This window comes from Drosophila innubila (assembly GCF_004354385.1).
Source record: "Drosophila innubila isolate TH190305 chromosome 3L unlocalized genomic scaffold, UK_Dinn_1.0 0_D_3L, whole genome shotgun sequence".
Taxonomy (NCBI): domain Eukaryota; kingdom Metazoa; phylum Arthropoda; class Insecta; order Diptera; family Drosophilidae; genus Drosophila; species Drosophila innubila.
In genome coordinates this window covers 13,435,066-13,507,154 of record NW_022995376.1, presented here as the reverse complement: position 1 = coordinate 13,507,154, position 72,089 = coordinate 13,435,066, and the positions used below count along the sequence as shown (strand labels likewise).

Below are 72,089 nucleotides of genomic sequence, written 5' to 3'. Positions count from 1 at the left end.
CTAACCAATACATATAAAGTTGGTATTTCCAAAGTCACATTATATTTACAGTATATTATATAATAATTGTGACCTTTTCACAGATCAAAACGTATAATATGAATATTAAAATGCTGTCAATCGGACGCAAGTTGATTTACAATAAATATTTAAAATGGTAGACTGAAGATTGTATTAATATTATACAACTATAACTGGCAAGGCCTTGTCCTATTCTAAACAGTTCGTAGATTGATGTAAACTGATCTTTTCTTGTATATGGCATTTCTACACTTTATGTGATTGTGATGCATTTAAATGTTATTTAATTTTGCACTCAACCTGATCGCTTAATCACAGCCTGACTGACTATCTGCCTCACTGCCTGACTTTTAGTCAGCTCACTGGGCCATGTCTTGAAAACAGAAAAAAGTCATTTACAAAATAAAATACAAAACTCAAAGTACAAAGTACAAAGCGCAAAGAGCAGAAAAAAACTTATCATTTCTGGTGATACCCACAAGGAGAATCAAGACAGAAAAGTAACGAAATTAAGAAAAATACAACGAGGTGTCAACAATTTGCTGCTCATGCGACACTTCCCACTTCCCCTTCCCATACACTGACTTTTTATAAAGTGTATTAAAAGAAATAATAAAAAAAGGAAAAAAAAAACAAAATAATATAAATACAGGCAGTGAATTTAGCAAAGTGTAGCATTATATAAGTTATTTATGTTGATATGAACAAAAAGCAAACATAATACTCATGAACAGGAGGGGGGACAGGAGAAAAACAAGAAGAACAGAACACATAATAAAGCGAAAGTCATGTCCCTTAGGGGTAGTCAGTATGGGGACTGGCAAAAAAAAAAAAAATAAAAACATATATAAAAAACACAAGCAAAGCTTTTCAATAACACGTAAAAATCTTTAAAAATTGAAATTTATTATTTAAGCAGGTCTTTGTGAGATTGGGCTTGAGAGTTGGGGGTTGATTTTCCGGGGAAAATGCAGTGCAACTTGCTTAATATGTCTGACAGTTTGAAGAGGCGGGGTATAACTTTTAGGCGGAAGCGTGTGCCCCGAAAGAAAAAATTATTGTAAAGATAATAATAAGATATTAGGAACTTTTTAACGGAAGTTTTCTTCTTTGTCGGCCTTTCTTAAAGTTAACGTTATGTGATGGGTAAATTTATAATTTATGATGGATATTAAGCAATGCGAATTTGAGATAAATCTCGGCATTCTGCATATCATGAAATTAATAATTTAAATATTATTAAAAGAATATATTTTTAAGCTAAATAGCACAATAATTACTTAAGACCAAATTAATAAACCGAATGATTCGATTTAATTATTTTGCTAAGAAAGCCTGCAACGCACTTAATTGAAGTAATATATCAGCTTACTAATTAATATCGAAATCAGTAAGATTCTCACATACTTAAAACTAAATATAAATGTTTTTGCTTGTGCAAATATTCAAGGAAAACAGTATAGAATTTAACCCAAAGTGTGTCTCCTTGGAAATGCAGACCTTTCAGGTTATTATATTTATTGTTTTTTGTGCATTATTACAATGCCACTTGTTATTGTTTCTGCCCTTTGCTGAAATGCTTTTTGTCTTTGGTATTTTATGGTATTATCATTGCGCATTGTTTTATGTGCAATTCTACTTCTGTGTATATTTGTGTGTTTTTGTATCTGTGTAGATACCTAGTTGTTTTCCTGTTTGTTTGGTTGTAGTTACGTTGTGCCTGCTGGCAAGTTATTTCAAGCAAAAGGTAATAAATTTTAAGCAGCTTAACACTGTTGCTCGCTGGCTTGTAAATGTTCTGACGGTCATACAGTGCCTTCCATAAGTATAGCAACATCTGGGCAAAGTAAACAATAACTTTGCAAGTGTTTATAGTTTGATGGCCATCACTGTCCATACTGCAGAGCTCCACCAGTTTAATACTCCACTAAAAGCATTTGATGCTATTTAATCCAGTTATTTGCGAGTTTATACAATAAAAAGCATGAGTCGTCGTTAGTTAGTTAGTTAGTTGAATGTAGCCAAAGTCTAGTTAATTAATTATCTTTGGAGCATAGCTGACATGCCAAATGGATGAGTTATAACTAGCAGCTAGGAATGCTACTGTGCAGTAAGATTAAACTGGAACTTCGCAGCACAGCAAAGGCAGGCAAATAGGCAAGACAAAGCCCACAAATAATTGGGAAAAGCTGTAGAATTTGTATACAATTTGACTATTTTTGGAAGTCGTGGATGTGTTTGTATTTAGCAGGTGATAAATTCACTAAGAGTACGAGAATTTCCATTATTAGATTTTCAATGTTAAAGAAGTCTTGGATTGATTCCAAGAAATTTAAAACATTAATTTTAGCGGAAAATATTTATCAGGAAATCTATTTTTATATATCTGCAAAGTATTTAGGGTTTTATAATGTGTCTATCTTATAATTTTGTAGAAATAAATGCTTAAACTTATTGTTTTACTCAGTTTTACCATAAAATTATTCTTATTTCAACCCTTTTAACAAATCATTTTTAATGGGTTTTTTTGCTTCATTCCATTTATGTCCTTGACAATATTTATATTTTAGTAAAATTTGTTTGGAATCTTTAAATAATTACAACCATTACAAGAACGTCAACACTTGAATACACTTAAGAGCTAGAGTGTTGCAACTATTGTTAACTCATATTGCTACTCAATTATTTATGTTGCACACACACACACACACACATTGCAATGTGGCTGTAGTCCAATGCTTTTCAGCTTGTGCCGCGCGTAGATTTTAGATGGTACTTGTGTATATAAATAAGTAATAAATACGCTTAGTTGCATCAAAAAGTGGCACTAACCGAAAAATAGTTGACAGAAAAAGAAATACAACAGAGAAAATGCCAGATGGGGTGCACTTTTGTCTCTATGTGTGTGTGTGTGTGTGTGTGTGTGTGAAGTGTCGCCTCAACTCGTCACACATACATGTACATATACAGACAAATACAAGTATGAGTTCGAGCTGGAAAAAGTTTTCGAGTTGAGTTTCGTTGGTTACCGGCTTGTGGCTGACGACATACGAGGATGCACACCCGGACCCGGACCAGGAGCCGAACCCAGTCCAAGTCCCGGCCACGGCACCGGCCTCATATAATTTTAAAGTGCTTCCGTTTGTGGTGACAACGCCCAGAGACAGAGCGACAGAACGACAGAGCGGGATTCCAGCTCTGGTTTGAGAGTTGGCAACCCAAACGACAAACACTGGCGGCATTAAAATATACTAACGAAAATAAAATTTAAAACTAACTGCTGCACACTCAGAAATCAGTTTCTATGGAAAAAAGGGGGATAACAACAACAACAAACGTTTTTACACAAATATTGCTAGCATACTTTTTGGGGCTACAAAAGCAGACTGACCCAACCAACACCTGTGGTTACTGCGCTTCACCCACCAAACCCACACACAACTTTTCCGCACTCTCTACTCGTTTGCCATGGCATCTATGATTTATGACTTCCGGTTTTTGGTTTAGCTTACGCAGCTTTGTCCGTAGCTCCAGATGCAGCAACTGTTGCTCCTTGTGGCGATTTTCTGGCACTGCAACAAAAATTAGCATGTGTTTTTTCTAATGGTTAACATTAGAGCTAGCATTAAAGCTATGATTTCATGCCAATTAGATTTCGGTCTCGAGTTGCTTGTCAGTTGATCAGGCCCGACATTCCCGCTGTCGTTTAGTCAGCTAATCAGTTCGTCTGTCCGTCATTCAAATCGAATAATATTGATTGTGTCCTTTTTGCCAGCTTTGGTGTCAATTTGTGTGCTATCGGCATGACAATCATTCGCTGCGCAGCTGATTTCCATCTAAAGTTATACGAAAACAGACAGAAAATATCTCTGCAAATAGCGGCACACACACACACAAACACACGCACACATAATACATATGTATAAAAATATATAGAGACACGCACATAAATACATATACAGACACAGCAGAGAGATGGGCCAAGGTGGCAGATGTCAATAAGTGCCAGGCACAAAAAGAAGTACAGAAAGAAAATGCAGTAACAAAAGTAACGTTTGACACCCAATTACGGCGTGAAATCAAAAGGAAATTTCATTGGGGAATATCTGATGGGGCAATACTCAGGCACAGCAGCAAAGGCAGCAAAAACAACAATAGCAACGGCAAACGAACACATTGATAATAAGCATTGCGGTTATCTGGGCCAGAAGTACCATGAAACTTCGTCGTATAAACCAAATTCGAAAAGGCTTCGACAGTGTATTTCAAAATTAGGTGATGATTTTTCTTAAACAAATAAAAAACTGACCACTTATCTGTGTGAAAATTAAAAACCTTTAAATACCTTTGATTTCAAATAATATGATTACTTTAGGAGGTAATTTTTAAATATACCAAATTAAAATATAATTAAACAATTGAATTAAATACTTACTAGTACTAGAGTACTAGTTCTTCATATAGTTATTGATCAATTTTACCAAAACAGTCATTAGTAAATTTCACTTTTCAAAAAGCAAGTGTAAATATTTTTTAATTTTATAAGACATCCGACAATATTTTCAATTGACTTAGAATTATTTCATAAACTACTATTATTTCATATTGATTGAAAATATATTTACTTAAATGGCAACTTACTAATAGAAACGTTCATTTTTTATAAGTGAAAAAATGTTTTCTTTAAATTTCAATACTTCAACGTTTCCAATTCTATAACTTCATTACAATATTTTTATAAGTAAATTAAATTTTCTAAGTACTCAAATTTCACTTTAGTTATACAAATCTCCCATTGAGACTGTACATTTTTCATATACTTTTATTAGCTTTGCCCTGGATACTATTTTTATGGGAAACCATTTAAATGGAAAGACTAATAAAATTTGTGCAAACTCGTGCGTAATATATGTTTTTACTATATAGTATATACCATTTTTTTTTGTTGGCTACTAGTATGTAAACAAATGTATTTATATGGCTTCTGACATGGGCAGTAAAAATGTTGCGCAAACCTTGGGGCGACAATTTTGTCTTTTGGGGCGAATATGTGATATATTAATTACTTTTCGTAGAGTAAACAAAATACGAATATGAAAAACAGTTATAATGAAATTTAATAGTAGACTGTAATAAAATATTGTTTGACAGGTTTTCAATAGTTGACCGACCAGTCAAGCAGCACATTTAACTCAATTAAAATATATGTTTAATTACGTTTCGTAACAAAATGAAAGCCGCAGAGAGCAAACAGACAATTTTCCACTGAAGATACAGTTAATACGTATAGATTACATTCAAGATTTTCGTAAAATTTGCCTAAGCAAGTAACCAATGGCTTTGCAACTGTATTTCCGCTTTGATGCAAACGAAAAAGCCACTAACGATGCTAATCACTTCAACTAGCTAAAACGCTTCAACTAACAGCAACAAACAACGACCAACACCAATAGCAATAACAACACCAACACCATTCAAAGCAACAATGGCCAGCTGCAACATTTCCAGGTGGCTGACAGTCGACAACTGTCGAACTATCTATCTATCTGTCTATATGTCTATCTGTCTATCTGTCTATCCATATATCTTTGCACGTTTGTGTTGGTTAGTGTGTGCATTCGTGTGATTTTGATGAATTTGACAGTTGTGGGCGTTTGCGCTGACAGCTGCTGTGCATTGGCATGGCAACAACAAAGGTAGCGGTAACGCACTTGGTAACTGCAATAGAAACGGTAACAGCAACGGCAACGGCAATGGGGCAGTTTCATCGCTTTGGCAACGTTTCAAACCGCAACCGACGACTTCCGGACGCCATGTTTTGTTTACCATTGTGGTGGTATGCACACACATATATATATATATACATATATACAGATGCGAGTGCGTGAAAATGTTGCTGCATTTGCATTAATTTTGAATTGATTGCTTACATTTCAAATAGCGCACTGGGCACACTAATATAATTATAATATCGCCCCACACACACACGTGTACAACATTTTCGGGTGCTGTGGTTTTTCGTTGTCATCATTACCCAACCAATGTTGCCGTTGTTGTTGTTGTTGCTGTTGCTGTTGCTGTTTTTGTTCCGCCTGACTGTCTGATGCCTGCATATTGCGGTCAACACATAGTCAGTCATCAAGGCCAAATCATTGAAACAAAAAGGGGAAAGCCACAATAGTAACAACATTTCCCCCGATATACCAATGCAACTAAGAGTACATATACTATAATGCTGCATGCATGGATTGCATTCAATGCCAAAACCACAAAATTCATAAAACACCAAAATAATGTCATTGCATTCAATGACATTTTATTCATGCATGAACAAAAGGTGGGTAAAATATGATCAAGAGAGTCACATAGATAGATTCAGAAACGAAGCATGTTAATTTAATAAATATCTTTAAAACTGTTTACAATTAATTTAAAATATGTACTTATTATGAGCAAGTCTTATAAAAAACTTGACGATGATTTCATTAAATTTAAACTTAACTATTGACTTTCAGATTTTTTGTTTCAGCTTTTTTGTGTTGCTCATTTAATTAAGTATTCTTAGATTTTTTTGGACTTTCAGTTTGATATGTTGAACATTATTTGCCAATTATTTATTACGCTTGAGTCCCTTATAAATAATAGAGAGGATTTAATAAAAATGCTTAAGTGAAAAAAAATGTGTATTAATAAATATTGCCAAATATGAAATCAATTAAAAAATAAAATAAGAATTGCATTTTCATAAGCTGGCAACATGCAACTGCAACGACAACAACAACTGCGGCAGCTCATGTCAATTTGTGTGTGCAATTTGTTTTTGCTGAATATTTTAATTAAATTGTTATTATTATTTTTCAGTGCGCATTTTCCGACGTTGTTGTTGTTGTTGTTGTTGTTGGTGGTACTGCGTGCGTGCCATTGCAACTGATTTTGTTGTTTTGCCAGCAAAGATTTATTTATTTATATTGATGTTCAGTACACATAGACACACTCACATCGAAAATCTGTTTGTTTGCATTATATGTTACGGAAGGGGTGAAGGCTTTACAATGCTCAAGGCAATTGAAGCGTACACATAAAATTACATTTTCCCAGTCAATTCTCGTTGCAGTGATTTACGGAATTGTTGATTTATAAACAACATGTGTATTATTATTATTATTATTATTAACCAAAAAGTTCAGCATGCAAATTAATTGTAGCTGAAATAAAGTGTAATTGAGTGTTTGTAAGAGACTCTCGCTTACTCACTCACTCGCATGTGATCTGTTTTGCCACAGAATGTTGGCTTGCAATTAGTTTAATGGGCAAGAATTTACAAATATATATATGTATTTATTTTAAAGAGATTTCCCAAAGTATGAAGGCAATTACAAAGGCTTACATGGTCACAGGCGATATCAAGAGTCATGCATACTGACAGTAAGCCTTCAATTAACTGTAAGCCGGATTTCAATATCAATTGGAAAACTCTTTCTCGTTCACTGTCACTGCATTGATTATGAAATTTCATTCAAAAGAAGAACATGGTTATTTATACTGATAATAAATTTGTAGAATTTTCTAGAGCTTTTGAAATATGATGGTTCAGTAATCAGAAACTGCTGAATATACAGATACCAAAATTTTAAGTAACATCATAAAATGGTGGCATAGACATTGCCGGCTCAAATAAAACCATCAGACTGTTGAAATGGGCTGTTTGAAAGCGAAACACATCAACTTTGCATATCACAAAGCGGCGATATTGCTTTCGCTTTGCTGGATGCAAATATTTGCATAATGCATATTGGATTAAACGCTATAGACTTCGATAAACACATTGAGATTTCACGTTGCAGGCGAGGCGACAAAAAAACTTAATATCGCACATACGCCATGTTGACCCTTAACGCTTCACTTTCATAGCCGTTGCCACGCCCACACGTTGACCTTTTGGCGACAGAGGCTTTCAAATGAGACAAACAAGATGGGAAAAGAGAACGCTTTGCGACAATCAAACCGCAATGACACGCCCCCAACTGACAGCCCGCCTACGCCGCTGTATGTACCTGCAGCAAAGATAGTGAGAATTTCAAATTAAAAATACAAAAAAAAAGAAAATAAAAAAAGAAATGAGTAAAAAGTTGAGTAGAGAGTGAGAAAAAGCCAAGTTGAATGCGGCTGTCGTCGCTCTGTTTAATAAAACTTTCAACAAACTCAATTAACAAAACTTTGTGCCGGCCGCAACAAGAAATGCAAGAAAAGTGGCATAAACAAGGCAAACAAACAACCAGTGCCATATAACTGGCCAAGGGCGAGGGGGAGGAGACTGGGTGGGTTAGGAATTCCAACTAGGCGCTGATTTATTGTGCATTCTGCAGAAGTGTAAACGGATATGCTAAAGAGACAACAGTCGAGGCTGCATCTCCGTTTTGCATCTTTTGGCATTGAAAGTCCATTTAACATTTTGTCATTTACAGTTTTGAAATAGTTTTGAAAAGTTGACACGGCCAAAGTACAAAACAAATCAGCACAGAGCGACAGCTCGAGAAAGCGAGACAGAAAGCGTAGGAGAAAATTGGGGAAATACAGAGCAATAAAATTGCATCACAAAACATAGGAAACAATTGTTGACAGCCAGCCAGAAAGAGAGAGAGAGAGAGAGAGTCTCAGATAGAGATAGCGAGAGAGATGTAAATTGGAAGAGAGATTTGAACTAGAGTTTGGTACAGACTCTTCCCACTGTGATATTAGGATTGTCAACAAGCGCGTTATAAACTTTTATAGCAAATGCAGCAACAGCAACTGATATAGGGAACTTTTTATAGTCGAATCCAATGTGACCGTTGTTGCTGCCACAGTGGAAAGTAATCGAAAATGATGCGTCCACAAGGATGGAGCCGCAATCCAGCAGAGCGTAAATTGGCTGCGAAATAATCGAATGAAATGAGGCTCTTGATGCAAATTGATTTGGATTAGAAACTTTAAAAACACACACACACACACATACACGCCGTCACATACAGACCGTAAAACCATCAGCTCCCACATATATATGGAATAGCTAAAAGACTCTCGGCTGCCGTTCAACTGCTTGCTTTGCTCGGCTTAAAAAGTGCATAAAAATTGATCACCTAACACAGGCAGAAACAGCTCGGCAAATGCAGCTCTGCAATAGTTAAGGGAGCTCTAAAAAATTTCAGAACAACAAAATCAATTTTGATATAAGCATTGAGTTTGGCAGGGTGTTTCAACTTAAATGGATTCCATATTGGGTGCATAGAAGTGTTGAAAAAATTGATAAAGCCTGGTTCTTTTCTATTCATACACACATGAAAACTTTTGTTAAAAAAAAATCGAGAATAAAAGTTAAACTCGAATTATAGAAAGAGTCAAATGATTTTTTTTTTTAATTTAGGATGTCTAAATTGGGATCCAACGTTTATAATATTCCCGGCAAGGTATGTTCAAAAAGTATTAGCTACTGATTTCTAAAATGACTTCTCGAACTATTTTCATCTAGATTAATGAAGTCTTTTAATAAAATAAATTTTTAACAAATATGAATATATCACTTCTGATTCCCAAATACTTACAGCTTAAATAACAGATGTTGATGATCACAGTCAGTTTTCTAGTTCCAAAAATACCAATTGATATTTAGCAAGTCCCAAATCGAACCCACTTGAGAACTTTTCCTGCTATTAGCTGAGATAGTAGTTGTTTCACATGTGTATATGAAGCACTTGTTATTTGGATTGTTGCTGCTACTGCGCGACTTGACAAAATTATTAATAAGCAGCTCGCTAGTCTGGGTAAATAAATGGCCAAGAACAGTCCAAAGGGATTGGGATGTGGGTTCGACATAAGAAAGAGAAAGAGAGAAAGAGAGAGAGGAGCTAACCAGTGAGAAAAAGCAGCAGGGAAAAGGAGTCCTTCGTGTATGCACAATAATGAAGTAAGCTGTAGGGCTTATTGTGTCCACTCTAGTGTGTGTGTGTGTGTGTGTTTGGAAGAAGAAATGGCACACACGCAGCAGGACGATGATGCAGAAGACACGACCCTAGCTAGGGAAAACTACCAACAGCAACAACAAGAAGAAACAAACAACAAACAACATGTCACTGAAGGACACTTGAAAACTACTATTTAATAAATGAGCGCATAGAGGAATACACACACACAAACACACACACACAGCTGAGTGGGTGTTGCTATGCTGGACTGCCGCCCCCAGTGAGAGATGAGTCGTCGTTGCCGTCGCTGTTGCCGTCGTTGTCGTCGCTGGGTAAACAAACAGAGTCATTTTGCAATTCATGCATTTCCTGCGGCAACTAATTAAAAGAGTCATTCATCACAGGCGGGCAGTGATGGTGATGTGATGGTCTCTCTATCTATCTACCTCACACTCGCTCTCTCTCTCTCTCTCTCTCTCTCTCTCTCTCTCTCTCTTGCTCACTCTCTGTATGGCTTTACAGGAAAAGCAATGCTCATAAAAAGGCTGAAGCTCTGTCTCTGGTTTTGTATGCTGCATGCTTATTACTCTTTTGCTACGTGTTCTCCTCTCCCTGCCTCCCTCCCTCCCCCTGCCTTTCTGCCAGCTTGTTTGCCATTGCGTTTTTATCTTTTGATACACTCAAACAAACATGTGAGACGCACACAAGTTCATTATTGCTCACTTTGTGACACACATCAACAGCATCAAGTGAAACTGAGAAACCTGCAAACATTTTCGGCTATGTTTTTATGTCTGTTTATCTTTTTTGCCCATTTCAACACATTTAAATGGCAACAGCAACAACATAACTAAGAGAGAGAGAGAGAGAAAAAGAACGATGGATAGAGAAGGAGACAGAATGCAGGTACGCAATTTGTTTTTGCCGGACTGTTTGCATTCGTATGGCAATGGCAATGGCAAAAGGCTTATGAGCATATCCACAATGTAAACATCGGGTTGACTTTGTGAACCGAAATATTGTGTTAATTGTCAGTAGCTGTGAGGCATGCGATTTTGGCAAAAGTGCTGTGATTAAGCCAGTATAATGCTAGATACGCAAATTTTTACAATTAGATCTTTATTTTATTTCCATTCACATAAAAATTATATGATAAGTCTTATGCTAATTAAGCTTAAATTTGAAATATTAAACTACCCGTAAAGTATGAAACTTATTTTACTAATAGCTTTTCAATTTCATCTATCATGCTCATAAAATATTACGTATACGTTTCTCTGCGTGCAATATGCCATATAGAACTATTTTGTTGTTCAGCAACTCGTCAGACCACACGACAGGCGAAACGTTTTTGCTGACGATATAACTTAATATGCAACAAGCAATTAAAATTATATAAAAATTGTCACAAACTATGCAACAACAACAACAACTTGCAACGCTGACAATGGAAACAAAAAACAAATTGCTCTTAAAATTTATAAACGTGTTTTATTTTATGATAGCCCTTTGTCAGCGGAGACACACACACATACACACACACACCCGCATCCGCACCCTCACGGACTGTGCTTGACAGGCAACTGGGGAACACATTCAATGGGGATGGGTACGGTTATATCCGCAGTCAGACAGCGTGGACAGACGGAGAAAGCAGCACAAATAGACCGCACCAAGTGAGACGAGACTGACTGAGAGACACACGCACGACATGACTGTAACATGTAATTATTTTTCAATAAAAACCCAAGGCAGCACAAGCACAAGCAACAAAACAACAGTAACAACAGCAACAACAGCAACAACAATGGGGCTAGCAAACCGACGAAAACAGCGATGACAACATGGCGTATGAGTGTCCACAGCAAATAATAAAAAAGACAAGTAAAACAAGACAGTTCTGTCAGCTCTGACTATTCGACGCGTAACTACACTATTTTTTTTAAGAAGATAAGTTAAATGTACTTAAATTTCTGCAAGAGTTAGAGAAATAGTTTTTAGACGACAGGATTGTTTTTTACTCTATTTAAAACACTTTGAAAAAAGTAGATTAGCTTAAATTCCTAATGAATTGTGGAACCTAATACGTAAGCATTAAACAAGTTTGTCTGAAAGCAATAAAAATTTTAAATAATGATCAAAAAACAATTGATTAAAACAGAAAACCCTATTTTTTTTAATTTTTTTCCTAAATATCGCATACAAAGACTCAAGATAATAAAAAATTACAGTTTTACTTAATTATTTTGAGCCTTAAAACTGCATTTAATAGATTTTCAGGTGACTCGAAGTATGGCAGTGTATGTAAATATCACATATGATAATAAAATGAAATAAAATTGTCTGGCATATATACGTCAGCAACAGTTACGCGTTATAACGGCTCGCTGACTGCGCCTGTCCAGGACTGTCCAGGCAAAAACAATAAAAATAAAAATATTAATTTGCGCGAGAGCGGAAAAGAGCGGAAAAGTGAGGGAAATCAGAGTGTGTGTGTGTGTGTGTGTGTGAGTGTGAGGCAGTTGGATGAACAGATGAGGAAGTGTGCCAAGTGACCACAGCATTTTAACAGCAGCATTTTAATAAAAATGCTGCTGCGTTTGCTTGTTGTCTTGATTTTTACTGGGCACACCCACTTGCAGATGCTACCATTGCTGTCCGCCTACTTCAGTCAGTTTATAAAAATAAAAACAAAAACAAAAGCAGCTGTGGCATTCCATGTAAACTGCATGAAATTTCAGTCAAGAAATTGCGTATGACATGAATCTTCTTCCCATCGCAGCGTTCGTAATGTCCATGCGAAACTTTTATCTTAGCCGGGTTTTTCTCTTCTGCGGTTGACAGCAGCAGAAGCAGCGGCATTGGCAGTGACGTCGACGTCGACAGCGACAACATTTAAAGTCTCCCAGTGAGAAACGCTTTTATTGAATAAACAAATGTACTCGCACGCATGCAGAGTCACAAAGCGAGACATAATTAAATTTCATTCTGCAAAATCAAGGCGCTTATTGTTTGCTGTTTACCAAAAAGCCATGAGGTTTATCCATACTCGTATGTATGTGCAATCGGAAAATATAGAACGGGATGTGGAAGTGAGGTCAGGGGCTGAAGGTTGCAGAATGGCTGCGAATGAATGCAAAATACGAAGGGGTTGCCAAGCAACAAATATACAAAAGCCACCAGCTACATATATAAAAGGTGACAAATAAAAAGGAAAGCCCCATGTAGCGAAGGCACAAAGAAAATGAAAAGGACTGGACAATGGAATTCTTCATATACTTATTTGTATGTAGCTGAAAAGAGAATGCAATATTCAGAGATGAAGAGAAGAACCAAAAAATGCCAGAGCTAACAACAAAGGAAATTTATAAACGGCCCACCGTTGATTTGATACTCTTACTCTGATCGAATCTTTTATACCTATATGATATAGCAGTTCGATTGTGGCAAAAAAATTTATTAAATTAATTTTTCCCTGACATTTTACATCAATACCAAATGCAAATTTTGTATATACTTTGATTTTCTTTATGATTTTTATTTGAAGATTAAAATAGAAACACGACAATAGATCGAATCAGAATATATTTACATTTTGTGACAAAAGTAAAGTAACCCATACAACGGTATAAAAGCACTCTACAAATTTATGAATTGACATTTAATAAGTGCAAAGTACGACAATTTGTAATTTCAATTTACTTTTAACCTTTAGTTTATTATAATCGGAAAAAAAATTCCGTGAATAAAGTCTTGGCATATCATAATTTATTTAAATTGAGTTTTAAAAGGTTGAATGGTTTGATTTTGTTACTTGTATTAAAATAACTTCTTTTATTCTCATAAATTGGGTTGAACTTTTAATTCGAGACATATTTATTATTAATTTATATATTATTAATTATTTTCAATTTAATCACATAATACCACAAAAAATAAGAGCATTAAGTGCGACAGCCTTATCACAAGTCTAAATCATCCCCAACATTCTTAGCTTCACTGCTGGCTACGTGTGAATTGTGGACTGGCGAGAAGGAAAAATAAAAGAGAGAAAAACACTAATTAATTTCATGCACATACATGGCAAAGAAACTAATTAAGCTACAACTCTGATTAACAGCAAAAACTGTTTGTGTGTCCTTTCAAAATGACGATATTTTTCTGCTTCTACTTCTGTTGATGGTTTACCACGCTGTGTTGCATACTTTTGTGCGCATCAAAGCGAAATAATCAACAAATGTGCCAAACGCACACATACACAAATGGAGAAAAAAGTGAGCGCTTACAAATGTCAATGGCAGAGTGCTTAAAAAAAGCTACTCAAAAAGAAAGCAATTTTTTTTTTTTATGATTCCATGTACATTCTTTAAATAGACGAGCATCGAGCGGGGAGATAAGCGGAACCACTGAGTATATCCAATTCATTTACAGTCCGGTCAACGCATTTTAATTAGCGTATCGCTGAATCCTTTGACCCTTCTCTCTCTCTCTCTCGCTCTCTCTGTCTCTCTCCCGCAGCCTCTTCACGTGCCTGGCATGCATAATGAACGTCTGTCAATCTATAAACCGGCAACTGCCGTCAATAGTTTAATCATAAAGTATAAGCGCAATGGGTAACGATAACAACCATTCAAAGGAGAGAACCCCATCAATAGTTATATACATCATCTGGGTATGAAAGTATGTAGGGGGTGTTGGGGGCTTAGCCTGTAGCCAGCGGTTCATTCATTTGGCTGGTTTGGTATTGTATAAGCACGTTGTCCGTCGCTCTCTAAGCCTATTCAATGCATAGTTCAATGGGCCAATATCAAACAGCGGCTAAATGCCTTTTGTGTACTTTACCCATACACTCACACTTTGCTGACTGAGCGCTATTGAAAAGTCTTTTACCTATTGATCGATCCATGGTCAAACCAAGAGATTGCTTTAGCCTAGACCTAAGAGGTTTTGGTCATTGGCAAATTTCACTCGAAACTCGAATTCGCTGCATTGAATTCATATTGAGTGCGCTCAGCGTTATTTATGACTGCATTTTCCCCTCCACGAGTTTCAATCTAATTTAGCACAAAGCTAGTTAAATCTTAATACTTCTTAATTGAGTTTGAACTTCTTTTGGTTTTTAGTAGTCACTTATTTTAAATGACAATGATAACACTCATTGGGTATTTAAAATTAAAAGCATACTTACTCTAAACTTGTTAATTTCTTCACTTACCTGGAAATAGAAAAATACCAAATAAACTAATTATTTTAAGATTCATTTACAAAAATGTAAAAATGTCAAAATTTATTAAAAGTTTATATAATTTAAATAAATATAAATCTAAGGGTAGATTTTCCAAGCCATATCTGTCAGATAATTTTTAAAATTGAGTGCAAATAAATTTAAGGCTAACTAAATTTCTCTAGACTTAATAAAAAAGAAGTTAACATTGTATTGTCTTTAATTTTTAATTTTACAAAATGCTTTTAACTTTCATATTAATAAGTGGAGTGGTATTCTATCAGTATCTATTTTATTATTTCTCACTCCAGAGGCAAAACAAAGATTCAAAGCCAAAGCTTAATATGTATTCTAGCAACAGTATTGAGGCGAAGGTAAAAACTGTAGATGGAGAGGCAGTTACAGAAAAATACGCAACGCAATTTCCCGTAGCGAGCATTTCATGGTTCTCTTGGCAAAGTCAAAAAACAGGAAACCCATGAAACACGCGTTACTAATTAAATTCAAATGAATCGCTCTGCTCAGGCTCTGGCAAATGTTTGAAATTTAAATTAAGCCGAAGCAACGCACTCGTAGCTGAAGACAAAGCGGTGGCAGGGTGACAAGGTGGCAGGATGGCAAGTTGGAGTGTCAAGGTGCAAACAACAATGGTGACTATTCTGGCAGTGGCACACACGTGCGCGTATGTATGTGTGTGTGCCTGGCAAGGACATGCCGCGTATGTGCTCGCCTGTCGACATGTCAGTGCCGCCGTTTGAGGTTAAGTTTTTGAGCTGACAAAGCATTGCAATTGCAGCGACAGCGACAGTGACGGCGACGGCGACTGCGACTGCGACGTCGGCAGTGGCAGCGGTAGCGACTGCGTAGACCACGACGTCGGATATCCTGGCAACGTGCTCCTAACTCTCTAAGTGATTGTCTCCTCACGTGTGCTCGGCCATGTCTGGCTGAGGGATGGGGCGGGACTTTGGGAGTTTGGGGGGGAGGGGCCATTAATTCACGACTTGTAATTTCCTCACTTCAACTGCAAGCGACGGCGACGATGACGATGACGATGACGTCGTTTGCCGTGAGGACCCAAAACTGTTTTTGACTATCAATTAAAGACAGTCAGTCCGCCTGGCTGAGCCTGTGGATCCTGCTGAAAACTATGTTTTTGGGAAAACTTTTCTTAGCTGCATGGAAGAAAAGACACTTTGCATTTGTCACCTAATTAAAATGTTGTGCAAGCGACCATTTCAAGTCTATTAATTACCTAGGACCCTCACATATCAGTCCACGACAAAGTCCTGTTTCTCGTTTGCCTTTTGTTGCATGCCTCTCTCAGTCCTTCCCTTCCCCGCTCCACTGTATGCCATGTAAATCACATGGAGGCGAGACCAAATGCAATCACTCGCCTTCAATTTTCACACCCATTGTCAACAAAAATCGGTGCAACTGCTACAGGACTCCCCATCATTATGCAGTGTGATGAATGTGTAAGTCTGCCTGCGTGTGTGTGTGTGTGTGTGTCATTGTCCTAGAAGCGTACGCAACATTTCATTCAGATGTCGCCTTCGTCATCGTCGTCATAGTCACTTGCAGAACTTGGCAGTAATTTTGAGTTGGGCACACCAGCGAATACCGTGAAAGAACCTGGGAGAAAGCAGAGAAGTGTGAGAAAGTCGGAGACAGTCTTTGGCAGACTGTGAACTTTTCACCGACCAATGCGTGCAGCCGCAGCTTCGTAACGGACACATAAGCTAAGGGGCAGAGGTCAGAATTGGACTTCAGCTGGACAATGCACTGCTAGAAAATTAAGTCAAATAGATGATCTACTATATAAAGTAATTGTAGAAATTTCTAAGCAAGTTGTAACGTTAAATTTTGATAAATTTTTAAAAAAATGTCCGAATTGAATCTTTTTTGATTTGGCGCCTGTAAAAAACAACAACATACGCAAAGAATTTGGCTCTGTTCGATAGCGACTTTTGATATTGAAAACAATTATATAACTCGATAAATTATTTAAATGTATTTTGTTAATTTAGTTTCATATTTCGCTCAGTGCTCTTATAATTTATGATTTCAGAAGTTGGTATTTCTTTCATCTTGTTGTAAAAGTTACTTGGAAAGAAAGAAATAAATCATAAATTAATCATATAAAGTCTAAATAGATTAAGCTTTTATATTTTATTATTTGCTACAACTAATGCCAGTTTCAAGTATCTAAGGCTTTCAATTCAACTGAATGATATAATGCTTAAAAATTTAAAAACTGTAAGTTTTGAAATAAAAGGATTTGATAAAGAAGGCATTTTTAATAATACTTATAAACATATTGAAACGTTTCATCTGTTTTATTATTTTCAGTGTATTTTTGGGGCAAGGCCTTTGACAAAGTTCAAATGTGTCGGTGATTTACAACAATGTCGCCTACACAAATTTTCCAAATGTGTTTTTGCCACGAAGGCAAACACACACACACACACACACACACACACACACACATAGAGTCATTCATTGACACGCATGTTGCAGTCTGTGTCTAAACTGCATTCGAATGCGTGTGTTGTCCTTGCAAAGCACGTTTGACTCCCGTTGTCCTAGACCATGTCACCCACACACATACACATACACACACATACACATACACAGACACACGCTTCTGGAGTGCGACTTTATTAGCGGAAGTGCTTTATTTAAGCTACACAGCTACACAGGGCTATAGAGAGAGAGGGAGAGAGAAGGTAATGCCAGATCCAGAGACAGAGACAGAGGCAGGCGGCAGTACAGGACAAGGCTGGCAGTCAGCCAGGATTCAGCGTGAAGTCGTTTGTAATACGGCCACGTAGCTGGTGGGGGCCAAAAGCGCATGGCAGGCATTTTACTTGAAGGAAATTGCATTTTCGACATTTTTCACACTTGGCAGCAGCAGCAGGAGGCAGCAGGAGGCAGCAGCAATAGAGCTATCGGTGCGTGTTTGTGTGTGTTAGTGTGTGTGGCACAAAAGTGTTGTCAGCCAGCAAAAAGGCACAACAAAACGCAAAACAACAACTGCTGTTGCAACATTAGTAGGCGGGAGGCGAGAGGACAACACTAGATACTTTGCATGCAGGCGGCAGGACAACGTGCGACTCCTGCCTCAAATTGTTGTTGCTGTTGTTGCTGTTGTTCTTGTTGTGCCTTTCGTTTTTGTCACACTTTGGCCAAAAGGTGTCAAAGGTGCATTCGGTGTTGTTGTTCTGTTTGCTGCCATTGTTGTTGCTGTTGTTGTTGTTGCTGCTGCTGCTGCGTGTGTGGCATTTCCGTTCATTTGTTTTACTTTGCCAAAGCGAAATGCGCAAAAAGCGCAATCAAAGCGGAAATGAAATTTGCAGGAAGTTGCAAAAAAAAATACTGAATTTTAAACACACACACACACACAGAAGTATACATTCACATGCACACAAAAGACGCGACAAAGGAGTAGACAAACGCCTCGTAAAGCGTTCGGGATTTAATACAATTTTGAAATGCTTTTGGCCTTCTAGGCCAATTTGTGCTGGCCAACTGGCGTGGCCGGGCTGCATGGCAGCGATAACACACTACACACACTACACACACAACACTCCATTCACCACCCAGTGGAAATCCAATGCAAAAGCGTTACCAACTATTTTGAACAGTGCACTGCATTAGAAAGCAGCGAGGCAGCAACTGGGAAAGAGGAGGACGACGATGGAAATGGAGTAAAATGGCAGGACTGCTGCCTTCTGCCAGGCGACATCATTGTCAACGCCTTTGAATGGGCGCAATTGGGGGCGTGCCAGCTGTCCGGCTAGTGCACTGTCAACGCGATACATTTTTGCAATAATTTGCTTTGGCTTCTGGGCATTTTGATTTGCGAAACGGGAGAAATTAAGGCCAGCCACTATAGTGTGGTAGTACGATTGGCTTTAAGAGCCTTTTGAAATGTTGACAGAAAAGATAAGAGTAACTAATGCAAAACAATAAATAATAAATCGATTGGTCCGAAGAATAACGTTGAACTGGAAAAATTTAATGCGTTTACTAAAAGTACAAATTATGATAGAAAATCCTAGCTAAGCAAACAAACTTTAATAAAAACTTTAAGTAAATAAAATTGATAATTAAAATAAGACAATCTTTATTATTAAAATTTGTTAATCACTTTGTATTCGAACTTAAAGTATTTGAGAATTAGAAATTATATTGATATCCCACAACTCAATATTCCATCGCATATATTGTAATCATTGAACATTGGCTTAACATCAAAATTAATTAAAAGGGTTCGCAAATAATCCTGCAGCCTGTTTTCGACCTTGTCTATAACATGTTGGGGTTGCTGCAGATTGCTTTAAGCTATATTTGTTGCATGTAGCTCACTTCCCCCTTCCACAATAAAGTCAAATGCAGCTGTATGACAAATAGACAGAAAGACGGACAACAAGGAGCAACAACAACAACAATAACTGGAGGGGGGAGTGGTAAGGATATGTGTGTGTGGAGCACACAACGTTGAGTTTGAGTTGAGTTTGTTAGCATTTTGTGAGCTGCTGCTTTTATTTATTTATATGAGTACGAAGAGAGAGAGAGAGAGCGGGGGACAATTCAACATTGTTGTCAGCAGCAACATCAGCATGTTGCATTTATGAAATCCTTTTATCTTTTAGGTTTAATGCAAACATAAATGGGCACAGGGCGTGGCAGGACTATCACAAAAAGCTCTTTTTGGCAGCAATATTGTCAGACATGGTTACATGCCAACTGAATTTATCTTCTCTCTCTCTCTTTCTCCCTCCCTTCCTCTCTCTCTGTGAGTTCACTGATGCAACAGCAAACAGGGTTGTCACCTTGAGTGTCATTAATGCATGTGACATTTTCATTATAACTTCGCTTTCTTTTTGGTTTGCTCGCTTTTTCGGCTGCCAAAATATAATAGAATTGTGTCTCACAGTTAGCCAAAATTATGAAATATGAGACAAAAAGCAATATAAGAAAATGCTTTATTCGAGCTCAGCAAAACCTGCGTTTGAAGCTTTGATGATATGAGAAAAGCCAGAACTTATTAAGAATTTAATCGAATAGTAAACTAAAATATTTTGTTTTTGAAGTAGAATATATTATCGAAAGCGTGTCGTAGGTATACTAAAAGATTTAATTATAATGACAACAGTTAAATGATTTTTTCATAAACTTTTTCAATTATTTACTTGACAATTTCACTCGATTTTAAACTTATCCTTAAATCCATGTACTATACACGTTTAATATGCTCCAAATTAACGCCAATTTACGTAATCGACAATTAACGCTAAAAAGTCATAAGTTTGCTCTAGGCCAAGTTAATGCCTTAGCTTCAATTCCAAGCTAATACTACGCTGTTTAAGCCACAATCTTTTTTTTGCAAATAGTCAATATAGTCAATAGTTTAACTGTCAACAGGGAAAAATAAACTAAAGTCTATGATGCAAGGAAGAAGCAAAAAAAAAAAAGAAAAAAAAAACGAAAAACGAAAACAATAACAAAAGCGAAAATAAACTTGGCAATTGGCAACAAGAGTGGGAGTGCCACGCCCACGTATCTCACACTTGAATGCATTTATTTGCTTAAGTATGAAATTTACATTCCATTAAACAAATTATTTTCTCAAACTGCAAGGCGAACTGTGAGAAGTGTGGTGAGAAGGGGCTGGGGCAGATACAGTGTGCGCTCCATAAGACAACCAAGCAACTAATACTTTTTGCATGGCAATTATTTGTTTTCTATCCCCTCAACTTTCCCTCAAATGCAGGAAATGTTTTTATATTTTTAGTTTTACTCACTCTTCCCCCTCTCTCTTTTACTGGATTGTCAGTTGCCCTTGTTCTATTTCTTTTTTTTAATAACTTAAGCCAACACGTCGCTTTTACCCCTTGGCTTAGGTTGCTATTACTGTAGTTGTTGTCCCTTACTGTGCTGTGTTGTTATCCTTTCTGCGCCATTGACAATGTACGACCACAAGTTGAGCGGGCGCACCTGCAATGTCAACATAACTACGCCCACACACACACGCACACACACACACGCACACACACTTGCATACACACAAAGAGAACCTTCCATGTCCATGCTCGTAACATTCTCGCACGCCTCAACGGTTCAATTGTCTTAATTTCCTTGTCCTGGCATTTTGTTTGTCCAAGTCCAAGACGAGCGTGCGTCGTCAGGCAGCCAGCGTCTGTCCTTTTGATTGTGTCCTTGCGGCTACCGTTGGCATTGCAAGCCGTCATCGTCGTCTGTCGTCTGTCGTCTTTCGTCCGTTGTCGCCCATGTCCTTGTTCCAACATTGCGCCGTACGTTTTCTGTTTCGGACAATGTGGCTCCAATTTTGACACATTCAAGCGGCGACGCCGGGACCAGAGTCCTCCTCCTCCTCCTCCTCCTCCTCCTGCACCTCATCCACCTACACCAACTACTCATCCAGCTGCCGCCATCGCCGCCTCGTCATTATTTTACTTGACGCGACGCCTCCTTTTCCATCCCTGGGATCCTGTTCCCACTGCAGTCGATGCGTTATGGTTCCTTCCTCCTGCTGCTGCCCATTCATTATTTGTCAATGTCAGAGTTGGAGTCAGTCCGTCAGCTTTTACTGCTCCTGTGTTTGCGTTTTGTCAAAATGGAAATGAAGAAAATTTGCACGGTCGCTGCATTTGTGGTATTTTTCCAACGCGGACGTTTAGGTGTTCGCATGTCCTTTTTAATCATTTCTGTTTTTCTTTTTTCTCCCTTCTACTTGCTTTCGTTTCGTTTTCGTTTTGGTTTGCATTGTTTTTGGTGCATTTTTGCACGGTCTTTACTCCTTGTCCCCTGCTTGTCATTTGTCTTGCATTTTTATGCGTATTTCAAAAAGTCCTGCGCTCATTTGTTGCGTGCAACCATTTGAAATGCGACAACTTTTTGCACAGCAACTGAACAACGTTGTTCTTGTTGTTGCTGTTTCTATTTGCTGCTACTTGCCGCTACGTGCAGTTCATTTATTATGTTGACACTTTGAAATTAACTAAGGAAATGAAATAAATTGATGTGACTTTATGAAGTGCGCTAACTGTCCTCCCAACCAAAATGTAAACTTCCCCTTTCATTCCAGTCCAACACAAAGTGCTTAACTGACTGACTGTTTGACTATCTGACTGGACTGTCATTGCCAGAGAAACACGCTTAAAGTTTCTTTAGCTCAGTTCTTGCCTCGGGTAATTAAAGATGCTGATGAGCTTACAAGCGAAGAAGAGCTGTTTATTATTTTGTTACATTATCTGTTATATTTTTGTACTAAATTTAACATTGTATTAAATTTAAATATTGCGTATTTTGATAGAAGAGCTATTGTGTATTTCAATGTCACAGCTACAGGAAATTAATGAGAATAAAAACTGATATTTTATTTTATTCCAATGCTCTATTTTAAGGAATACAAGAATGTATAAACTTTCAGTTTATATTAAAAAGCTATTCTTGAATATTTCTTTATTTATTTGCTCAGCTTTTAACTATATACATGTTTTCCCTCTTTTCTTCATGTAATTTCAGTTTTGTACTTTATTAAAATCAAAGATACATAATATTTCTATATTCTACATAAATGTTTGTATTTTACTGGATTATAAATTGACACCAACTATTTAGTTTAGTTATTTATTATTCGCTAATTAAATATGTATAATTAATTTTAGTTTCGGTAACTAAATGTAAATGTTCTCATCAATCAGTACAACAAAAACTAAAAAAGCAGACAGTATTAGGTGTTTAATGCACTTTTCAAATCCAATTAGCAACGCAAACTATACACATATTAAATGACAATTAATTTGTTGCCAATCAACTTTAAAATTGTTAGTCAAACATCCGAAATGCATTAACAATAATGAACAGAGCATTGACCGCAACTAGACATAATAAAACCTGTACTTATTCACAAATCTCTCTAACTTTTGTGTAACACAATGACACTGAGTGAAACTGGCAAGGAAAATTTTAATTATTAATTAGAAAAAATTGAAGTAATGTTTAGCAAATAATTAATTTTTAATTTTAAGATAAGTTAAACACATCGCAGTTTTTAAGTGGTCTTATTTTCTTGAAAAGGAGTTTCTTAATATAGTCAGAACATATGATCAACATGAATCCTTTTGAATGTCGTCACACATATTACAGATTAATCCATTATTACTGTAGGCCATTTTTAGCCAAAGCTTGTGAGCTTTTCAGCTCTCAACATTCATCACATGGTCCAAATGATGTCAGGCTTCAATTAACCACACAGCAAGGCTTTTTTTTGGCCTAATCTAAAATGCAACAGCTAATTAGTGCGCCTGGTTACTAAACGCGGCTTTGAACAAAACACGCGCGAGTTTGGTTGGCCTGCCCGGCCTGGTAATCCCCATTAAATAGTTAAATTCAAATTAATTAAATTGCCACAAATCAATTATAAATAAGCGTTGTAATTAGAAGACCTCAACGGTGCCCAACCCAAGTCATTATGTGCAATGCTACAACGTCAGGTCGTCAGGTCGGTTCCGTTTTCCTATGGCCAGTTGTGAGTTGCCTGTTGCACGACATTATGACGCGTTGTTGGCGCCACTTCAATTAGTTTAACAACGCTCAACGCAACAGGCCAAATTAAATGTAAATGTTTTGAAGGAGAAAATAATAAAAACATAACCAAATTAATCCCACGACACTCGGCCAGGACACGCAATGCAAAATTGAAATTGCACTTGACCCGAGCACGAGAATTTCCCAAAAGATTGTCACAAAGTGTTGCCAGGTTTTGCTTGCGATTTTGCAATCATTTGGCATTTAAATACATCAAATTGAACACAGTTTCTGACAATGGCAGCTGCGGGACATTGACATCGACATCGGCAACGGCATCAGGCAAAAGGACGACAACAGTTGACAACAACTTAATCACTTAGCATTATGCAAATTTAATTATTATCACTTCATCATCGGCAACATCAACATGAATGAAAAGCGCCTGTCGCCTTTTCTATACCCCATGCAATCCCCCCCCCATCCATCCATCCATCCTCTCAGTCAATCTCCCTGAGGTCCCTGGTTCGTGTTTTGTTCATGGCATTGATGGCTATCAGGCAAATGGCTACAGGACACAGCAAGGGGCAGGTTGTATGACTGTATGCTGTTCGAATTGGGGCTCTCTTGCCACTTGTATTGCTCATTATCATTGTATTTTGTTGTTGTTGTTGTTGTTGTTGTTTTTACTGCTGTCAATACAATCAGCTCTTGCATTTGTTTATGCAGTTGTTCAGGGCAACACTCAATCCATATTACAGTCAGAGTATTGCAAAATTTTAATTAAATTAGTTGCTTAAAGATACTTAGCATTTTAATGTGCTCATGTAATTATTATGTAAAATTTTGCTAAATTATTTGAAGAATTATAATTGTTTTGCACATGTATTCCAAAATCAATTTGGAGCGATATTTTCTCGTAAATGCATTAAAGGTCACTATTTGAATATGCAGGGCTTTAAATATTTTGTAAAGGTAAGTAGTAGAAAAATCAATTGAAAATAAGTATGTAGCATATATCATATGATTAAATGATTCTACTGGATTTTTAAAAACAATTGTTTTATGATTGTAACTTTAACAAATTGTTTCTCTGACAGCTAAGAAAACTTACATTAAACTCATACAATCTTATCTAAAATTCATACCAGAGAAGTAGAGAAATATCTGCAGTGTTTATATTTAATATCGTATAAGTTTTTAGCGCATTGAAAATGGCCTAGTTTTAGTATGCTATTAAAGTCTGAAACGCATATACATATAAATGTATTAGCCATCATAGCAGTTGGTATGGCCTAGAGAGCGTCTGCTTTTATTAAGTTTAGCGGGTCGCTGCCAGCGTTATGGGCACCATTTGGGCATTTTATTTGCACATTTGGCGCGGCTATAATCTACTTGGCTTCCCATTAAAGTTGCTAAAAGTGCCCTCTGCACAATGGTATATTCAGTTTTTTTACAGCCTCGTGTAGTTTATTTAAAATGCCATTAAGTGCAAAACAATTTCAGTATCCGTTTTGCTGATGCTACTCTTGTTTTTATGTTGATTATTAGAGCAACGTTAAACGAGTGAAATCGACGTTAATGAACAATTATGGACTATGGAATGCACTACAAAAATACGTGTAATTCAAAAAAAAAAAAAATTAAAATAGCTTTTTTGGTTGTAACAGACTAATAAATATTTTAATTTCAAGGTATATTTTTTTTTTATTGAGAACTACAATATGTTTCCTGCCTGAAGAATAAACTAATATGCACCGCTTCCATTTGAAGAACTCAAACTGCGGGAATAAACAGTCCAGAGGCTAGTTGGCAGTGTGGCCCAAGAATTTTGATTTAAGATTGCCAAATGAATGCAGTGCTGGTGCCGGGGAAATCATAATATACAACTAGCAGGAGGACCTGGGCGGAAGCCATTAAAAAGCGAGTCCATTCACAAACGTAAACACAAAAACAGCAGCACACACACACAAACACACACATGCTTGAAAGGTGAGAAAATATGCAGCCAAAAAGTGGCAAGCAAAAATAGTGCCGAGTGCCAAATGTATTGTAGTAATAACAATAAAAGCAACTGCCAACAGGCTGCAAATGGAGGCCAGGAGACTCTAGCCCGGCTTGGCTTGGCTTGGTTGGTTCGGCTCAGAGGCAACAACAAGTTGCACGTGCTTTCAACTTAATAACGTGGCTTTTATTTTTACGGGCTGAGCTACAACGACAACAACAACGAGTAAAAGAGCAACAACCAAAGGTTGTTTTGTATATTAAAACCAAGCACAAAAGATTCCCCCGCACTTCATCTTACTTAATCTCTTCCCTTTAACTCCCCCACTCACTGGCTCTCTCTCTCTCTCTCTCACTCTCTCTCCCTGTCAGAGACTATCAAAGCGTCAGCATCGACAAACTACTAGCAACAACAACAAAAATATCACCTCTGGCCACACTTTTCGCACCTTTTTTGCATTTTACAGGGGTGTGTGGGTGGGATATAAAGCAAAATAAAAAATGAAAAACTCCGAAAACAACAACAAAAACTACTACTGAGCAGCACAGCACAAAGAAAGCACACACAAAATGGCGTAACGTTGCGGATTTTACGCACGGCAAACAAACTACGCGCGCGTACACAACAACAAGAAAATGCACTCAGGCTTAGTGTCGGTCGACGGCGACGTTCTCATCATTCCCCGAAAACCCCTCCGCAACCCAGCCAGCAACCCTCTTTCCCCCATCGTATTGCTGCTGTTTGCACCTTTTTATAGTCGTGGCGGACGCTTTGGCATCAACCGTGTGGGTGCAAACTTTTTGAGGTCTGCTTTGGTAAGTGCTGCTGCGGACCGCAGCTTAGTTGCGTTGAGGTTGACTGCGTCTCGCAGCAGCAGCATTAAGAGCGACAGAGACAGCAGCACAAAGAGAGTCAGAGCGAGGGGAATTTAGAGTTACCTGCAGAGCGAGCAAACTCATAACCCATCCTCAGTAAAATGTGGTTAGATATGGCCGACAAAAGCTGTGTAGGTGATATCTGGGTTATTTCAAAAAACAATTGTAGGTTCAATACATGTCGTAAATTAAATGTATTTCTAATATGTTAAAAAAAAATGTTATAAGGATGTATACATTTAAAATATAGCAAATGTATTTAAAGATGAATATATAAATAGCACGAAATGTCACATAATATTAGCTGCAATAATGAGAACCAATCGTATTTTTTTAAATACATAATTTTTAAATATATTATTATTATTGTATAATGTATAAAACAAGACAAAAATTAAAAAAAAAAAAAAAAAAAAAAATTTAAATAAAAATACTTAAGTGATGAGCAATTTATATTTATCGGGAATGTTTTTAAAAGCTTCTAAGAATGTATTCATTCATATAAAAGCACATTGAAGTGCAAACGCAATGCGTATGTGCTTTAATCTAATTATATTTATTTTTAATACGTGTATGCACAGATATTTTATGAAAGTTATATATTTAATTTAGTAGGAAATCTTAACCTATACCAAAACGCCTGTCAATTCTAAAGGACCACAACCTGTTTCTTTTACGCTTCACTTCGTTGCCTGAAAGTAGGCAACACTTTTCCCACCTGGTACTTCGGCCCTGTAGCTTATAGCAGTCACCCACAGACTTATGTTTGAAATAATTTATAGAAAAAATACAGAAATTAAATAAAATGGCATTACGGAGAGTGCGCTGCACGATGTTCGGTCGGCAGCAGCGACGACGCGACGCTGGCAGCGATGCCGACGTTGGCTTCGATGTCTATCCTATTAAATGTCCATTTGGCGTTTTGTTATGCGAGTTGTTGGCGCAACTTTTATCCATTTAATTTTTATTTTTTATATTTTATTTTTTTTTGTATGTGTGTTGTTGCACCTAGCGTCCAACATCATTAAAAAACTGTCATTAGCAGTTGAGTACATGAAAACTGAATTTTCATTACGTTGTTGGTCGTGGAGGCAACAACAACAACAACACCAAAAACAACAAAGAAATTGAACAACAAAAATATTGCTTTAAAAGCTATAGTCATGTCGGGGACAACAATTTTTTTTTAACTTTCATTTGCTGCCATTTGGCTTTGTAATTATTGTTGCTGTTGTTGCTCTTTACATAATCGAATTTTAAGCGAGTGTGTGGGTCGGTGTGTTGTTCGGACACTCTATTTAAGAGATGTAAGCGCACGCTTGTCGAAGTTTGTCACAGTAATGGCTGTTAAGACAGTTTTTATTAATCTTTAGAAGACCAAGAGCGTGTAGCCTTTGTATAATAATAAGATACAATTAAAAATCTTGTCTGTACATATTTTTATATAAATATGATAATTTGTAGACCAAAATGTAGACTTGTAAGGCTTGCTTGGTCAAAAGACTGACCAAATTCAAACTGTCATAATTTATCAAATCACAATCGATTTTTAAGCGAATTGTCATTTTCATCATGGTATAGACTCCAAATTAATTCTGTATTTAAATTTTGCTCATTTAGAAAATTTTATTATTTTTCGACAAACAACACTTAAAACTTGATTCTGAGACGTTTCATTTTCTTGTCAAAAATCATGGGAAATTGAACAAAAATTTTGACTTGTAAAGTCACTAGATCCAATGTCTGACCAACTTCAATCCGTCATAACTTTGTCAAAACTAAACCGATTTTCAAGCGGAATGTCATTTTGATCATGGTTTGGCCTCTAAATTCATTCTGCATTTAAATTTTATTAACTTCTAAAAAAAAATTATTTTTTGATAAAATTCGATTTTGATGGTAAGGGTACCCCCTTTGAAATTTTCAAAATTGAAAATTTTAAATCTCAAGTTTTCACTTCTAATCAACTCCTTATATCATAATTTGAATAAAACAACACTTAAAACTTGATTCTGAGACGTTTCATTTTCTTGTCAAAAATCATGGGAAATTGACCAAAAATTTTGACTTGTAAAGTCACTAGATCCAATGTCTGACCAACTTCAATCCGTCATAGCTTTGTCAAAACTAAACCGATTTTCAAGCGGAAGGTCATTTTGATCATGGTTTGGCCTCTAGATTCATTCTGCATTTAAATTTTATTAACTTCTAAAAAAAATTATTTTTTGCTTAAATTCGATTTTGATGGTAAGGGTACCCCCTTTGAAATTTTCAAAATTGAAAATTTTAAATCTTAAGTTTTCACTTCTAATCAACTCCTTATATCATAATTTGAATAAAACAACACTTAAAACTTGATTCTGAGACGTTTCATTTTCTTGTCAAAAATCATGGGAAATTGACCAAAAATTTTGACTTGTAAAGTCACTAGATCCAATGTCTGACCAACTTCAATCCGTCATAACTTTGTCAAAACTAAACCGATTTTCAAGCGGAATGTCATTTTGATCATGGTTTGGCCTCTAAATTCATTCTGCATTTAAATTTTATTAACTTATAAAAAAAAAATTATTTTTTGCTAAAATTCGATTTTGAGGGTACTTGGTTCTGAGCCTTTTCATTTTTCTGTATAATATCATGTCAAAATTCAACAAAATTTTCATTTGTAAAGTTGCTAAATCAAAGGCTAGACCAACTTCGAAGTAATGGTTGCAGCTAAATGGATTGTGAAATAAAGTTGCCATTGGTTTGTCAAACTAATATGCTAGAGTTTAGACAAAAACTCAGTCGAGCAACATGTGAGTTAATTTTTAAGGTCGGGTTTAATGAATTGTTGCCTCTGCTCAAACTATGGGCAGTTGATGGAAGTGCTTAAGTTGACAGTTAATGTTGTAGTTGTTGCTGCTCCTGCTGGTTGTCAGTTTATCGTCTTACACACTTTAACACTTCCGCTTGGCAGTCGTCAAATGTAATTAATATCCTGTTACACTTTGTTTGACTAGCCCAAAGCGTTTTTTAAAATTAATTACCAGCTGTAGTGTGCAGACAACATGAAAATGTTGACAACGTTGTTACTAAGCCCTAGACATTTTACATACAAACACAATCTACAATCCATGCAACTAATGCCGAGCTGTCAGCTCATTATTATCAACACTGTGGCCATTGTCGTTTGGCAGAGTGACTGTCTCCATATAAGTATAAGTACAAGTATCTACATATAAATGTATGCATGTAGATGTATATTCGAGTGGTATATGTATTCAAATCGAGCCAAAAACCCACTCAACCAAATTAACACTTTGGCAGCGAGTGAACGAGATATACAGATGGATAGAGAGCGATAGAGAGAAGGGGAGAAGAACACCGAAGGACTTTGGGATAACTGTGGTAGGGTATGTTTCGGTGGAGGCCAAAGGGCAGCATGGCAGATAATGCTCAAAGGCATTATTGTCAATATCAGAGGAAAATGTTGCAATCTTAATCTGTAATCAACATAAAATTCAGTCAGTGGAAAATGTCATCACGGCGATACGAGATAGATAGATAGCTAAAGATAAAGAGAGAGCGAGTGAGTGAGAGTGAGTACGAGTGGAATGGGATTTTAGGTAGACAACTTGGGGTTACGACAATTCAATCACAGCTTGGTCAAATCAACAGTCGACCATTTGGCCAGTCAGCCACATCAGTCAGCCCCTTTGCTCTTCTCCCAATTCAGCCATCTGCAGCCTAAGGCAAATTTGTTGCGGTTCTTTGTAACTTTGATTTCGCATAGATTTTGAGCTTAAAGCTGTCAGACAACGAGAAAGAAATGAAACAGAAAGCTGATATACCCTGTAGGTTTAGGAAATGTGAGTTCGTCACGCGGAACGAAAACAATCTCTGAGAGTTCAATTATTAAAAAGAGTTTAGAATTAATCTCCAAGCATGTTCTTAATTAATGCACACGAAAAGTAATGATAATAATAATTTTGTGTACCTGCAGATATAAATTTCAATATAATTGTTGATTTTAATCAAATTTTTCATTTATTTTCTTACTTATTTATTTAAATATTTTGGAAGAGTATCGCATACTCTATCAGTAAGTTGTTTCTAATTGCTTTGATTGGTTTTGCCTGCAAGTGACTTTTGTTGAAGTCAGCAGACAAAGCAGAAAAGTTGCCTGTAAATGATATGAGATAAACAACAGCAACAACACAGCGACAGCAACAACAATAATTAAATCAAGTGCAATTTCAACACAAATATTTTAAAGTTCAACCACACCCACACCCACACACACTCTCACACTTTCATACACAGACTTGTAGCCACTGAGAAGTTGCAAAATATTTGTCATGCTTGGCACGAACATACACACAGGACACGAAGGAGTCAACGTCGTCGACGGCATCGTTGTCACAGACACCCTGTGGCCAACCGCAAAGAGACATGGCCGAATAGTGACATAGCCTTACTAGACAGTTGTCAAATGCACACAACCACACATATTCACACTCACACCCACACACACTTACTTGAGCTGAATTTCTCAGAATATGTTGTGCATGCATGTATGGAATGCTTAAAATTCATTACATTTCAGTACAATTTGTTTTTGATTTTTCATTTCATTTCATTTCATTTCCCGACAAAATGTACATATATGACGAATTTCTGCCTTTTCCCTCAGTCCCTCTGTCGCTCCTGTCACAACGTGCCATCTGCGTTTCTTGTTGATTGTATACGCCGAAAAAATAGAGAACAAAAAGGCGCATCAACGTGAACAGCTTCGTCCTGTCAGGTATAAACTCGTAGCATGCCGCAATATATTCGTCGCGCTTTGTGTCCCCAGGGAAATCAAACATTTCATAATTAGTCATTGGCATTGCTGACGTCCTGGCGTCAGTCCGACCAACCGAGTCCCATGGCTGAGTTATGATTTCATATTTTCAAAAGGAGCGAGCACAGGACCTGTGACGACGACCCTGAGCACATGGCAATTAAAAAACCGTTGCGCGCGCGTTCCAGAATCTACCCTCTAAGGCTCTGAGGCGTATTGAAATTGCTTCTCGAAATGCAATCGAAATTGGCACTGGACACGGCCAAATAGAACAACAGGACAACGGAGCAGCGGAGTGGACTAGGTAGCCTGGCAAAGCCCAAGTCAAAGCACAAAGTAAGCGATTTGCTCGCGGCGGCTGTGTGGGCAACATGCTAAACTAAAGGGAAATCTAGTTTAATTTTTTAATACAAACCCAGTCAAAGAGTCCACCTGAAGGGTGGCTAAAAACTGAAATAGTAAAGGTGCAGGCAAAAAGCGAAACTAAAGCAGACCCCAGCTGAAGGGGAGAACACGAGCAAAAATATAAAGCAGAGGCGTGGCCATAAATATGTGCTCCAAAAGGGGATGCAAGTGCATAAATATCAAAGGTATATGTCTAAAGATGCCTTTGAGAATTTCCTATAACTATTTTATTTGATTCATTAAGATACATACATATTTTAGTATATTTCATTTATGGCAATGGGCAAAAGTCAACTAGAAATTATGACAAATATACATTGTTAATGACCACTCTTTTTTCAATAGTATATTTCATTTATGGCAATGGGCAAAAGTCAACTAGAAATCATCCAATCCTTTCCAAATAACAAATATACATTTTTAATGACCACTCTTTTTTTTTAGTAATATCTAAGAAACCCCATTTTGAATTGCTTTAGCGCCACTGCTCAATCTATTTTACAGTGATTGCCATTGAGTGCAACTCAGCGTTCGATTTTGCAACTCGTTCCCAATGTTGCCCCACAGCAACAGGAAAGTTGATTTGTTTTGCAACATGCAAACGGATTGCAACAACAACAATATGAAAAATTCGTTTTGTGTGGCGACAGAGCAAAACAGTCAAAGTGCCCACAACACTATTCCGATTTTGTTGGCCAGTATCGAAGGGTCCTTTGAGGGGTTGGCTCAATCGTCAATCGCCAGTCAGAAACAGCAAAAGAAATTAACTCCATTTGCAAATGGCTACAATCTCAACGTTCCACTTGAAAATTTAAAATACATTTACTTTTGTTGATTTTTATCATGAAATAATTACATTTTTTATATCTATGTATTTAGATCAATAATCAAATTATAATTGAAATTCAATATTTATTTACAAATCATAATGTATCTGTATTTTATTTTATACCTTTTAAAATGTGCAAAAAAACCACTTACAAATAAAAGATATGTTATGATTAAAAATATAAAGAAAAAAAGGAACTTTTAAATTAAAAGAAAATTCTATCTCCGAGATAAACCGTCCTAAAATAATAAAACTGATCTTTGCCCATTTATTCAGATAATTATTATACGCTTGGTCAGATCGTGTTATTCTTCAAGCTAATTAATGCATTATATGGTTAAAGTTTAATACACACATATTCACAATACACATTGGCAAGCTAGCAACATAATTTAAATGCATTAACGTATATTATTATTGTTGTTATAAATTTTTTATGGAAAAGTGTCAAGCGAAGCTTTTACATTTTAAATAAAATAATTTTCAACAAAAATATTTGCGCAAATCATTCAAGATAAATATGGATCAAATTTATATACATGTGAAAATTGCAAAGCAATTAAATGAATTGGTTAGATAAATGTAGCAAGATGCGGGGGACATTTTGGAAAAGAAGAGAGGGAATATTTGTGTGTGAGTTGGTGTTTTAACTGCTGCTGCGGCTGTGCAGTCAACTGTTGCAGCGACGCAGTTGTAAGCTGAAGCACTCACTAATAGTTCTAATTGCAAAAAGCAATTAAAACTTTCGCCGGCTCAAGATGCACACACATACACACACACACACACCCACACACACACACACATACAAGCAGGCACACAGAAATTGTTAGAGACATCAAAGTCAAGCAGCGGCAAGAGGGGAAAGGAGAAACTAACGCTGAGTCGAATGTAGCCAAAGCACATCAATCACAAAAATTTCAAGTGTGCAAAACTTGTTTGCCAAAACGCTGCGGTGCGTATCTCAATCTGTAGCTCTAGCTGTATCTGTATCTATGAGTGTCTTTCAGTATGTGTGTGGGTGAAAGGGAGGCATACACACTTTATAAATTCAATTGGCATTAAGCATAAGGCAGCGCTGTTAAGTATGCTATAAAAAGACAAGGCAGAAAGCTGATCAGCCCTTGTCTGTGTATGTGTGTGTGTGTGTGGCTTAAAACTGAGATTGTTAAGCTGTTTGGCATTTGAAGTGTGTCATTGGGATTTGGCTCCCAAAGAGTTTAAGAATAAGTGATATATTTTGTTCAAGTAGCTATTGTTTTGGAGAAGTTACTGAAGGAATATTCTATTTAATTTTGTTTAAATACATCATTAGCAGGCTAAAAGAATTCTCTAAACTTTAAATTTGATTTTTGTTAAACATTGTACTTATGAAACACAAGTTATGAACTGATTTTTTAGCTTGATAAAGTCATAATCATAATCATACTATACGTACATAATCATACTATATACTGTCACGCTTTATTCCCTTCTTTTCTGCCTTCCTCAAAGTACAGGATCTCCAAGTAACGGAAAATTGCTTCTCATATTCAAATTTACCTGCTTTACAAATACTGATTGACGTTTGCCAAATTGCTCTATTTATTTGCATAAACTTTCAGACTTTTAGCTAGCTCAAAATAGACGAGTTTTCTCCACTGCCGGTACAGACTGGTCAATGGTCAATATTGGAAGCCGAAAACTGTACAAATTCATAACCAGCTTGAAGCATCAACCGACAGACAAGCCAGTTACATTGAAAACCACCCACAACAACAAGAGAAGCATCAGATGAAGCAACCATCAATCAGCCAGATGCAGGCGAAGCGCAGCTATTGGTGTGAAAGTGTTGCGATGGTTGGGGGACAGCAACAACAACAACAACAGCAACAACAACAACAACAGCCACAGCAACAAAAACAAGAAGTGCAACTATAGCTAAAGTTGCAGCATGGCAAAATTGTAATACATTTAACAGAATTTAATGCATTTGCCACAGACATTAATCACTGTGATGCACAGACAGGCCAGAACAGTCACAACCAGAACCGACATCACAGCCAGAACCATAAACAGAAACAGAAACAGAGGCAAAACCAAAAACATATCCAGATCCAAAGCCAGAGGTTCATATAGACCCAAACTCAGACCCATTCCACACTTTGTGCTCTTGATTTTTGCCAAAGCTGCTGTGACTGATGTTGCTTCTGTTCAGCCTAGGGCCAACCTCGAACAGAGTATCAGATATTGAAAAATTGAATATTGCATGTCCAGCAACATTTTCTTGCCACACACACAGATGCGTACACTGAGCGAAAGAGACATTAAGTGAGGAAGCGATTGGAGCCTGAAAGATTTTAGCAAACGTTTGGAATCGTTGTTAAATAAAATATAGATAAAATAAATAATAATTCAATATTTATTTTCATTAATGTATGTATATTTTTTAGATAACCTAAGACAATCTTTAAGGCTATATAATTATGTATTGCTATGTGTTTAATGTATATGATCAATATGAAACAACTTAATTTAATTTAATTGTTGTTGAATTATTTATACTTTGGAAGATATATTATTCTCATTTCTGTCGGCATAGTTTACTCTAATATTTCATACAAATTAAATATAAATCAATAAAACTCTTAGTTGTTTTGCAACATTTTCGCTCAGTGTATTAAAAGACTGCTGCTTGATGAGCTGCATTGATGCTCGCTTTATTGGCACTATATGCATATGGCAAGCGTATGAGGCATCGGCCGATCGGGGGAGGAGAGGACGAGGCTGGGCAGATTCTGGACACGATTGAATGCACACTTTGCTGTGAATGATTTGTGTGTAAAAATGTTGCTTCGTTGCATGAGTGTATGTGTATGTGTGTGTGTGTGTGTGTGTGCGTGATTTCATAGATTTTGGCAACATAATTGCATGTGAACATGTACATATCGTAGTACAAATATTTCGTACAATACTTTGTGCTAAGTTATTGAGCTTAAAAAAGGTCGCAACGTTTTTGAGTGTGTGCGCAAATAGTCGAGAGCAGAATGAGTCGAGAAAATACGTCACAAGACGAGGGATGGAGAGGCGAGGCGGTTGCACTTGCAATATGAAATTTAAAACGCTCAAAGGCATATCCATAACCAGTCAGTCAGTCAGTCAGTCAGCCAGTCAGCCAGTCAGCAAGCAAACGTAAGTCGAAGGACAAAAAAAGGACATGCGATGCGATGCGATGACGCTCTTTCGTTCAGCAAATATGAGCACTTTGGCAGGATGAGAATGCCGATATGGAGGGAATGTATCTATGTGTGTGTGTATGTGTGTGTGAGTGTGTGTGTGTGCACACTCAAGTGCCGTTGCCATTGACGACTTGAGCTACGCTGCGCTGCGCTGCGGCATCGACGTTGCGTTTATGTAGTTGATGCTGAAGTTGAAGATTTTTGACTTTTATGCAACAATTCGCATGCGAACGACACAACGACAGCGCAGCCAGCGTCGACGTCGACGACGACGACAAGATATGTTACGAGCAGTTTTCAGTCCCTTTTTGAGCCACTACTTACTCCACAATCATTTTTTTTACAGCCAAAGTTGACGCTGATATCCTCCGGCAGCGTCTGTCTCTGCATCTGCCAGTGACATGCCAAGTGGGTTGCCGTTTGCCAACTTTTAGTCATAGCATACACACACACACACTGACACACACACACACATGCAAAGCAGTGGTGCTTCTCATGCATATGCTATTTGCCCACACTGTGCATTTATGCGTTTGCTTTGGCTTCATCTCTCGCTCCGTTTCCTTCCCCGTCTCCATCTCCGTCTCCAGCTCCGACTGCACTTCTTATCCAAGTCGTTTGTTTCGTTCCATGCAATTAGACTTTGGCAGCAACTGATCGCTATTACCAAACGACGAGAAACCTTGAAAACTTTGCAACTATTCAAGCGTTAAGCATTTGGTTGCATAGTTGCAAATGCATCTCAAAATCCGAGTGTCAGAGTAACTGTTTGTGTGTGTACGTGTTTCTCCAAGTGTGTGTGTGTGTGAGTTTGCATGTTTTGGACAGTGTGAGTCAGTGGGCCAGAACTTAATTAAAAAGGAGTCCAGACTCAGGCAGATGAGCAATCATAAGCAGCAAATAAAAGTCTCCTAGGCCAATAGACACAAAGGCACTTCAAGGTGCACTGCATGAGGCAGATGATGCAGCTCTTCAGGGAATGGGAGGAGCACAAGAATGGGTTTGCATAATCCAAACCAACCCAAACTGAAGTACGAGTGAACTATTAAGGTAGAGATAGAGGAGAGAGAGAGAGAGAGAGAGAGAGAGAGAGAGAGAGAGAGAGAGAAATACTTATAATGAAGAACAGTTGTATTTGGAATTGTAGAATTGGACAATGCCTGTCATTTTCAAGAATAATGTGCATAAATATCCGAATAGAGAATACAATTTGAATAAAGCTGATCATAAACGTTTTTATTGATGCCAAATAAATTTCTGATAATTGTTTGATATAAGAAAAAATGATAAAAATTATAAAATCACCATAAGAATCTGGTATATTTAAAACAAGTGTGAAAAGCTATAGTCGAGATCCCGACCATAGGATACCAGTTTTAATTACTTTAATATATATCAAAGTACTTTAAAAATTATTTTTTTTTAAGTAACGGGTATAAAAATGACGACAACACAATAAGAATTGACAAATTGAGAAGCATTCAATACTTTTCTATCCGTAAATGTCTTTCTCTTTGCCGAAATATTTGTGATTAATTTGAAAATACTCGCATTCGAATATGAATATTCCATATGAGTGGACGAAATTACAATTTCAAGCAAATGTAATCCAAATCCTGCTTTTTTGCAGATAATGCGTCAGTTGCCAGAGCCTGTTGGACACGTGTGCAGTTAGTTGCCTTCAATCCACAGTTGCCAGGACATCAATTATGTGAGCATTACAACACCACCACATACGTATGTTATACACACAAACTATTTCGAATTTGAACAATGGTTAGGAAAACCAAACAAAATAATTAAAAACCTATGACTGGCAAAATGCATATATCGAAATTAAATTGAAATTCAAATCACGAGTTTGGGCTATGCTGCAGTTGCATCTACGGCAGCAGCAGCAGTGGCAGCAGCAGTGGCAGCAGCAGTGGCAGTGGCAGCAGCTGCATGTCATGCAACTCAATGCAGTCGAATTCGCTGGAAGCAACTATTTTGCTATCAAATAACACACGCACAGTACGAGTATGTATACGCCCAGTTGTCCTTTCATGGCAGGCAGTTTTGTTACGCATACGTCGGGTTGGCCATGTCAGCTACTCTGCCGACGCTGACGTCGACGCCGACGCCGAAGTCGCTCAGGCCTGGCAGGCAAAAAATGTTTGCCATTATTGCATACACTAATGAAGCTCATGTTACCAAGCTGAACTGAGCATAGCATTGATAAAAGAGAGAGACAGACAGAGTCATAAAGCAAGAGAGAGCGAGTGAGAGAGGGTTTGATATCCGGTATCGGCCCTGGAGGCTACTGCCTGCTTGCCTGAGTACCGTGTTCACTGGACACGCATGATTTTTGCTTGTTGAAAATTCTGATTAGACTTAATTACTGTGTATGACCGTGTCCAGTCTGTCCATCAAGTTGATAGATATTCAGTTGCTTCCTTCTGTTCGTTAGGCATACAATATCCATCCATCTACGTGTATATGTGCTCATGTTTGTGCATGTATTTCGGTTCAGTCCGATCAAATGTTACATTATATTTTAATTAAAAACTTTGCCAGCTGCATCATTTGCCAAATGAATGGACAAGTCGGCAATTAATGCAAACAGCAACATCAACGCCAGCAATTTTAATTAATCTAAAAGCAAAAATGTGCAACCACTGGTTCAAATAGGAGCCGCAGCTAACTATCATGGACAACGCGTTGACATACTTGTCGTTGTCCTTTTCGTCCTTAGCTGGTTTAGCTCATTGCAACGATGCCTTTCGCGGCTGCAGCCGCTTTCATCATTTGTCTTTGGCATGACATGCAACTCAAGTTCATTATGTACTCGGCTACTCGTAATTCTTTACTTTTGCCTTGCTTCTCACATACTCTGTACTCAAGCATTGGAATTGTCTATATACTCTCTGTATGTTAAAATATCTGTACTCTCTACGAGGTATCTGGTTCGTGGAGCATACCCAGTGACTTGTGAATTTTTCTGTTGTTTTTCATTTGCAAATTTGATGGATCACAAACGGTCGAGGTTGACATTAGCTGTTGTTGGCCAAGTTGCATGCTGTTAATAGCAACAGCTAATGGTTTTGTAATTGACTCCAGCGGGGTAAGTCACTCGATTGTTTGTTGTTTTTTTGCTTGCATTGTCTACTTACTGAATTATATAAACATTTGTTCAGATAATTGTCGAACACTTACCTGAAAAAAGAAAAGAAGAAAATATAATAATAATGGCATATTGACTTCTAGAAAAATATAAATCGTTTCATAGAAAACTTTTAAATAGACGATGTTAAAAAAGATAGTGAATATTTATATATTTATGTGAATCTTAGTTTGTTAATATATTTCGTACTACTTTGTTTATAATTTAAAGCCATCTGTTAAACTATAAATTCATTTTAAGCCTTCTCTACGAGGGCTAAAAGAACTTAAAATCCAAAAGAAATTGTGTTCTTTTAATAACATATTTATAATATGAATTACTTTAATTTGTAATTTAATTTAATAAAACAAAAATTATTATTGTGATCGTGTAACGTATATTCTGTTTCAAATAGGAACTTCATACGACTGCATCACTTACATATTTGTTTACAACCTCAACATCTTCAGTACAGACAGCATAGGAAATAGGAATTTGAAATTCTTCTCCATTATCATCACACAGTTTACCACAATTATCTGACCACCAACACAGTCGCAGCCCAAATGCATTAATTTACAAATATTTTTAAGCTGTTTTTTCATGCAATACCTTCACGACCAACTAGTAAACCTTTGGGACAAGCTTAAACGCTGCCTTTTTTCCATTTTTGCTGGATTTTTTTTTTGCTGTTAAGACTACTTAATTCCGTGCATATTCAAACACCGCAGAGCTGAGACCAAAAAGCAGTTGTCGCTGGCAACCGCAAAACTAGACACGAGTCAATGGAAAAGGATGCTGCATAGATATTGGCAACGAGTATTGGCCCGGATTTTAGATGCGAGTTGTGGGTAAAGTAAAGCTGTGAATGGGCGCTTTTTACACATTTTTCAATTTGGTGTTGCTTCCTTTTTTTTTTGGGGTACATCGAGAAGGACGAGTATATTGAAGTGTTAAAGAAAAATGCAGTCGAGTGTGGCGAAAGGACATTACTGGCTTTTAGCGACCAGCAGGGAGGACATGAGCACATGCAGCAGGACGAAGCGGGGAAGACTCAACACAAAATAAAATGAATGTTGTATGGCAGAGGCTGAGGCAGAGACCGGGCCAGTGGAAGAAGAAGAAGAGGTAACAGCCCAGGCAGTCAGCAAGCATATTGAAGTGTTGAAGTCGAATCACGGCCAAGAGTGTAGATGGGGGAATGGAGCTGGGAATTGAGAGTCGGGAATGCTGGGAATCCACGGAAACTGAGCGACCAGTCGATGAGCACGCCCCACTGAAGAAGTAAGTGCCGTTCGCCACTGGATGACAATAAATTTCCATTTAATCGGATTTATTTGAAATTCTTATTTCACTCCCTCACTCCATACATATATATACATATATATATATACATATATATATCTCTGTAAGTGCTACCGCTTTCGCTCACTTTCGCTCCCCTCTATCCCGCTCTGTCCCCTTCCCCTTGTACCAATCTCCATGACTGCTGCGGTTTTTACAGCAGTCGCGTGGCACTTGCTCCAAATTTTTTATTGTTTTTAACGATTTCTCTGCTCGTCGGCGTCGTCATCGGCACAAATGACGTTGTTGAAAATTTTTCATTCACTGTACGTCATATTTTTTGTGATTTTAATTTCATTTGATTTTTGCACAGTCAACAGAGCGAAGCAGAGAGAATCACCCTCGACTTTGCTGATTTTTTATGCAAATGCCTCGGCTGTACAAGTAGTTAGTCCAATTGTGGTGGGCAATGGACGTATAGCAATTGCTTTTTGGCATTTTAATTAAAAATTTAAAAAGCGTGCATTTAATGCCAAATAAATTGATCGATATCGACCAACTAAATGATATCTAATTTCTAATTTAACAGCTGTCAAAAAGTGAAGCAAGTAAAGCCACAGTTAAACAGATAAATAAATAAATAATAGTTACTAAAATGCAGCATAAGCTTTATAACATCTTATTTATACCGATTTATAGCGATAATAGTAGACAAGTAGAATTTAAAACGAATTTTCGAAGTCATAAGAAGTCGTGTAATAATTTTTGGCATAGCATTCTTGAACAAGTAGGTACTGTTTTCTATATAAGATAAATGCATTTTAGTTCTGGCTTTAACACAGATCAGTTACATGACTTTAGAAATGTGTTCATCCAACGAGAATCATAATAAGTTGTTAAAAGTTATAGCCTTAGCTCTTGGGAGCTCTAGTCACGCTTTTTATTGAAATTTAAAGTCACTCAAAGGGCAGTTAAATGGCATGGATATGGACAAGCAACCTCAAGGAGCAGATCACGACACATTCACAGGGTAATAAGAAACGGAGCTGACGTGTTAAGGACTGTCTTGTTTTTCGCACTTTCACGTGCAGAGTCATCACGTGACTCCCAGCATTACGAGTATACCCAGAATAGGAGTATGCCCAACTCTGTTTCACTCCGTACACCATGTTGGGTTCCCTTCGTCAATGACCTCAGCTGTTTGTCAGCTTTTCCAACGTCGCGGCGTGAAAATTGCGCGCTTTGTTTGTTGTTTGTTGTTTGTTTTGTTGACATGGAACGGTGGTGGTGCAGTGGCTGCTTTGATGCTCAACGCCAGCTGCACCACAATTCCTTTACTCTGCCAGTTATTGCCTCGGTGGTTACTGGCATTTCACTTAGTTCGGGCCAACACCTTCACCTTCTACGACTTCTATTTCTATTTCTACTTGTACATCTGCTTTTGGCCAGTCAATGCCGCACATTTTAATGCTTTGACATTTTTATGCTCGCCATTTTTACTGCAATGGCAGCTGACTGACTTAAGACTAACTGTATCCTGAGAACTACCAACTAGGTTGGCACTAGTCGGTGGTCGGTACTTGTCTAGATGGCTCCCCGTTTGCTAATAAAGTTCTTCTTTGACTGTTCTTGCTGCTTTTCTTGTCTTTGACTTTAATGCGCTTTCAATAAAATTTTATGCGAGTTTTGCTTGCATGCAAATTTTATGATTCTTTCCACTTCGTATCGTTTGAGCCATTGTTCCCTCTATTCCCTAACTCGTGCCATGTATGGCTAGAAAAGCTGGCAAGTAAAAAACAACAAAATGACAATGCAATTTTTTATTTGTTTTGTGTTGACTATTTTTTCTTCGATCTTATTTGTACCCTGTACATTGCAAAGATACGGGCGTTTTCTGGATGACGTATCGTTTTTAAAAAACTTTGAGTATAATTGGTCTCTTTTAAGTAAAATGTATAGTATAAAAACAATCGACCTTTTATTGTAATGTTATTTTTCATATGAATATTATAAGATTGTCTTAAAAAACTTTTCTCAATTTTTAAAAGCCTAAGTACTCAGACATTTTATTAAGTGTAAATCCTATAAATAAAATGCTTATATGAAATAACATTTTTCCAAAAAATTTTAATCAATGATGTTCAGATCTTCTGTATAAAAATCAGGAGAAGCGCTACTCCATTAAAAACTCCATGTATAATTAATTCGAAATAAAATATTCTAAATTATGCAAATTTAATTGGTTAATAGAAAATCGTTATCCATTTTAAAGTGGTATCTTAAAGTCCGCCATCTATTAAGTTCTACTGACTTCTTTTTTCCTTTATTTTATTACATTTCTGTCGCGAACAAATTCATTGCAGTTGTAACGGTTCTGTTGCCTGCCTTGCACACCATTTTGTCGCATTGTTTTTGTTGTTGTCGCCGTTATTGTTGTTGTTTTTGTTGTTGCTGTTGTGCGACTGTAAATTGCGCTTGTTATCGATAAATCATGCAACCATTATTTATGGTGTTCTGATGTGTGTATGTGCAGTTGCATGCATATGTGACTGTCGTTTCCCCTGCCCATCGTTCTCTCTAGACTATCAGCCTTTCGTCCTTTCTCTCTCATTCTCGCTCTTCCTCTATGTATGAAAATTATTTTTCAGTTTTCGATTTTTCGCTTTGAAATACCCATTTCATGTACGTATGAATGTATGGGTGGGTTGCCGTGTGCCGTTCCCGTTGCTTCAATTTTTTTGTAATATCTTTTTTTTCTATTTTTATGGTATTTTTTTGTATTTTTTTCTTTGCACTCACTCAATGCGATTTTTCGTATTGCACGCTTTTTAGCATATGCCATTGGCCAATACTCACAGCTTTTCATTGTGTGTAAGGTTTTTCACTTTAGCTCTTGGTTTTTTTCTTTTCTTTTCTATTTAATTTTTTTTTTTTTGCTGTTTTTTAGCATTTAATACAGTTGAGTGTCTGGCACAAATGTTTGGTAGAAATCGATAAACTGACAAATTGCTTGTTGGACTGCATATGTGTTTGTATGTGTGTGTGTGTGTGTGTATATGTGTTTGGGAATGTGTGAGTGTGGTAAATGGTTAAGAGCTTGGTCGCTTGGTAGCTTGGTTGGTTGGTTGGTTGGTTGGTCGGCAAAAATGGCAAAAATGGCAAAAGAGGACAAATTGTACAACTGTAATTGTTGTCATATTTAAAATGCAGAGCATTAGTTACATTTGTAAAGGAAAAATCTGCAAGCGAATCCAGCTTAAAGTTCTCAAATAGCTTAAGCTCTTCAAACTCCAATTGGTAAAAGTACTCAACTTACTTTGTGACCCTTAAAAGGAATTGAAGAACAAATAAATGCATTTTTTATTGATCACCCATATTGCCAGTCTGTTTTGATAATTATCTGGAATAATAATTCCTTTCTTTTATGTTGATCTTTTACAACTTCTACTTCTAACTGCCCATTTTACTTAAACTTGTGCTGCAATTGGAACTTTTCCATATTTCTTCTGACTTTGACTCTGCTTTACAACTCAGGCTACCATTTAAGATAAAAAAGAAATTGGTAGTTGTAAACGAAAAACAGATTTCTTTTAAATCAAGCTGCTCATGAAAAACTATATCTTGATTTTAAGTGTGTTCGTAGAGTCCAAGTCATGGGATTTGCAGTCAAGTCGTTAAAGTTTACCAGCCGTGAAAAGCTATGTTATTGAGTGATTGAAGGGAGCACAGCTGCAGTCAGCTTTTCCGATAAGCAGCTGTGAACAAAGCTAATGCATCAAAATCTTTCCAGTACTTATATTAAACACCCAACTACAACAGCAAGGCGAACAAAATCGGGTCGCAATGTCATCAATTTACCACAAGAGCTGACCAATAAACCGCTCACAATGAGATTTACAGCCGAAAAGCTGCCTAATTACACTGAACAACGATGACAAAATCCACAGCTAATGCACTGCAAAGTAAACCAAAGTCAAAAATATCAACATAAATAACACTTAAAGCTGACACACACACACACACACACACTCTTACACCCATACCAATGCAGCTAAGCAACTCTGTGTTCGTTCAAATAAATTAAATTCAGTGCAGCTGAGCTTAACGCTGGCAGCGACGGCGGCAGAGCAACAAATGGTTTTTTCTGGACAGTGTCCAGACAAGACAAATGCCAACGGCCAAGTAAACGGCCAAATGGCCAAATGTGTTGAAAGGCAGGACACACACAGGACAATCATTGAGAGCAGAAAAAAGATACATAGATTGAGAAAGAGCAAGAGAAATAGAAATAGAAAAAGCGAGAGAAAGGTTGAGAAAAAGCGCAGCCAAATAATATCGAAAACAATTTTCAAGCACTTAAGTGCAGTCTGGAGGTCGTGGTCGTGGTCGTATATAGCTGGTCTTGTTTGGTCTGCTTTGGTCTGGGATTTCGATTTGCTCGCCCGCAGGCTGCTTTTTTACGGTTATAAATTTTCGACTCTTGCACTTATCGATAATAGATTAATCTACTTGAGGCATGTTTGGCATATAAAAACCAATCGGATTGCTGTTGCTGTTGCTGCTACTGCAACTTTAAAGTCCACATTAAGTAAAAAGAAGAAATTGAAAAAAGGACTTTAATTAGAAAACTCATAAAATTGGCATAGCAAATATTTGTTAGAAACAAATATGTTGTCTGGCATTTCATCATCAGGCCAAAAGGCATTTGCTTTTGATTGTGCAAGCATGCATGCATTTTATTAAAATTTTGCGCAAAGCAATCAATGCAAATACAAGACTGACTGACAGTCAGACAGTCCGACAGACAGACAGACAGACAGACAGATACTCACACTGAGGTTACCTTGACAAGCATATCATATTTGTCTTCAATATGTTGGTGACAATCACCTGGGGCTGCCAATAACATGACAACTCACACAGCACACATGCAGATACAGATACAGATACAGATGCAGATACAGATGCATCCATAAAGATATATTCACATATATAGATATCTCAGCTTTGTGGTTGCCTTTTCGTTCATTCGTTCGGTCGTTCGTTTGTTTTGCGCGAAATATTGAAATATTAATTTTGAATCTCTGACACAGCCTCCCAATGAATATTTAATATTTACTTTTTCCACAGAATGCAACTGCACTTGATGATCTTTTAAAATTCAAGGAGAAGCCAAACAGCCAATGCATATAATCGACAAGAAATAAATTAGTTTTAATAAAACTCGAAATGGTCAACAAATAGTCTTTGTCCTTATAAAATAATACTTTTTTATAATTGTGCACAACATCTTATTAAGTAGCGAAGTATTTAGCTCTTTTAAAGGAAATGCTCCCAAAAAAAACACAACGTTGTTGATTCGTAAAGAACTCCAATTCCATATCCATCTGCCTAAATTAACTATACAGAACAATTTTAAATGAAACTGTCAATTACAAAAATTGATTTAATTTGTTCAAGGCTACAAATTCGAAACAATCTGTAACAATCTCCAACTATATTTATTTGTCAAGTTTTAATAATTTCAAAATATTTTCCAAGGTTTTCCAAACTGCACAAAGAAAAAAAACAAAACCTTATCGTAATAAACAGCACAGTTTATTCTTTTATTTTCTAAATGTGACTTTTTTCACACTTGCATGCAACTGCAAACATTTGATACATTTTTGTGCATTCATTAAATAGAATTTTGATATTTGAAATGCCAATCTGTTTCTGTCTGTTTTCTTTTGTTGCTTACTTTGTTACATGTGCAATTCATAATGCCTACAAAATCACACAATTTTACAAATCTCACGCTAGTCACGTTCCAAATGTGCAAACACATGAAAAATGAAATATAAAATACCGAGAACAATAGAAGCTTTCTAATGGTGTGAGTGTGTGCAGGGGGCAAAGGTCACAGCTTTTGGTCCGTTGGACTGTTGGTCTATTTGGTCGTTAGCCGTTAGTCTATGATGGCCATGATACTAACACAAACATATAATTTTCATCAATAATGCCGTTCTGCAGACAAGTGAATTTGATGAAGCCACCGCCGTTAGTCCCCTCTATCTGCATCACAGTCTCTCAGCTGACGACGGCCACGTCATGGGAGGTCCTGAAGCCCACACACACACACACACACACACACACATACACACATGTGTGAATTCGCATTCACACTCACAATGGGACACCGCCGTGTGCTGACGGCCAACAAATGTTTGGGGTATTTTAGAAAAATACGCTATAAAATAACCAAAACCAGAGAGAGAGAGGGAGCGAGAGTGCGGGAGAAATATACAGAGTAATAATGGTATTTATTTCTAAATAAAATGCCATACGACACACGACACACACACAGATATAACCGAGAGAGGTCAAAGAGCTGTAAGTCCCATAGCGACCATGGTGATATCCTTCTCGTGCTGTGGTGTCAATGTTTGGACATTTGTTGTAGCCGTTTTGAAAAAGACAAACCCTTTTCATTCAAAAAACAAAAACAAAAGTAAGAACACTGCAAGCGAGGTGCTCGACTGTTAAATGCCCAGTAACAGGATAAAAAAAATTAAATAGTAAAATAAGAATTTAAAACTTGTCACCAAATTTGCTTGCTCTTACTGTCATAATCGCAGTGATCTATGTAAACATAAGTGGTCACAAACACATATGACTTTGATCCCATTTGGTACTGGGCTAAAAGTAATGAAAATCATTCGACATATACACATACATTCTTGTTTATCTGCTGTGTGTTAAATCGTCTTTGTCGGTGCTATTAAAAACTTGAAAATAAAAAATGTGTCATGCAGTTTGCAGTGCAACTAGAATAGAATAAGAACTCTATGCCACAATGTGGCAACATACCGACATACCAACTAATGGGCTTAGACTTCAAAGCTTAAGATCGAATGACGGAACAAATAATCAATGTATTAAAAAAGATTGGTTGTCAAAATTGTGGACTCTAAAAGAATTTGTTTATCCAACTCTTTCGTAGTGTAATTATAAGACATTACTACTGATACATACGCTCAAATTTCAATTCAATCAAGGATTTTTAAAATGAAATATTACTAGACGCTACAAACGATTGTTGTGGTACTTTGATGGAACCTCCCATTTATGGCCTGTTGTAGTCGTTTGCCTATCAACGCCTAAACACGCGTTCACTGCACATTTTTGGATTTATTTTATTGGTTTGCTCTTTGTTTATTTGTGTATTTGTTATTTACTGTTGTGCTTTATAACTTTTTCATACGGTCATATGCAATTTTTTCAATTTTCACACACTGAAATGGACAGAGAAAAAGAGAGGCATGAAAATAAATTGCTAGGCTTTTGTTCCCAAAAACGTTGCAGGCAGTTATCAAATGCATTTTAGCATTATGGCTGGCAATAAATTATTATTGTTTGGCAAATAGTTGAAGAAATCGGCTTATATAATGGGTGGTGTAATATTGTGGGATAAGACAAGAGGGTTGGGGCTTGCCACGCCCAACATTTAACACATCCGAGTGTGGTGTGGTCGCTGTCAGTGCAGTACACTCAAATGCAATTCATTTTTCATATTTGCGAGCCAACAGCAAAAATGTAAAAAGAGAGCAGGAAAAAAAAAATAAATAATAAAAATGAAAGGGAAAAGTTGTGTGCGGGCTGCAAAGTAATTTAACAAATGGATTTCTAAACAAATACGGAAGTTTAATTTGTAACCAAAAGGACATGCGCATGGCGGAAGCAACAGCAACAGCAAAAGCAAAAGCAACAACATCATCAACAGCAGAGGAAGAGGAAGTTAAGGAAATGTATGCCAATGGCAGTGGGTGGACTGTGTCTAAGATTGTGAGGTGGGTAGTGGGAAACTGGGAGCTTGTAGCTTGTCGCTTGTAACTTGGAACTTTGGTAGCTCTGTCCGCAGACCGCTGCCACTACAAGTGAAAACCGCAGGCCAAGCAAACGCAGAAGCCGAAGCTAAAACCAACACGCTCGATTGTGAGTGTTGGTGTTAGTGTCAGTGTGTAAGTGTGTATATCCTGTGTGTGTATATTTATTTGCGTGTGTGTGTGTGTGCTTGTGACATGGGAGCATATTCGCACTTCAAGATGGCTTCGATATTTCTTAGTCAACAAAATGGCGATTGCAAAATTGTCGTCCTTGCTGCGCAACGCAGCGTTAAGAAATTACTTTACTTGGCCAGCGACATTTTGTGGCGTAGACCCCAAACACCCCCCTCAGCAACCCACCCACCGGGGGACCACCACCCACTGGCAACACCCATAGTTGACACAGTTTACTTTGTTGCCACATTTATATAGCTTGGCTGGCAGCTTTTATGGCACTTTGGCTTTTGTCTTGAGCTTGGAGTCGACTCGAGTCAACTCGAGTCGAGTTTGAGCCAAGTCAACGGAAATGGCGGCCGTCGTAATTCTCAATTTGCCAAGGCGACAATTTAATGGGTTTTCAGGTGTGTGTGTGCGAATGAGTGTATTTTCAAATTGAATTGAAATTGCAGAAAATGACATTAAAAATTAATTAAATTGATTGCAACGCACAGACAGCAACTGTCACATTCAGCAAACGGCAGCTAATAAGAGACTCTGCGAAAGAGAGAAGAGAAATCACAAGAGGCGGACAAAGAATAAAAGAAGAGTTACATTAATATACTATTTTTTGCGAAAGCTCTGCAGTGAGACCCTTTTTATTATAAACTTCAATGTGACATTAGAAAGTAAGCCAAAATTAATTTAATTCAGTGCTTAGTTTATAATATTTTCATGATTATACTTCAACAAATGTAATGCATCACTTCAAGAGAGGTAAGATTTACTCAATGTTAATATAAGAGTATCTAAACTTCGTCAAATTGTAGATACATAAGTTTCCTTAACTGTTTTTGTTTGCATTTGCAATTTCATTTAATTGCCCGTGCCATGCCCTCGACAGTCAAGTAACGTTTGTCGGCTTTGATTGCCTGACTTATGGCAGCCATTTAATTGGTTGCCTGCCACGTCAAAGACAGTCGCAATGAAGAAATATTATATGGGGATCACGCCCTCGCTACCTCCCCACCGCCCTCATTTCCGTTCCCGAGCAATGTTGCAAATCAATTTGCTTTTGGCAAGTTTTTGCTACCTGCAGCTTCCATGCACATTTGTTTGTAGAAAATATAAGGAAAAGTTTCGCTTACTTATTGCCAAAAAGTCGTTTGTTGGCCTGAGAGTTTACTTTAGCCGCCTTCTTGTGGCATTGAGTCTTAATGGGTGGAGACTGGGAACCGAAATTTGAGCAACTGGCAACTTCAGTCTTCGTTTTGTGATGTTGCCAAATATGTGAATTTCAACTGGAAAAGAACGCAAACAATTTGCTGTCAAGCGGTTGCGGCGCAAGTTTTGACAAATTTTCTCGGGGCATCAGGTGCTAGAAAGGCTGTTAGAGATAGTGTCAGGATTCGAACTGACCAATTTGTGTCTGTAGTTGCAAAAAGATTTAGTGAAAAATCAACAATTGTGGAATTAGTTGTAAAAAGCTTAAGTATTATGTCAAAAGTCTACTTCTACACAAATTGTAGACATTCTACTGATGCGTTTGTAAACTACCCGTCATTGCCACAAAAGGCTTCAGTAGTTTCAAAGCTCATCACACTAGACACAATAATTAGCAGCAGCACCAAGACTGAATCCTTGAACACCACAAAAGGTGCAAGGAATTTCATAATCACGTATTTGTTTACGTCTGTGTAAACAATTATGAAATGGCGTAGCTTGCAGAGCCACAACAACGGCAACAACAACAGTAAGACAAACAACCCCAAGTAGACAATGAACCTTTCACCTCGTCTCTTTGATCAAGCTGCATTTTTATAGAGTTGACGTGTCCATCGCCAACGTTGTTTACGTCTCGTCAACTGCGACGTAATTATTGTTGTTGGGCCTGTCTCCGCAGCTGCTTTAATTAAATTTTAAAATAATTTTTTATCGCTTGTTTATCGTTGCATGTCCTTTTTGAGTTATATGACAATGTGTACGTAAATTAAAATTGCATTAAAAAAAAAAGCTGCAAGCAGCGGCAAAAAAGGAAGATATCGAGATTGTAACTTGCGTGCATAATGGCAGATTTTTAATTGCCAGACCAGAAACTGTCTCGACATGGCCACGAAATTATCATAATGAGCAGAAAAAAAAATAATTAGCGAAACCAAACCGAGCCGAATCGAATATTGTATAATATAACGTATACGACACTTGAACCGTAACCTGCAGCGTCAGCAGTGAAAGTCAAGTCGCGACCTCGGCTTTGTGGTTTGCGTTTCGCAGCTGAGAGAAGTAAGAAACGTAAGGTGGGTGGTCAAGTCTATTAGGGTGGTCCCAAAAAAAGGTGCATTAAAAAAAATCGAAATGTAAGAATTGAAAGAAATAGAAAAAATAACGGAAAAATAGTTTGAAGTTAAAAAAAGGTTATAAACAGAAATTAAATTTTTTAATTTTAAACAAGTTATGACAGATTGAAGTTTTTAAAATAAATTTTAAGGGGAAGTACGGATAAAATGGACATATTTTTATTTATTTGGTTAACTTTATGCTCCAGTCTAATTATAGAGGCTTTTGCTTTATGATCCTCACTGTACGCTCTGTTGCTCAGTTGCAGTTGACTTTCGACTTTTTGGTTATTTCAATTGCTTGTTTCCTCAATTTTATTGAAGCTGACGTCAGTCTGCACAGAAGGCAGAGGCAGAGACGAAGGACAAGGACGAAGGACGTGAGCGACATTGGCCGCAGCATCGTTTTATTTATGAGGCCATATAATATAGTGGGCAGTATGGTCAGATCATATAAGAAACGAATGTGGAGTGTTGGACACCGACTGATGGCGGGCGGTTGCTCCACATAATTATGCGCATTTTTTGTAATTAAATATTCCTTGTAATTTGCATGCGTGCGCGATGGCAGCGAACAAAGTGCCTGCATACATTTATTATATGCTCCGCGCCTCTTTTGTTGTCAATTTTAAAGGTAATTGAAAAATACAATAAAGCGGTTTTTATAATTATAGGCACCGCGCAGTAAAGTCGTCGTTATGGCATTAAACAATCCCTGGCGAGTGTTTGGCACAGGTTTAAAGCTCTTAGGAGAATCTGGGCAAAAGTTGGCACAGAAACTTTTAGTCAATGCAAAGAATAACATTTTTGTTTTTTTCAATTTCCGGCTTAAGACAAACAAATGTACTTAACAAGCTCGCAAATGGCGGGCTACAGTTTACCCTCTGCACAAGCAACGGAAGTCGTTGCTGCTTGTTTAAAAGTAAAAAAAAATATAACGCTGAGCATTTTCTCCTTTTTTTTATTTTATTTACACCGGATATTAATTTTATAGCAGACGGCAAGCGAGGCGCAAAAACTTGACAAAAGCGTTGCGAGCTTTTGATCTTTATAACACTCGAGTTTTCTTACAATAATTTCAGTTTCACGCTTCCGCCTGTCCAGCTGTCCAGATGTCCAGCTGTCCACGTGTGTGTGTGTGTGTGTGTGTTAAAAAGAGAGCTAATAACATATACAACATCCGGTGGCGGATGTTTGCAAGTGAGAGGCCATTTTTCCGATGCCGTTGACGCTGCCGTATGTGACTTCTTGATATGCTAAAAGCTAAAGGTCTTGTCACCAAAACTCCTTGCTTCGACCAGGTGGAATACTCGCTTCGTCTCGAGTTATCCCCTAGCAAACTGGGCGAAACGCATCAGTAAACACCTCAACCGACTTTTATGTACATTTTCTCTTTTATGTCTTGTCAGCATAAAAAATGCATGCACAACCATCCAGGGGTAAACAAACAAACAAGACGCCGCGTTGGTGTCAACCAATGCGCAACGCTTTGTGTGCACGCCCTGCCGCCCCTCTTCATTGAAAACAGCCCCTCCCCAGCATCCCAACATCCCACCACCCCAACTGCCTCTTTCACGGATTCCCTTCACTATGCGCTTGACAGCAACGCAAATAAACAACAGGTTGATCTCGAAATTTATTTAGAAAACAGCAAAAAATATTCGAAATTTATGGAGTCGAATGCGAAATACTCTTCAACGAGAATTATTTACTAATATCAAAAGAAATCTCACAAGTAAAATATTCCTGCAACTAAAATGAATGATCATAAACATGAAAATTAGAATTTTGTATGTGTATATATTTCAAGTTAACTGTGAAGATAACATTAAATATTTTCAAGGCGTGTCCTATAATTAATAATCCTTAAACTCGGAGAGTGTATGAAGAATGCATCAAATGCATGCAATGCATTCTACCTGCTGTTGTAAACAACCTTCTTCATTTTGTATACGTTTTTTTTTTTACAATAGCTTCCTTTTTGAGTTTCGTTTTATATATGGGGTCCTTTGGCCTTTGTGTTTGCTTTTGCACTGCATCAGAGCATCGGCCCATGCTGCGTTTAATGTGCTTATGAAAAACAGGAAGCTGCTGCCTGCCCACGTATCCTTTCTCTGTGTCTGTGAGCCAAGAAAAATGAAAAATGCACAAGGCATCGCAGCTGCTGCTGTTGTCCTGACCCTTTCCATTCGAGTGGAATGCTGGGAAAAATGTGCTACGGGAAGTATACTAAATCAAATTAATTACATCACAAAACGGGAAAACATTTTTGCATGTGAAACTCGACAGTGGCTTTTAGGTGGACAAACAAATAAAGTTTGTGACAAATAAGCCAAATTTACACAATGCATATCATTTCATAAAGGCAACAGAAAATTGTTTCACAATTAAATTACAAAATAAAATTCTGTGGCTAACCATTGAATATTTGAACAAATGAACAAAAAATAATCAAATTAAATAAAGTTATACTGCAGATTTTCTGTTTAATTTAAGATAAATACGAATTTGATAAGCTTCTAAAAACAACTGTATCAGTCATCAACCGTATTCATAACCCAAATAACATAAATTACAGACAAGCTTTTTTAAATGTGTAGTTTGCAGTAAAAAAACCTGCAAATTAAAAATAAGTACACAAGAAATTTACTTACAAATAAATTAAATAATATTTTATATTAAATAGCGCTCACGATGAAACTGTTCAATATTATTTCAGCATAAAATAGTTAAATAGCTAACGACACACACAAAAAAATCTGAGTAACATTAAACTAATTATTTACAATTTTTCAACCAACACCACAGTTTCAGCTTATTTGTAAAATTAATTAAACTAAATTAAGTTTGACAGCAATTACAAAATGAAAATAATTATATGTGCATAAAAAATACCAACTGACTCAACTTTACGATATTAAATTAAATTAACAACATGTATGACAAAAAGCGAGAGAAAGAGAGAGACAGAGAGAAACAGATGCAGAAAAAATATATTAAATTACTTATTTATCATTTTGCATCAATTTGTAAAATTTACTCATTAATTTAATTAAAACCAATTAAATGAAATTGTCACTGTCATTTGGGCATCGATTTTTCAGGAACCTGCCTGGCTTTTGCCGAATGTGGTTTTTCTGGTTTTGGTCTTCTCACTCTCTCTCTCTCTCTCTCTCTCTCTCTCCCTTTCTCCCTTTCTCATGCATAAGCGTGGAACAGAATCTCGCCGCCTCCTTGACAATTACATATTTCACAATGTACAAATTGCAAACGACTGTTGTTGCGGTAATTTAATAACTTTGCATTTAATGAAGCGACAGCTGAGGCTCCACGAACGTTCGTGTGCCTTACACTGTACACTTTACAACACTGACTATTGGATAGGGCGCGTTAAGGATTACCAAGCTATTTTGCTCATTATTTATGACAATTGCCCGGTCTCATTCCGTTTTATTTGTCAATATCATCTGATTTTGTACAAGTATTCGTACTTATTGTAAAACGAATTGAATTATTCGAACATTGACATATTTCATGTTACGCATACGCAGCGTTGACCAGTCAAAGAGTTGTCCACCCAGCGCATGATTCAACGTGCACTGTTTTCTGTTGCATTCTGAAATTTGCACTCAATTAAAGTTTATTATATACGCGTGGCAGCATTGTCCAAGTGCAGACGTTGCGTTGTCTGCAACTCTCAATTTGTGCCGAGTAATAAAATTTATCGAATAATAAAAGTATGACGTTTGCAGAGATTTTAATTACAGCGAATAAATTATGATAAAAATGCTTAAAGACTAAGTATGCTTAGACTTTTTGTCTATATCGATTTGATTAACATTTGCTTTAATATTATATCCTCTTCCTCTTACTCGTATGTTAATCCTTATGCCAGCCGTGCTATCAATACAAACTCAGCTCGTGGAGCCGTTAAGGGTTCAGTCATTGAGGCGTCGCCTATAGATAACGCAACATATAGCACATGACACTTAACAAGGCACAAGCCATTAACTTTTCACGCTAGTGCCATTCCCTAGAAAAGCCAGTTGCTGCCACGCCCACTTGTCAGTTGACATGCATAAATTTTATAGCATCTCAAAGCTGTCAGTGCGAAGCGTTCATATGAAAAATTGCCAATGTCTTGGAGCTGGAAAAACTGTTCTCGGCATTGATGTTGTTGCTGCTGTTGCTGTTGCTGCTGCTATTGTTGGTGTTGGTGTTGTTGTTGCCTTGGGTCAGTTGAAGTGGCTGCAGACGAAAAATCAAAACTAATCAAAGGCTCACACAGTTGTCAGATGGGGCTCAGGGGCCCTCAGGAAATTGGCGCAACAACGGCAAACAACATTTCCATTTGAACACATAAATTTTCGCAACAAATTCAATTTCCTCTTTGATTTTAGCAAACGAGCAGCGGCAACAGAAGCAACAGCAGCGGCAATGGCAAATAAAATAAATAACTTCCCGGGAGCGCAACAGTTGCCTAACAAAACGGAAGCGGAAATGCAGCACACACTCGTCCAACTGCTCCATGTGTGTGTGTGTGTAAGAACAAATAGCAAATAAGTGCAAAGCAACCAATTGATAAAGTAAAAAACACTTGAAACTGCAGTAACAAAGGCCGATGAGTGTGTCGAGTGTTGAAACCAACAACAACAACAGCAACAACAACAAGGCAACCACTTCATAAATAATTCATTTCCCGCCTGCTACGCAAACTTCAACAGCCAGCCTCCTATACTTTTTTTTTTCACTCTTGTGCGGAGTACGTGGCGTATGCGCAACATATGCAACAGTCAGGGAGAAGGCGAGAAGGAGAGTGAAAGAGAAAGCCGTTGCTGCCGCAGACGCCAAACTAACGTGAAATAGACACGAACAAAGGCTTTTCATGCCTTTGCAAGCATAAAATTGCTTTTTTGCAACAAATATCCCGACCAGGCTGGCATCCGAGTCGAGTCGAGTCGAGTCGAGTTGGAGTCCTAGTCAGAGTTGAGTAGATTCCGAGGTCTACACCCCTCGACACTCTACCGCTTTCTGTCTGTTGCTCTGTCTCGCTCTCTGTCTAGAATCTAGATATTCCGGCTTGTTTGTCTATGAGCCAGTCGTGGGCTTTGGTTCTGGGTCTTCGCTCTATTTGTTTGCAATTGCATGCGTATTTGATTCAATTTCTGCAATTTATTTGCAATTTGGCGACGGCGCCTTCTTTGCTTTTTATCTCTTTGATGATTGAAAGCACACGTTTCGTCAGCACTACCAATATCACTTACCAGCAGTGGCAATGCCAATGGCAATGACTGCTACCACAGCCACAGTCACAGCCACAATTGTGGCAGTCTATTAAATTTTTAAATACTCGTACAGCGAGTATCACATTCAACATATTCATGCCACATTGTTGTATGTGTCATTGTCAGTTGTTGTCAGCCATCCGAAATGCATAAATTTAACACCTAGTAAGCAATTCACATAACAGAACTAAATTACACACACACACACCCTCAGTGACTGGGGCATTCACACACACACAATGTGCAACACCCAAACATCCGTTTCCGGCTGCATCCGCTTTGGCGGTGCGTCGGCCATTTGTTTTGAATGCGGCAACCGCTGCCGTAGTTGCAACACTCTCTGCATATATTAAATGCCGCTAAAAAGCAACACATAGCTGAATTATAATTAAATGCATTGCCGCCTCCTAGTCCAAGGAGAGCTACCAAAGGATCCAACGTAGCACAGCACCCAATTCATTGCCCAAATGAGCAATGAACCGCCAAAAACAACAAAATTGTTTCACTTGCAATATGCAATACTAAAGATAACAAGGCTGCCTAGTAAATCTAGCTAAAAGTTGAGTTTATATGGTAGCACTAAGTAACATGAGTAATATTTACAACATAAATTCTTATCAAATTGTAGACGATTTTGATATTTTGGCATTGAAATTCTAGAACTCCATCATCTATCACCTATCAAATAAATTGTGTTAGTCTTCTGGTAAATGTATTGGTGTAATAATACGAATAATTATAATAAAAAGTAGTTAGTCGAACATTTTATATGAGAAAGTTTAAGTCGCTTTTAGAGCAATTCTCTTGTATTATGTATTATTCCAAAATTAATATATTAATAAATAATATTAGGTGACATTTTCTACAACTATGTCATTTGCTGTTATTGTTACCTCAATAATTGCAAGATCTCTGTCCCCTTGTGTTTATACTGACTGCAAGATAGCTCATTGGTTTTGAACCTAAGCAATCAAAATTGACTGTAGCTGCAGTTGCAGATGATCGAAAGGCGCCAGATAATCGACACATTGACCGAAACTAAGGCGGCCTTAAAAAACCAATGCAGACATGAATGAGTTGTGTTGGAGCCTTGGATCCAGGCAGTAAGAGCACAAAAAGGAGTAAACAACTGCCAAATGACAGCAACAGCAGTGAGAGCAACGACAACAAAAGCAAACACTATGATAATGAAGGCATTCATTACTATTCCGATTACTGTCTCTGGCTTGAATGTTGCCTGCGGCGGTTGCTGCAACTGCTGCTGTTTTTGTTGCAAGCTGTTGGCGCCAAAGAAGCGATTAAATGGAATTGTGTCACAAACAAAACTCAAAACTGCATTCACAACGAAATTTATTCATATGCGTCTGTGTGTGTGTGTGCGTGTGTGCGTGTGTGTCTGTGGGTGTGTGGGTGTGTGCGTGGACGGATCGACAGAGATTTCAAGTTCTATTTTATATGTATTCTGGTTGTTGTCCAATTTAAATGCAAACGTAAAAATAATGCAGCAATTGCAATTGCGCTCGTTCGTCAGTTCGTCAGTCCGTCAGCCAGTCAGTCACTGGGTGTCACATGTGGCACAGGCAGAGTGTCTACACACACACACACACACACACACACACACACACACACACTCCACACGCCCACGTCAATGCCCAGCAACTGACGCATAAATTGTTGCTACCCAATTACGAGCACTAACAATGAACGCGTCCCTCTCTCACCTCTCACCTCCACCTCTTTCCTCCTCCCTGCCCCTTATTGCTGACTTCGCTTTGCCTGACTGCCACTCTGGAGGCAATGACCATTGTCTAAGCTAAGCTGTTGTTGTTGTGTTTGTTGTTGTTGTTGCCAATTTTAGGCTAAAATGTTATCATGTCAGTCGCAGTCGTCGTTGCCTGCAACAGCCACACTTCCCCCCTTCACTTCCACGCCCTTTGTCCACGATTTGAGTGCGAATTTGCGTAAATATAATTTATTTACGCACTAGCACGGACCTCTGTGTAACTCTGGTAAGTCTGGACGGCTCTCACAGAGACAGAGGCAGAGGCAGTTCTGATTACATAAGCCTAACCAACATTCACATGCAGTTTACGGTGTCTGGCATGGGCGTGACATTTAAGGCTTTAAAAATAGTCGGACTCTGTCAAGCCAAGCCGGAACGTTTAATTAGAATGCGGCCGGGCTTTGGGCCTGTCTCAAAATGTGCCGGCCTGGCCCGAAAGTTGACTGGCCACCGAGAATGTGACGCTGCTTGAATGCGCTCAGTAAAATAGACAAATTCACCACAATCGGACATGCTCCTTTATCACAATCATGAAGAACTGACAAGAGATCTATTAAATGAGGTTACCTTAAAATATTTATAAACTGAAAATACGTGTAAGAAATAAATAATTACAAATATTCAAAAAATAAATAGTTTGTCACAATTATAAATATTTCAAAGCTTATCAAATTTAAAGTAGAAACAGAAAATCGATTAAATATAGATAAATGTGAAGCAGTCTTTGTCTTTGTCTTTAATATCTTTAATTCAATACAAATATCTTTAGCAATTATTTTATTACTCAACCAATCGAGAATTAGCCGCTGTGGCATAATTGGGAATTCATAACCCGCGAAATCGTCTCATCGCAACTTCAATCAAAAATCAAAGCTACATCAAAACACATCACAACGATTGAAGTGAAGTCCACAATGGGAATATCGCTAATACCAAAGCAGGGTTGTCGCTTCACGGATAATGCCCCCCGCCAGGGTGAGTGGTTGATACTTGCTGGGGTTGGGGTATGGGAGTGAGGCACGGATACGCAAGGATGTGCCAATTGGCAATTGCAATTGCACAAGCATTTCCTTTCCACGTGTATTAACATAATCAAATTGGATTTGTGCACAGGATAATGATGAGCTTCATTATTGGTTGTGTTGCTTTGCACAGTTTTTATACCCAATAAACAATAAAATGGGTATACAAGGCTATATAATGGTGGCTTATTGATAAGTCTGCAGCACAATTCTCAGCCATTCAAAAATGATCAATTTATAAAATTTACAGAATCTAATTGAATTCATTTTTCAATGGAAAATAACGGCATAAAGAATATTTTTAAACAATTTATTTACTTCACAAAATAAACCTATATCAGCTGATTTTTGAGTATCAAAATATATATGTCCGAAAAATAAAATATTTTACATTTTAGAAACACCGTCATTGTTAAAAGCCGTCTTCATAAAAATTTGCGGAGATTTATTTAAAGATTTTACAGTTCATTTAAATTAAAGTTGTTAACTTTGAATTATTAGGAAAATAGATATGATATCTTACAAATTTAGTCGCGCTTGCTATAGAGTATCTTCCAGTCGTGCCTGCTAGCTTGTTGTTATTGCATTGCATGTGTCTAGTTTTTGTGTGCGTTTATGTGTGTGTGGGGTGTGTGTGTGTGTGTGTGTGTGTGTGTTAGAATTTAAGAGGAACTTCAGCTCATGTCCTTTTTGTCGCTGTCGCTGTCGCCGCCGTTGTTGTCGTCCTTGGCAGCGTTGTTGCTTATTATAAATTATAATGAATTTTCTGCTGCCAGCCACTTGTTGTCAGCGGCAACCAGTCGTCAGCGTTTGGGGTCGGCTACACCGAAACATCTCATCTGCTACTGCTGCGCTTGCTGCTCATTCCGCTGGAAAATTAACGCATATGATGTCGCTTCAGTGGCTGGCGGGCTGAATGTTCGGCATAATCGAAGCACTTGGCTAGGTATTTTGTTGTTACCTGTCAGACAGCTTATAAACCTGTCTCAGCATGTGTCGCCATCGCTTGGCAGTTTGCCATTTGCGATTATGCCAGGACTCGATTTGGACTCGTCTTCTGCCCCTTCCTCCTTGAGCCTTGGGCAACAAATTTTGTGCTTATTATGTAAATTTTTGGTATGCTCCAAAAATGATAGCCGAGAGCAGTGAGCGTCTGCAATTAAAATTTAAATCAAATGCGAGAGCAGAGTTTTCAGTTTTCAGTTTACAGTTTACACCGGGCTCCCTCTAATTTAATTGAGCCAACAATGAAGTAAAGTAACCAGAGCCAAGCAACTTGGCTAACTGACAGCCCCCGGCTATAATGGCACTTCCACTTGGAGTCGCTTTCTTTTTCACAATCGGAGTTGGAGTTGGAGTCGAAGTTGCCTCTCCGCAACAATTAACTAGCAATTTTCAAATAAGCGTTTTTCATAATTGAGCCGGCTTCTCACCCCCTTGCAAGTGTAATGAAAAGAGCTGCAAAGAATAACCACAGAAAAGATTTTCAATTGGCATCGTCATCGTTGGCAGCCGCAGTCGTAGCCGCAGCTGCATTATTATTATCATTATCATTATCTTTGCCTTCATCAGCTGCCACATTATCGCTGGCTGCCTGGTTTATAAGAAAAAGAGAGACAGAGACTGAAAGATAAAAGAGAGGAGAACCTTGCTGCATCAGCTTACCACTTGCTTTTGTTGGCTCTACGCGCAGAGAATGAGAACGTTTACCCATTGAAAACAGCAATTCCATATATTGATAGGATGAGAAGTTTGAGAATGATTACAATTGTTGCCAAAGAGAAGTTGAATAGTCAAAGTCAAGTCCTCTGGCAAGGTGAACAAAGTGCTTGACTGGCTTTGAGTTATACTAAAAGGCTTGCCTAGAGAGTTTTTTAAATTTTTTTTTATTATTACCACCAATTTGTGTTTCCTTTTTAATCATTATAATTACTATTATACATTTAAGGTAATCATTGCACTAATTGTAATAGAGTTTCATTTATATATTTGTTAATTGGCAGCTCAAAAATTGTGTTCGTAATTTTTTTTCAACTAAATAACTAATTTTTTTTAAATTAAATATGTACTTATCTATGTTATGGCCAAAAATAAATCAGTGTTACTTTTGTTATGTACTGGGAAATACTCATATAACACTAATATAATAAAGCTTTATTTAACTCAATTTATAAACTGTAGATATAGAAAATGTCATTTTAATTTCTGCATTTACCTAAATGTAATATTTAAATTAAACATGTAATTTTATTAGAATACGTCTAGTACTCAGACTGACAAATTGAGCGATAAGTTGTTAAAAATTAAAGTTGAATTCGTATTCGATTTACGTTTACGTTTACCAGTTGCCAATTGGCAATTTGTATGGGCCATGCAATAAGCTAAAATTGGCCAGGCCTAAGCACAGTTTAAGGCAAACTCAACGGGTCTTTAAATGTAACAATTTCGGACATCTAAGCATCGAAAAAAGCCGCAGATCACATCAGACCGCAAAACAAAGCACACGCACACACACACGCCGAGACACACATATAGCATTTACGGTTATGTGTCCCGTGGGCGCAGCAGTCGCCAGCATGGCCCAAAAAGTCGGGCACAGCGAATGAAGAGGAACAATGAGTGTCTGGGTCTGTGTAGGCGTAACTGCCGACACTTTAAGGCCGATAAAAGTCGAGTAAAAAGGGGCAAAACGAAAAAGAAATTTGTGTGTTTATGTGTGTGTCAGACAGGCTCTCAATATGTTTGTATGTGTGTGTGTGTGTGTGGATGTTCAAGCAGACACTTGAGGTAAGATATTAAAATTACATGAGCAGGCTGAGAGGACGTGGAAGGATGGGAATTGAACGCTCGGCCTTCAAGCGCTGGCTGACTGTCTACTTGAGTTACAAGTGGCTTATTTACCTTACGATAAGTGCAGCCTGGAGTGCTATGACTGCCAACGAAGCACCTAACCCTGTCCCACAATCCCCTCTCAATCCGGGGCGTAATCATATTAATAATTATTTCTTATACGGAAAGGCCAAAATGTTATTGTAACGGCTCTCACGAGCCTAATCAAGTTGAATGTGTGTGTTAAGTCTCAATATTTTGGAGTCTCACATGTTTTCGTTATTGTTAGTTGTTTATTGGATTGACTGCTGATATTTAAATTACATGCGTAAGTAATTGCTTATGTTGTCATTACATGCAAGGATTTACCCTCAACCCTTGCCATACTACAGCCAATAGGCAGCAGGACCATCATTCAATATCACGTCAATATGTCATATGGCCAACAAGGAAGTCAACCAACCAACCAACCAACCAACCAACAATGGGGCAGAGAAATAGCTACAGTCATGTTCAGATTTCAAGCCTCGTTTTGCCATATGATTAAGTTTCAGTCGGTGGGCGGCCTATAAATCAGGTAAAATTTTCAATAAAATGATGTAAACCATGTTGACGAGCCCATGTTGCCTCCGCTCTCTGCTGGTGGTTGTGTGGCAACTGCCATTGATGATTTATGTGGCCAGGCGCAATGATGATATACACCAAACATACATAAAAGTTGCCAGTTGAAGACCTTCAAAAAAAATATATTGCAAGGCCAGATAACATGGCGTATGCTTCATATTAATAAACAAGCATTTGAGTTGCACGTTGCCCTCGACACGACACAGAAAAAACGGTAGACAATTTGTATTGACGTTTTCAATTAAAATGTCAAAGCAATTGTTTAAGAATTTGATTAACCTCTGAAAGTGAACAGAGACTGAGGAAAACTAATGATATAGTGGAAAGAAATACAGTCAAGAAGAGAGAAAGAGTGAGAGAAAAACAGCGAGAGATTGAGAGATATTCAAATTAATAAAGATAATGCCGCATACATATTATTAAAAATGGATGACAAGCAAAATCTGCAATTATGACATAAAAAATATTAAGTACAACAAGTGGGAAAGGCTATAGGATACCCGTTACTTATTTCAATATATATAAAAGTACTTTAAAGAAATTACTACCTTATAAAAACTACTGCATACTTTAAGGGAAATGTACTGAAATAATAACTTTATTAATAACTTTGGCTAGCTATTACTCCCGTTCTACTTGACCGATTTTGCTGCGGTTAAGTGATATTTTAGATAATATTAATAGATAACTTTAATTACCATAAAAACTGTATTATTTTGAAAACTGGTATCTTTGTCTCTTATAGTCCGACATGGCTAGACCGACATGGCTATATAGACTCGGCTGTTGATGCTGAACAAGAATATATATACTTTATGGGGTCGGAGATGCCTCCTTCTCCCTGTTACATACATTCCAAAGAACACAATATACCCTTTTACTAATTTTTTAAGTAACGGGAATATAAATGCCAAATCTCAAAAATAATTGCTTGCTTGCTTTTATTTTGGTAATTATCCAACAGTTTCCAAGAAACAATTACCGTTACTTTAATCTTCCGCTTATGAAAATTTCCTATCACATATATGAATACTCTTTCAGAGCAGTCTTATGGGATTCCAGTCACATTTTGAGCGATAAAAGCCAACGAAAAAGAAAATCGTTTATACTTGAATTATTTGGCTGTGTACATTTCAAAGAGTAAAATCAAGCAAAGGGTTTCTATTTTCACGCCTCAAAAACATTCCAAAGATAAAGAAGTAAGTGTGGGGTGTATAGTATATGTGATATATGTAGCATGTGGCATGCCCCTGGCAACTGTCTCATAAGCAAATTATTTGCATTATGCGTTAAACATTTTTTCTGTCATGCACAGATTCAGCTGCTTCCACATCTTTTTTTCTCACTCTCATTTAACAAGAAATTAATGAGATTTTTATGAAATGTCGAAACATCAAAAAGGAATTGAACGCAATGCTGCGCAGCAAATTAATCTGGCTTATTATGGAGGGCCAAAAACTACCACAGGATGTCATTATGTGAGTACTTCTATAGATACTTAAACAGATGTTCATCCAATGGAATCTGCAAGCTGGCAATGAGGAATTTCTGACAATGCAGATTGAGTCGTAACACGAGAGCAATAGTTATTTATGTTATTGTACTGATCGGACAACCTTTAAACAATTGAGACTTGATGGATTTGTGAAGATCACAAAAGCCCAGATCATTACTAGATAAAATATTTTCTTTAAAGATTAAAAATGCAACTAAAACAGCTCTCCAATTTACTCAGACTTCACTAAGCCTTTCACCTAAAGGGTATTTAATCTTCGACTCCATATGAACACTCGTATGAGTCTATTTGTTTTCTTGTTGTTTGGGATTTATGTAGGATGTCGTTGTTGCTGCCGCGGCATTGCATATTATCCTCAATTAGCGCGCTTATTGTTTGCCTTTGTGGCTAAGAGTCACTTTTCTGTGCACCACGTGTCTCTCTCTCTAGCTCTCTATCTATCTTTCCCTCTTCCTCTTGCTTACTCTGTCTGTGCATATGTATATGTATATGTGTCCAATTATGGCTCCCTGCTTTCAATTGGCAGCCCAGCTTTAGCCTAAGCACCTAAAGTTAGGCGCTTGCCACGAAATGCAAACTTTACATTTCGACTGTCAACCGTTGCCAGCCACAAACCATAAACCAAATCTCTCTATCCATCTATATGTACATTTGTGTCCATATACATATATACTTTTCCTCCTCTCTGTCCCGCTCTCTCTCATTCTCTCCATTTCTCTGCATCATGTTGTTGTTTTTATTTGTTATGCATTTTGCCCGGAAATTGGAGATAATAAGCATATTGTTGTGCGAAAACAATGGCCATGCTAATGATGTGCACTTGTATGGGTTCATCTCCTGCATATGTGACTGTGCGTGTCTGTATGTGTGTTTGAGTGCGATTGTGCGCGTGTGTTAATAACGGTGCACGTAGTAAGCTATCTTTAGGCAGCTTATGTCGAATAGCAGCCAATCCCTAAAGCTTCTTGCAGTATTTTTTAAATACTTCAAGTTCGAAATGCACTTAATAACCCTTTCATAAAGTTTAGATCTTGAACATCTTCACGTCATATACATACATTTTTGGGAGATTTTCTGTTGGTTTCGTTTTCTGTGGCGCACCCTTGATAAGATTTGAGAAACCTATTGTAAGTCTCCCTTGGAGAAGTTTCAATAAATAAAAAAAAACTACTCTCTGTCAATATTAAATATATTTAATATAAATTCAAATATCCAATGTTTTGAAGAACTTTTGGTTCGTAGAGCAAGAACACAAGATTTTTATTCAAACTTTGCTTTTAATTAATCCAAGAAATTATTTTATTTTCTTCTTTTGTTTCAAATTTGATTCAGGCCGATCCATTTATTAATCACCAAAACGATTAAGATACACTTTCTTAAAATCCCTCAAATTATGTGTTTTAACCCTGCGGGAACTTCACCCTTAAGGCAATTGTATTAGTAGCCAGCCAACCTAATAGTAACCACAACCACACTCACAAGCACACACACACACACAGACACACACACAGAGTGAATGTGACTGTGACTGTGACTGCCAACCAGTTGCATTGCCTGACATCGTAAAACCAAAAACGCCTCTTTTGGCCGAATGCCAGGTCAGCAGCATTTGGATTTGGTAGGCGTTGCCAGGAAAAACAGAAATACGAAACACAAAAAACAAAAAAACAAACCCAAACTCCTGGGGCATGCCACTAAGCATGCGCCACAAATAAGGAGGCAATGAATTTTATTGCCCGAAATGGAAGAGCAACAACGCTTATGTTTTGCATTAGCTTCAGACCTTTTGGGAAGGCTTAGGCAAAGTGCATTACAAGTGCGACTGCTATGCAGAGAGGCCAAAGCCCAAAAACTCTATGAAAACAATGCAAAAGAAGGAAGCACACGGAGAACTAATTGAATTAAAAGTAAATGCAACTTTTATCCTAAGCAATTACGGGCAAGTTGGAAGGTAAAAGGAACCGAAGCTTCCTCTATCGTGTTCTGAAACAAACATCAAGCCATAGAAATTCATTTTCATTTCTATTTCATTACAATTTCATTTAAGTGAAGCTTAAAAGCGCACCAAATGGCTGCCAGCCGTGGCAATTATTTTTGTAGATTTTTGCTGCTGTTGTTGGCTTTGTTGTGCCGACAAACAATGGTAAGAATAAGCCAAAAGCACCTGTAAAACAATGACCAAGGCAAGAAACAGAAACAACAACTAAGCAAATAGAACAGAGGCGTGCTCTGAGATTGAAAAACAAGTTAATAGCAATAGCTGTTGTTGCCGCTCTCTCTCTCTCTTCCAGATGCCTCATTCTGTTACTGGGTCTGGGCTGGCAAACAAAAGGAATTTTCCAATTTTCACAAAATGTTTTTTTTGAGTAAACAAAATCAAGGTGAAGGCAGCTGGCAGAATGCAGGCAAGCTGCCAGTAAAATCGTGTGTAGAGCGCTTAAGTGCAGTAATTAATTTACTAAAACACACACACACACATGCACAGTATAAAAGATACTCAAGACATGTTACTCAACTGCGTGTACCCCATAAATAAAATGTCAAACGTGTGGCATATTCAATATTTTATTAATTCGATGTCGTTATTGCTACGCGTGCCAATTGGTAGTCAGTCAGCCAAGTTAACTGCCAGCGGGATAGCAACGTCAATGGCAATTACTGGCCCCACAGCACACGCTAAAAGTTTACTTACGCCTCTCAAGTCTCATGTGGCATTCACATTTTTAATTGTCTTCCTGCCGCGGCTATCAATTTGAGCACGACGACTTTGGGTCATAAAATTTCAATTGCTTTTTAATTTGCATAGACTTAAGTTCGCTAAGGCTTACCTCTACAACAACCATGGCTGAAAGAACGTCGCTCTACTAATTACAATTTGTTAATGAATAGCCACCTGGCACTTACCTGCAAAGAAAGAGATGGAAACATTTCAAGTGAATGAGAGGAAAGAAAGTTTCTGTGTTTGCATAAATTTTACATAAATTTGCAAGTAAACTTTGATAATAATACACCGAAGATCGGTATAAATACGGCGAAAATCGAAGGTAATCTCAAAGCTGGGGTTTTCAATTAAAGTATAGAAATATCAAGACAAATGAATAATTATATTATAATATATTATTTACTAATTCTTGAGCTTAACAAATTAAAATACAGCTGGACCAAGGCTTTAAAAAAAAAAACAAAAATAAAAATAAACAAGACAAACTAACAAAATGAAAAGAAAGCTTAAATAAAGTATATTCAGAAAAAATTAAATTAAATAATTAAACTCAAAAATGTAGAAGAAGATTTTATATGAGCCATAATATTTTCCCTAAAATCGGAATTTGGATTCATGAATTTGATAAAAAAATATAGTATATTTATGTGTTTCAATATTATGTACAAATTTAAGTAATTTGAAGCCCAAACTCTAATAACAAGCACATTAAACGTTGCCTGGTCGGAAATTATCAGTAAATTACTTTGACTTAGCTCATTGAATTGGCAACTGATGTGCTGAGCTACTAAATAAAAAAAAAACTTGTGCAAATTATACGCTGCATTGAACAGACTTAAGCACACACTCAACGCACACACACCCACATACACACACACACACACACCAAACGCATACACGCACCTAGTTGCAAATAGATAAAATAAAAAGTTGTAGTTAATTTTGGGTTATGTGGTAGGACGTGGCAATAAGGAAGCGGGCAGATACTTATAAACCCAATCATATCACCACTTGCCTGCTTAATGTGCCATGCAGTAAATTTTCCCGCACAGTGCAAAAACCGCAGTGCGAAAAAATTTTGTTGCCGCCTCCCGTTCTGCCCGTCTTCATACTGTGCGTGTTTTGCATGCATGCATCGACAAGCCGCAAAAACAACAACACTAACAACAACAACAGCAACAACAACAGCAACAACAACAAGTGCAGAGTCGCAGGCGGCTGCACAAAGCGTTGCAATTAACGTTGCAGCAGCTCAGCCGAGTAGCAACCGCAGTGGCAACCATTGGCATTGGCTTAATTTCCATGGACTGGATTCAAAGAGGACTGGAATCAACTCGACTCTGCTGCTGGTCGAGCTGTTTATCTTCAGTGCGTTTGAATATTTCGGGTCGCACAAATTGAAAATACGCAACGATGCACGACGCACATATTACGTATACGCAATGTGAGATCGTCTGGTCAGTGCAATAATCCACAATAACAATGGCATGCTCCTCTTACTATTCCTGCTTCAGTTGCTGCCTGAAAAACAATAAGCAGCATTGATTGCAGTCTATTGGCTGACTCTTTGCACTGTTTCTGGGTTGATTTAAATGCCATGCACGCGCAAGTGCACTTGACTTTTGTTTCAAAAACAATCCACATAGCCATAGGCTGACAGCAGCACGACTGATCAATTATGCGCATTGTTCTCTGCAGTCCACAGCTAATTAATTAAGTGACGAATCTCTCAGAAATTCAGCCTCAGCATTTATTCTTCAGCAAAAATAAATTAATTTGGAAGCTTGACTGCTAAACCGCTTAGCAAAACTATTTGCAGGCAATTATTTCCGTATTAAAATTAAACCGCACACACATGCACACAAATGCATGGAAAAAACTATGCTACAAGCTGCAACTTTACGAGCTAAAGATCAAGAGGCATTTCATACAATTTACAAATTACTGCCTGAAAAAAATTCCAACATTCTGAAGCAGCTCGTTCTCGAGTGGTTAACAACTCAACCAGACACAAGTGGTACATTCGCAAGAATCCAATGGGTGGGAGGGATAAAGTGACGGAATTAGATAGAGAAAGAAGGAATTAGAGGGTGTGGGAGTATAAGTATTATAGCAGTAAGCAAATAGCGATTCATATGCTGAAAATGATTCAACTTTTGTTAAAAATAATATGCAAAATGAGTTGGCAAAATAGTTAAGCAGCTTTCAGCTTGGTTGCTTTGCGGCTAACTCAAGTGTGTACACGTGTGCATACATGTGTCTGTCAGTGTGTGTATATGTGTCTATATGGGGTTTTGTTTGTGGGTTGAACGAGGATTGAGTGGTGCTGATGGGTGGCTATTATGTCTGTTGCTGAAATAATATTGAAGATAGTAGTTGTAAAACAAGACATTGTTTGCATTGTTGCAGTCGACAAAAAATTATAAATATAGATTTAAAAATTTAAATGAGCAGACAAATCAATTAATATACAATATTCGGCATTTTCTGATAATACTAAAAGTATCATGTTCATTTGAAACAGATCTTTAACTATATATAATTGTATAATATTTATAATTTTGAAAATTTTTGAGGTTGATCTGTTTGTTTCTTTCTTCAATATTTAGAATATTTTTAAAAATCCAAATTGCTTTAATTTTTGGTCAATTTAATTTCCTTCTTAACCCCTGAACCATATATTCCAAGTGTCATTTAATATCCATATTTGATTAAATCTATCTGCTGAAATAATACTTTAACGTATAATATTTACAAGGCCATATTTATTGGCTCACCTGAGATTTTAACAACTCATCCCAGTATATAAATGCCATTGCACTGCAGTTGTTCTTAAACTGGCTCGCATTGCTTGGTAACCGCAGCATTTCAATTGTTAAGTCTCAGAAAATTAAGTTTACCAGCCAGTAGAAAACTTTACCCAATGCAGCTGCAGATAGGCAAATATTTGGCCTTAGAGTTTAGCAGCTGCTCAACTGCAACGTCTGCCCGACGGCAGTTGAGAGCCAAAGTCCAAGTCAAGTTCTGCCCAGGAACATGAAGAAGACACAACTATATATCTGGTACCGCAGGCGCATTTTTCACTGAAGACTGAAGTGAGGGGGCATCAAAAGGGCGGGTAACTGTAAAGGTAATGCTATGGCAAGTGCACCGCAAAACATTTTACTTTGCTTTTGTTATTAAAAAATACCTAAAATTACCAAAGATAAATATTAATAACAAGCCGCAGCCGCAGTAATTGTTGCTGTACTTGCTCCTCTGCTCTTGTTCTCGTTGTTTTTGTTGATGTTGTTGTTGTTGCTGCCGTTGTTGATGTTGTTACCTGAGCTATGGTATTTTTTAATTTGCCTGTCGTGGCTCACGGAAGCAGCAACTCAAACAATTTGCGGTTTTCATTAAGTCAACTTTTTTTAGACGCCGTTTGCAACACGCGCATTGTGAGTTTATTATATGAAATAACTTGCAAAGCGGTATGCCAAGACAGCTGTCATTAAATGCAGCAGCATTGGCAGCAGTGAAGGTCCTTGGTCCTAGCTGCTGTCTTTGGTTAACATTTGAATAAACCTGAGTCTCTTTTTTTTTATGCATGTTGTCAAAAATTACGAAAAATTGCACGAAGAAAAGGCAGGCAGGCAGGTCGAGCTTGTGGCAGTGCGTTTAATGGTTTCCATTTTGTTGAATTTCAGTGCTCGGCGGCTTTGACGTTGGCACTTCCGTTTCCGCTTGAATTATCGCGCAGCAGGCGGGTGGTCCCGGGAAATTGCATTAACTGTGCAAAAGTCGCCACTGTACCCCGCAATCATCACTTTTGCTCTTGCTGCCACTGTCTGCGTTTAATATGCAACTTTTCAACCCACACACAAACACACACACACACACACACGCACAAATATACACCCTCACACAGTCAACTCGTGCACCGAGCTCGCCTGTCTTGCGTCATTTTGAAATATTTGCGGCATCAAATGCAGTCGTCAACTTGATTAAATGTCATGCATAAAGCAACAGAAGCAGCGCCAAGATGCAAATCGAGAACGAGAGAAAGAGTCAGAGTCAGAAGCAGAAGACTCCGACTGTGGCAAGCTAGAAATTGTAAGGCGTTTGTATAGAATGAAAAGGCTTAGAAGAGCAACATCAGCAGCTGGAAAGGGACTTAAGCTTGCATTCTCGACCTGGCAAAAAAAAAAACAAGTAAGACCGTTATAATCGAGGACTTCGGCTGTTACATTCCCAGTACTAGAGTCGTCGACTCAATCAAAATAAATATCAAAAACATTAAATTATTACTAAATTTACTAACCGTTAGAAAAGAATCATTTCAGCAAGCGTCCGCTATATTTTATTTATCTTATAGTCTCTGAGACTATAATATCAGAAATCCCATAGCCTCTTTACATCTTAGCTAATGGGCTAAAAGGAGAAGTAACTTAACAGAGATTTGTTACTGAAAATATACTTTCTGGATTGAAGCTTGCTGTGCATTTCCGTAAAGAATTTCTGAGGAAGCAAATTGATTTAAAAAAAAAGAAAAAAACGATATAATACAAATTTAAGGTAGGTTAGGCTAGGTTAGGTTGAGGCGGCTGTCAGATCAAAGATGTGACACACTTTAAATTGAAATAGAGAAAAATAAAGACAAAAATTTACGTAAAAATTGGTATATAAAATTAATGCTAAATAAATTGTTATAAGTTACCAGTCCTTTAATAAAAAATTGTAAGAAAAATTGTAACAAATACACGTTTGGTAAACGGCCGGAAAATAAAAAATAAAATATTTTAAGCTTTGATAAAAAAGATTAAAAAGCTTTAGCTAAATTTCTAAATGCATTCCAGATATTCGTTTTAATTTACTATTCCAAAATTTAGTACACTCTATTTAAATAGATAAACAAGGAAAATATTTTCGTTCAACAAAAAAAACCGTTTTAAAAAAAAATATCTAAAGCTAAAAGTAAACCAAAATACATTTTTCAGTCAAATCTTAACAATATCCTAAAGGCAACCGCAACAAAATCTTGCAAGCCAGCTACATTTAAAACACAAACATTTGCATAAGAAATGCAAATTTGCATAGTTGCCACACAGTTGTCAGCACCTGAGGATGGTATGAGGACACCGACGCAAATAAAAGTGTGCTCGTAAAATTATTTAAATGAATTTGCATTTGTTGTTGAGCTATGCTAAATAAAAAGAGGAAATATAATGGGTAAAAGGAGTACAACGATAGCTGTAAATTAATTAAATTTATTTAAGCTTTCCTTGCACGCATAGAATATTACACATTCGCTCCGTTGACTGTGAAAGTCATCAAGTGTTTTCATCCTACCACTGAGGAAAAAATCATTGCTTTAATTTCTTTTGACGTAACCACCACATATACACACAGACACACTCGCACACACATTACTTAAACAATTGTCGAATCTACTTGTAAATTAAATCAATTTATTTGCAATTCGTTGGCCAAGAGACTTTCACTCATTTGCCATTTGCTCCCATCTTCGGGGCACAAAAATATGCGGCAATTTATTTGCAAAAACCCAAGTGACGACTTCGATTCTGCTCCGATTCCCCTGCCATGTTCTATGTATTTGATTGAAAATGCGTATTACTTATGTATATAC

The 72,089-nt window shown here is 37.4% G+C and overlaps 2 long non-coding RNA genes across 2 annotated transcripts; one reads left to right on the top strand and one right to left on the bottom strand.

Annotated features, from left to right (window-relative positions):
• Window positions 1–59,220: 59,220 nt before the first annotated feature.
• LOC117789092 lies at window positions 59,221–60,507 on the bottom strand. The gene is made up of 3 exons (XR_004617832.1): window positions 60,438–60,507; window positions 59,981–60,366; window positions 59,221–59,925 (listed from the first exon to the last, which is right to left on the bottom strand). It is a non-coding gene; the product is annotated as an uncharacterized LOC117789092 (long non-coding RNA).
• A 1,492-nt stretch (window positions 60,508–61,999) lies between these two features.
• Window positions 62,000–62,486, top strand: LOC117789094. The gene is made up of 2 exons (XR_004617833.1): window positions 62,000–62,178; window positions 62,285–62,486. It is a non-coding gene; the product is annotated as an uncharacterized LOC117789094 (long non-coding RNA).
• The last annotated feature ends 9,603 nt before the right edge of the window (window positions 62,487–72,089 follow it).